Raw genomic sequence first — 70,679 nt, 5'->3', positions numbered from 1 at the left:
CCATGCTCAGCAGAGAGCCTGCTTCTCCCTCTCCCTCTGCTGCTCCCCGCTTGTGCATGCTCTTGCACTCTGTCTCTCTGACAATTAAATAAATAAAATTTTTAAGAAAAAGAGAGAGAGAAAGTATACCAGTGGTTACCAAGGGTTGGGGAGTAGAGACGGGGGGAAACAGGGCATGACTCCTAAGGAGCACAGGGTTTCATTCTGACACAACGAAAGTGTTCAAAAACTAGGTGGTGGTGATTAGGTGCTAGATTCTGTGAATATACTGAAGCTCACTGAATTATACTCTTTGAAAGGATGACTATTATGGTATATGAATTATGAATAAAGTAGTTTTTAAAAAGAATTTTTTTTTTTTTTAAATGGCAACATGGGGTGGTCTGGAAGTGATGTGGAGAAAAGGCAGAAGTCTTAGCAACATGAGGGATGGCTGCTGTGGACCCCTCAGCAGCCCTCTCTCCTCACTGCCTCTCTGCCTCAGTTAAGTGAAGACGGATCCATGAGCTGGCAGGACCAGGGAGGGACCCCTGTCCTGAGTGGGCCAGTCAGTGTCACAGTCCTGTGAAGTGATAAGTAGGATGCAGGGTCTAATGAATGGTACTGAATGCCTGGAGTGGGAAGCAATGGAAAGGGCAGCTGTGAGAAAGAAAGGAGAGCGTAAAAAGCTGCCTGGAAAGAGAGTGGGAGTGAACTCAGAGAAGGTGAAGGAAGGAGGGAAGAACTGATTTCTTAATCCTGATAACAGGGAGGCCACCTAGGACTACCTACACCTTGGTTTTTAAACCTCTCAGCTTTCCAGTAAATTCCTTTTGCTTGGGAGACCCCTGTTCAAAGAGTCCCCATGATGCATCCATTACCTTCTTCCTGCCATGGCAGAGACTTGTAGCTATCCCCCAAAGCCATTCTCCCCACCTTTCCCCCAACTAGAGCTAGCCTACATTTCCCAGCCCTCTTGCAATTAGGTATGCCAGGAGACTGAGAGCCAGCTAATGTGACAGGAACAGAACTGATGTGGGTGACTTCTGGTCAGGTTGTAGAGAATGGGTGCCTCTCCTCCACATTTTCCCCATTCTGCCAGGCAGATACAGGAGACCATGAGGCCCTAAAGATGGCGAAGGCACAAAATAGGAGGAGCCCGGGTTCCTGACTCACCACCTGCAAGGGACAGCTTCCCGCTGACCTGGAATACCCCCACCGTAATTGGCAACCATTTACGAAATGGAGCCAACACTGTGAATAGCAAAGCAGAGGAAATGTCTAGGTCTTCGTGACACTGTTGATCTGCTGCATCCATCAACCCTGAACACCTCTTTGCATCTAGATGGCTTCTTATGTAAGCAAATAAATGTCCTCATTGTTCAAGACACTTTAAGTGGAGCTCTCAGTGTTCTGTAGATTCAGCTTCAGCCTTCAGGCCTCTTACCTAATACACCACCTAAACCAGAGACAAAGCCAGCTCAGGGAGCAACAGTAGGCATCTCAACTCTTAGCTTCTCAGGGAGCACTTGTGTACCAGTCTGCAAGACAGCAGAGGGCAATGAGGTGAACAGCACGGAAAAGTGCCCCAGACAAGACTGCAGTGCTTTGTAACCTTAACGAGAGAAGAATGGTATTGAGAAAACGAACAGCCACTTGCAAAAGAATAAAATTAGACCTCTATCTAACACTGTGCACTTAAGACAAAAATCAACTCAAAGTGAATTAAAGACTTGATGGTAAGACCCAAAACCATAAAACTCCTAGAAGAAAACCTAGTGGGTAAGCACCTTGATATTAGTGGTGGCAATGATTGTTTGGACTCGACACCAAAAGTAAAAGCAACAAAAGCAAAAATAAACAAGTGGAACTACATCAAATTAGCAATGGAAACCATCAACAAAATGAAAATGCAACCAATGGAATGGGAGAAAATATTTGCAAATCATGTATCTGATAAGAGGTTAATATCCAAAATATATAAAGAACTCCTACAACTCGACAGCAAAAGCAAAACAAAACAACAAAAAAACACAATCCAATTTAAAAACAGACAGAGGAACTGCATAGGCATTCCTCCCAAAGAAGACATACAAATGGTTGATACATGAAAAGGCGTTCAACTCACTAATCATCAAGGAAATGCAAACCAAACCAAACCACAATGACATATCACCTCAGAATGGCTATCATCAAAAAGACAAGAGTCTGAGGCACCTGGGTGGCTCAGATGGTTGAGCATCCACCTTTGGCTCAGGTAATGATCTCCAGGTCCTGTGATCAAGCCCCGTGTCAGGCTCCCAGCTCAGGTGGGAGTCTGCTTCTCCCTCTCCCTCGGCCTCTCCCCCTGTCTCTCCCCACTGCTTGTGCTCTTTCTCTCTCTCTAATGAATAAAGTCTTTAAAAAAAAAAAAAAAAAGAGAGAGAGAGAGACAAGAGTTAAGTGTTGGCAAGGATGTGGAGAAAAGGGAACTCTGTGCACTGTCGGTGAGAATGAAAACTGCTGCAGCCACTCTGGAAAAAAAGTATGGGGTTTTCTTAAAAACCTAAAATTAGAACTACTCTATGATCCAGCAATCCCATTCACAGGTATGCATCCAAAGGAAATGAAATTACTTTCTTGAAGCAGTATCTGCATTCCCATGTTCACTGAAGCATTATCAGCAGCTAAGACATGGGAATAACCTAAGTACCCGTGCACAGATGAATGAGTAAAGAAAGTGTGGAAGACAAATACACACAATGGAATATTATTCAGCCACTAAAAATGGAGGAAATCTTGCCATTTGAGACAACATGGATGGGCTTGAGGGCACTATGGTGGCATTAGAGCAAGAAAATACTGTATGATCTCACTTCCATGTAGAATCTAAAAAAAAAAACCCAAACTCAGAGAAACAGAACAGATTGGTGGTTTCCAGAGGCAGGGGGTAGGGAGTATAGGAAACTGGTAAAGGCAATCAAAAGGTGCAAACTTCCAGTTATAAAAATATGCCCTGGGGATGTCATGGACAGCATAGTGACTATAATTAACGATACTTTATTGTGTATTTGAAAGTTGCTAAGTCTTAAAAGCTCTCATCACAAGAAAAAGAAAACTTATAACTCGAGGCGAAGGATTTTAACTCAACTTACTGTGATGATCATTTCACAACATATACATGTATCAAATATCATGCTGGACACCTTAAACTAATCATATTAGATGTCAGTATTAGCTCAATAAAATGGAGAAGTGAGAACCAAAGGATGTTTTGGTTTTTTGTCTTAAGAGAAGGAAGAAATGACTCCTGAGTAGCAAATGGCTCCTTCTGTTGTTGGAAGGAAAGTGAGCTCAAGGTGAAAAGGCCCAAAGCTCAGTCCTCTGCCCACCACTGTTGAGCTGTGTGAGCTGGGGAAAGTCACTCTGTGCCTTCATGGCCTCATTCATAAACAGAAGAAAATGCAGTGATACCTGCCTACAAAATGGAGGGGCCAGATCAGCTAAAGAACTTTCTTCCTCCACAGAGCCTTGCCAGAAATATGCATCTTGTTTAAGACTTTTCCTCCATGAACAAGAGATGCAGTTCAATGATGTTCGCCTATGAGCTGCACAATTTCTAACCAAACTTTCTAACATCCTAGAGGATGGGAGCCAGCACAGTGCTGGACTCAGAGCCTCCCTTGACTCCCCCACGGCCCTGTGATATGAAGGTCTACAGCCCTCTGAAAACACAATTCCAGAGATTAACGCCCAGGCACAGCAGCTCGATACAGTGAGCTGTAGTAGGCCAGTCCGTGGATTAATGAGGTGAATGCTGAACTCCCCTCCGCTGTGACAGCCCCTCCCTCCGAGGCAATGTATATTCGGAATGCACACTGCAGCTGAGAAAGGGTGTAAATCTTTCCTTCTTCCAAGAAACGCAGAATAGAAATCTATAGCAAACGTAACATCTAGAGATCTGTACTTTTTAAAAAATCCAATTTGATAAGTTCCACCTTACTGCCTTGCACCAAGTCCCTGGCAAGGCTTACTTAAGTGGATACAGGAGATGGATGTCTTCCAGCAGGGCTTGCAGCTGTCCTGCAATCCAAGATCCTTGAGTAGGACAAGTCTGTCTTCTGGTTCCCCAGGACAAAATTTTATGAAAGGTACTGAAAGCCACCACTCTCAGTGTCACTCCCTCATCCTAGAGAGTAGGGAACTGATGCCCACAGGAGAAAAGGGACTTGCCTGAGGTCAGGAAGTATGGCTGAGACAGAGCTAAGGCCTGAATAAGGTCTTGGACCCCGTACTCTGGCATCCCACCCAAACCATTCAAGAACTGAACCAAGCCATCACACTATAGGGAGAACAATGAATCATAATCAGGCCAGTAGGATTCGAGTGTTCTTCCTCCCAAATAAATTGCAAGCCCCTTGGCTGGGGCAGCTTACAAAGGAGGAATGTTATTTGCACTGGATCTGCAGAAACACTGCAGCACGGATGGGTAGCCACCACCAAGCGCATGTGAACAGCAGAAAGCCCTGCCGGTTCAGCTTCCCTACGAAGGCCGAATCCTATCAACAAGATTACCACCCCCATTAGACCTTCTCTGAGAAGAAAGAGTGACCTCTCCAGTTGATGTGGCATCAGGCTTTTTTCATGCTTCCGCAAGGATAGCAGCCAGGACAACAAAGCAGGCAGCTTCCAAGTCTGTGTCCACAGTGCCCCCTCGTGGGAGTCTTTGTGGCTCATCAGACCTCTTCATGCCACCAAAACAAAGGCCAGTGATTGGAGCAGTCCATAGCACCACCCTTCCTTGGGGAGCTGCCAGCCCCTCTGGAATGTCCTCCCCTTCCCCTAACTCAGTGAGTGGTTCTCAAACTTCAGTCTGCATCAAAATGGCTTGGAGGACTTGTTAAAACACAGGTTGCTGGGAACCCGCCCAGTTTCTGATTCTGTAGTTCTGGGGTGGGGCCCGAGATTTTACATTTCTAACAAGTTCTCAGGTGATGCTGACAACAGCCTGTTCAGACTCACTGCCTCTCCTAATCTCTGCATCCATCAAGGCTCAGCACAAATTCTAGCTCTTTGAGATGTTCCACAAATGTCCCCAGGCCTATCATACAATGTCAAAGCTATGTAACTTTGATCAAGTTCCTTAAGCTCTTTGAGCCTGTCTCATCTGTAAAATGTGGGTTAGTAGCTCCCTCATAGAGTAGCTACAAAGGGCAAATGAGATACAGATATACCCCTCAAAAAACCTACATTAGCACCTGTTTCTACTAACCAAAAGAAATCCAAAGAGGATTTTCACTTTTGCAGGGAAAAAAAAAAAAGGGAAAATAACATTGTTTGTTTTGCAGCGCTCCCTGAGCAGCAAGAGGCACCACAAGCCCCTGGCCCCAAAATACACTCAGCATCTCGGCATCAAGACGCTATAGCTGTGAACGGTATTGTGAGCACCTGTGCTTTATCTCAGTGTACTTTGGGCATCCATTAGCAAGATGTTTTCTAAAATGCATCCTAAGGCTGGAAGGTTATTTTCTGGATCTGAGAACACTCCAAAATTTTCCCATATAAAATTAGTTCTTCTCTTTACACCTTTTCAGGTTCTCAAAGTTTTCACAGGATCACTCTAATTTCAAATACCTGGGAAAACCTAGAATTCATGCAACAGGGTTCCTGGCACATAAAAAACAATAAAGGTTAGCTCTTCTGTCATTATTTTACTAGCAGTAGCAATAATAAAATTACTGTTCATCTGCCAGCTTTCATTTATTTGACTGAAAGAGATCACAAGTAAGCAGAGAGTCAGGGTGGGGTGGGGTGAGTGGGGAACAGGCTCCCCGCTGTTCAGAGAACCTGATGCAGGGCCTATCCCAGGACCCTGAGATCATGACCTGAGCCAAAGGCAGAGGCTTAACCCACTGAGCCACCCAGGCGCCTCTCATCTGCCAGCTTCTTGAAGGCAGGGACCATTTCTCCTATTCAACAATTCACAGAGGCAGGAGGGATCTCAGGGACCCATGAGTCCAAAATACCCATAACGTAGCAGCACCTAGGAAGTAATCACAACCTTAGACTCTTGCCTGCCACCAGAACTCACCTGGGAAACTGGAGCAGGAAGTCTGGGCATTTGTATTTTTAACAAGCCCCCAGATGCCAAGTTTGGGAACTACTCATCCATCCCTGTACCTCATCTAGACACAGGGAAATGGTGGCTTAGTAAAGTCCCTGGCCACCCATAACCCCAGATGGCAAGAGGCTGAGCAAGGATCACAAACCAGGTCTCCAGATTCTAATCTAGTTCTTTTCTTTTTTTTTTTTTTTTTTTTTTTTTTTTTTTTTAAAGATTTTATTTATTTGACAGAGAGAAATCACAAGTAGGCAGAGAGAGAGAGAGGAGGAAGCAGGCTCCCTGCTGAGCAGAGAGCCCGATGCGGGACTCGATCCCAGGACCCTGAGATCATGACCTGAGCCGAAGGCAGCGGCTTAACCCACTGAGCCACCCAGGCGCCCTAATCTAGTTCTTTTCCATCAAGCTACATGGCATGGATGCCATCTTTTCAATGCCTGGCCTCTGGCACAAATCCCCGCTCCACTATGCATGATGAAGAGCTTAAGTATCCCCCATGCAGAGGAATTCAACATGTGACAAGGACACTCAATCCAGTAGTTTTTATTCAAACAAAATGTTGAACAAGAAAAACCCTTAGCCTGAAGTACGAGATCCTCTTTTTAACTTGCTCCCTGCTGGCCTCTGTAGTCTCAGTTCCCTCAGGACCTTACTTATACCCTAACCCTCAACCAGACTGTTCACACCCTGGACCCACACTGCAGAACTCCAGAACTCAGGAAAGCCTCTACTTTTTGTCAGCACAAATGAATCAAGCATACCTGTGCCCTTAGAACCAAGCTGAAGTCTATTTTTGAAATGGAGTTTTTGGTACCAGGTGCATTATGCAAAACTGCTGGAAGGCACCACAGTCACCTGAGATCTTCCATCTCACCTATAAGCACTCTGCTCCCACCCTCCCCAACTCATCCCACTTGTACACCATGAGAATGACTGGGTTCATTTCACCCCACAGCTGCTACTTGTTCCCACCTCCCTGCTTTTACCACCTTAGATCAGAAAACCCTGCTCCCATGCATCCAGATCAGGTTGTTAGTGATATTCCTTCATAAGCCTTCCAAGACCCAGTCAACCTTCAGATTCTCTTGCCTCAGATTCCTATCATGTAATTTAACACAATTATGCACTGTGTGCAGCTTCACAGTGAGGAACCAGGCCATGAGACTGCAGTGAGTTGTTAAACCCCCTGAGCTTTGAGAGAAGGGTTAGTTCATCTCCCCAGGCCCCCCACAGGGACCAGGGTACACAGCAGTCTAGCCAACAGGAAATTCAGTTGGCCATCTACCACTTCAATTATCCCATTGCAATGGGCACCTTGTTGAGCACACAGTGGGTATACGAATCACAAGTCTTGTTCACCTTTAAACTTTACATGCCCTGCAGAGACCTGCTCAATTCGTATTTGAATGAATAAAGGCACAGGAGTCAGGGGCACCTGGGTGGCTCAGTGCTTAGGTGTCTGCCTCCAACTCAGGTCATCATTCCAGGGTCCTAGGATTGAGCACCACATGGGCTCCCTGCTCAGCAGGAAGCCTGCTTCTTCTCCCACACCCCTCTTGTGTTCCCTGTCAAAAACCTTCAAAAATTAAAAAATTAAAAAAAATTCTCTAGAGTCAAGACAACTGTGCCCTACTCCCAGCCCCACCACTTAACTGCTCTAAACTCTCCTCCATAGGCCCAGTGAGATCCGTCTCTTAGGGTTATTGTGCAGGATAAAGGAGAAAATCTACACAGAATTTAGATGGTACTTGCCTTGCCTCCAAGACTATGACCTACTAAGATGCTGTTTTTAAGAACCCAAAATAACTTACCAGGAAACAAAGAAAGAGCAGAACACTGTTAAAAGCTGCTTGACTGCTTGGGCACATGCAGCTAACTATAAATCCAACTTCGGTGGTGGGATAAGAGGCCAAGCAGCACCCTAGTATTCACTGGAGACTGTAAAACCACCCCATTCAGAATCACTTCTAGCCTCTTCGCCACTCTAAAAATCCCTGCTTCCTCTCATGAATCCACAACCTCTCCCCAGGGCCAAATTAAGGAACGGAAGGTACTCTCCCTCCCTGCTGACTCTGCTTAGGAAAGACAACTTTCCATTTTCCCAAAAAGGCTCTTTCAAAAACTTTTGACCAGCAGAGCATGGTCTGGTTACTGTCTGGAGCAACAATGCTGGATCTCTACAAATCCTCAAGTTCAACAGCACATACCTTGCACAATTTTGAGTGAGTTCCTGTGTGTCCTTCCTTCCTATCACACATTGCTTAGCATTGCAGTTTCTAAACTGTTCTTACAGGTCCTCCATCATCTGGGCCTCAAAATAGCCTCTTCAGTCCAGTCAACAGAGCAGGTACCCTTGAGTACCCCAATTTAAAGTTAATCCATGGGCACCTGGGTGGTTCAGTCAGTTGGGCATCCGACTCAGGGTCTGCTAGCTGATCTCAGGATCTTGGGCTCTCTACTCAGCAGGGAATCAGCTTGAGATTCGCTCTCCTCCTCTCTTTGCCCCTCCAGAGACCTCCCTCTCGTGCATGTGCTCACACTCACATACTCTCTAAAGTAAATAAATCTTAAAGAAAAGCTAACCCGGAGGCACCTGGGTGGCTCAGTCAGTTGGGCATCTGCCTTTGGCTCAGGTCATGATGTGGGTGGGATCCTGAGAGTCCTACAACCAGTTCCTTCCTCAGCAGGGAGCCTGTCCCCCTCTCCCTCTGCCTACCACTCCCCCTGCTTGTTCTGTCAAATAAATAAAATCTTAAAAAAGAAAGAAAAGCTACTCCATCAGTTGACCAAGTGACTTGCCAACACCCAGCTGGACTAAATGGAAGAATCTTGGAGAAGGGAAACAAAACCAGAGGGCAGGCAGAGAGGTTACAAGCTAGCTGTAGGAGCAGAGACCATGGAGGCCATGGTAGACTGCACAACACCTATCCTAAGGCAGGCACCCAAGCATTTAACCTTGCAAACTATCATCACACAGGAAGGTGAGAAATTGTTGGTGCCTGGTATTTCAAGAAGCTGGAAATCTCTATCTTTATGTGTAACATGTCCAGTTTCAAACATGTTATGCCTGTGCAACAGAGCTTACAGACAAGAGTATCAGTCAGTGACTTCTGCAATAGCTCAGCCTAGGCAGCTCCCCTGGAAAACCAAGCCCAGCCAGAGTTAATAGTAACTCCCTTCCCCAAAGAGGCTACACTGGCTGAATGACTGTCAACTCTGCCCTTCCTGAGTACATCCCAACAGAAAAGCTTCTTCATCTTGTGAATGCTACCAACCTTCACCTCCACTCAGGCTGGCCACAGCTGTCCCCTCTATCTTCACACCAGTCTCTAATACCCCACTCTCAAAGCCACCTCATACCCTTTATTTTGCTTCTCTTAGCTCTGCTCCTCAACTTTCTAACACCTCCCCCACCTCCAATTCATCCAGGGCTCTACCCTGGGCCAGCCCAGGTGTCACCTCTCCCAGCTCTCCCTTCTTTGCCCCTGCATGCTGTTTACATCCTCTGCTCCCTCAACCTCGCTGCCACAGGAACCCCATCTTCCGCAATGTTAGCCACCAGGCAAGAATGGCTTCTGCACTACTAGCTGAAAAATCCCCCACTCCACATCACCTTTTAGGCACTTTGGTGAAAACTGACACTAGCAGTCCTGAATCCCCTACTCCTCCACACTCTCCTGTCAGTACAGCCAGGCTTAGGTCCTGGCCCTAGTAAGGGAAACCATAGGGCCATCAATTCCACAAACCCAAAAGCACAGCCTGAGCTAAGCTCCAAGTGAAACTACACCCACCATCAGCAGGCCCCAGCCAGCAGGTCCAGCCCTTACATCCCTGCTCTCTATTCTGCATGTCCCTCTTCAATTGAGGCCTCTCACCATGTTCTCCAAAACACACAACCATACCTTCCAGCATCCTCATGCCTTCTGCTATCATGATCCTTCCTTCTTCCCGAATACCCCATCTACTCAACCAAGCAGGTCCTTTACTCCTTTATAATTTCCTGAGGTTTCACTGGTGCTTTTCATCTACTTACATAGCTCCTAATCATATTTATAAGCTTGACTCCCAGATGGACCCATGTAAGGTACAAACCAATCCTATACCAACTTCAGGGGAAAATGGAATCCAAAACCCTTAAGCCATTAATGCCTCTTCACCCCATTCCCAAATACCCAAGCACTCCCAACTCCTCACTTTCTACCCCCTCATCAAAAGGCACCCCAACCCTTACAGTAACCCTAAAACAATTGCCCTTCAAATCTCTCAAAGCCAGGGCTCCTTGAGTGGCTCAGTTAAGCGTCTGCCTTTGACTCCCAACCATGATCCCAGGATTCTGGGATCAAACCGCACATCAGGCTCCCTGCTCCATGGAGAGTCTGCTTCTCCTTCTCCCTCTGCTGGTACCCCTGCTGTTCTCTCTCTCCCCAAAATAAATAAAAATCTTTAAAAAACAAAACAAACAAACAAAAAAAAACACCTCTCAAAGCTGAACAAGTGACCAATAACCCAGAGCTCAGGGTTATCAACCTGGTTATCAACTCTGATACCTGAAAAAAACAAACTCAGAAGTGACATTCAGCAAAGAAAAAGTGAAACTACATAACCCTCCATGTTTCACCAAAAGCACATACAGATTTACCAAGCAATTACACACTACATCCAAATATTCATTATATTAACTTCTTCTTCAAATTCCCCACTCATAATACACCATTCACTTATCCCACAAGCACAAACCTACAATGCACAGATAATTGTGGCAGATCCCATTTACTTCATGATAAATAATGAAAATGTGGACTAGTAATTTTTTGTTGAGGTCGGCAAATAATTTTTCAGTAATAAGAACGATGTCAGGTTCTAGAGACCAAAAGGAATTAATTCAGATTTCAAGTGTGTCTTTCAGATAATGATCCACTAGACTGATGGCAAGTATTAACAATGAGCACACGAGGTTGGCCCTATATGCTCTCATGTTGCTGATACCCTATACCTACATTATTTGTGCTACTAAAAGAAACAACAAACATACCAAGTTTCCACTAAAAGCGTACTGGAACATGTAAACTTGGGCAGCAATCTAAATCTAGTCTAACAGTAGAGTAATTTTCTTGACACTCCCAGTAAATTTCAAATACATTTCAAACAAACAGACACATTAACATTCTTAGTTTATTAATCCTCTCATGAAAAATCTGCACAATCACCAAAGATAAAGCCACTGCAGCATCTTTACTCCTTCTGTGAAACAAAGAAAAGGAAAAACTTAGTTAGTTAACCACCTTTAAAACTCTTTGAAGTTCAAAATCTTCAGCTAACTCCAAAATTAATGACACTCATGCAAAACAGGTATTAGTGACCTAAAAGGTTAAGTTTGCAATAACACAATGAGAACATCAAGAAATAAAGCTTGGAAACATTCACATTAGAAATGAAACAAACAATTAAATATTAAGTTTTAAAAACAAAACCAGTATTTAAAAAGCTATGATTCTTGAAAGTATTTGCGAATCAACTTCTAAAACTATTTCACATGCAAAAACAAACACAAAAAAACAAACTATTTCACATGCTCTAGACTTTCAAATTATTGTTATCAGTAAAGCCTAATGATACACATGAAAAGCTTGAATTATACCTGTTGTCCAATCTCCAGCTCACTGAATCAGTGGCAGGGAAGGGAGAAAGGAGGGAAGAAGGAAAACAAACATTTCATTAATAGTCCCTTTTCAAACTCCAAAATAATCTGCATTTACATGCATGCAATCAGTCACCTTAAAAATAACTGTTTTCTTTTTAACTGTATACAGAGCACTGCTTAGACACACTCTTTATTCCTCTCAATTTGGAGAATACCTCATGTGATTACTATGTTTCTTATGTAAACAAAGTGGCATAATGGTTTCACAACCAAGAGATCATCATACCAACAGCAGTGCCAATCCAGGCTGCCACTGCCTACGGATACATGAAGCACACATACCTGACCCTCCACCCTCCTGTTCTGCTCAGCAACATCATGTTGGGCACAAAAGCACCACCAAAAGAGCCAGGAATCATCTCACACTAGAGACTAACCTCAAAGAGAGTTCTAAATGATCAAGCTATGTCTTTTAAAACCTGTCTCAGCCGAATACTTTAAAAGCTACTGTTCACAGCCACCAAAAGTAGTGCAAATTAGTTTTTAAAAAGGCAGAACTGGGCTGAAATGAAAATGCTTCAAGCACTCTTCAAACAAGAACAAGTCCATAATTTGAAACAATTCTATTGTTCCCAAAAGGTAAGAGCAAAAACCAATTCCAACATCCAAACAATAACAGTTAAAAGTAGTATTAGTAAACCTGCCTAGTTGGAGCCAAAGAACACATGTGCTCATTCATGCATTCATTTCCCAGCCAATTTTCCAGAGCTCTGCTAATGAAATGCACCAGTGCCATGTCAAGAGGGAATAGTGATGGCTCAGGTCCCCACAGGGAGCCCCTCCACACGTCACTGGCGAACACTAATGAGCACAAACATACGGGGCCCAAAGGCTGAATGAAGACGAGAATGGGTTAAATGTCCTTGGGTTCTAGATCAGTCCACTAACTTTTTGCAACCTCAGCAAACTCCGTTGATAAGTGTAAGCCTCACAAACAGGGAGCAGTTCTAAGCAGAAGATAGTTCCTCTGGCAGGTCATCCATTACTAGAACTCCATGGCTGGAAAGACAATGGGATTAGAGAGGCCTGGGCAGGCATACCAGATTTACTGCCTGGCAGAGCAGGGAGTCATTGTTACAGGAAGTAAACAGGGGCAGGACTAACAGTGTTTCAAAACCCTACTACTTCCAATCCCTCTTAAACCCACTTTAGATGATTTAGGCTGCTCAAATATGCAAAAATGTCACGGGGTAGTGGACCACTCTGACCAAAAATTTACAGAGAAAGTATATCCTCTATCAGTATATCATATCATGTATCATATATCCAATTACCTTGGAATTTTTTCAATTAAAAGAAAAATGGACATCAGATGAAAAAATTAGAGATCAATAAAAAGCAGTATAACTGTAAAAGGCAGATCCGAGTGAACGCTTTCTAGACAGAAGCTTCGCCAGATCTCCTAGGCCATTTTATTACCAGAGCTGCCAAAGAAATTGACCAGTCCTCAGGGTCCCCAAGGGAAAGACTGTTGATGACAAAATGAAAGGCCCTTTCTCAGGCCCTGTGTTAACTAAAGCTGTTTCCTGGGTATATAACTCCAGGACACAGCATTTCCCAACTACAAGTTAAAAGATGCCTACTCAGTAGAGTACCCACCTTCCTCCACCAGGTCACTTCGCAACATTAGCATGCATTTTTGATTTTCCAAAATAAACGTGATTAAAAGTTTCTCTTCCTCCCTCATTATACACCATTTTAAAACAAAGCAGTTAAATTATAAGAGATCATACTACATAAAACTCTTGTTGTCCAAAAGCCAACACATGCAAAGCATCAAAGCAAACTCAGTGAAGGTGATGCATCCCCACACCGTGCTCACAATCTCAGTACCTGCTAGACACTTCATTTCTGATGAATAAGAAATCCAAGAAAGTAGAGGGAAAAGGCAAAAAAAAAAAAAAAAAAGTTCACAGAACACTTGATTATTTGTTAATTTAACAACCCAACACCTTAATTCAACTATTATTTACAGTTAGCTGGCAAAGCTGGTAAAAAGCTGCTTATCATTAAAATCACTTAAGTCTTGGCTAACTGGAGAGGAAATCAACTGAGATTTCAGCTGCCTCTCCAGCATGCCAGGAAAACATGGGCCACATTGATTCAACTGCTTCTTAAACCAGTTATCTGTTTTAAGCAAATAAGTTTAATCTTCCCCTTTTAACAGTCCAAACCAATTAGCAGAAAAATGAAAACTTTTTCCTGACAGGGCTTGCTTGCAAGGTGCCTACTAGGATCACTGAACCGATGTGGCCCCTATGTTGTGCTGATCTGTGAGCTGACAAAGGGTGGGCAAAGCTACTCTAGTGAGGTGTTAAGATACTACACATCATGTAGCGTCTCAAAACACGTTACCTTCTGTAATCCAGAAGAAGTGGGAAAAGAAAAAACATTAAAAAAGGTTATTAAGTTAACAAATGCCTCCTTTCTAGAAACTAAAGACCTGCAACTGACATTTCTGTATTCTTCTTGATGAGCAATACCTTTTTGCCAGCACCAACATTGGCTTTCGCAGTCCCCCTGACTTTCTTCATTCTGTTCTTGCGTTCTTTTCGCTGTTTTCTTGAGGTCTTTTTCTTCTCATACAGACCATGCTAAAGGAAAAAGGAGTACCTCTAAGTGACCTGTGAACATCAACTCAGCATTAACTGATCTGGTAGGGACCATAAGCAAGTCAAGCAGCTCAAGAAATGTACCTTCCCAAATCAAAAGTGTTTCAAGTACATTTAACAATGCTTGTTTGTACTAAAACAGGAAAGGTAATCCAATTGAGACACGCAGACTGCTTTCAAATCTTCACACAGATTTCAGCTTAAAGGTCACCTCCTCAGCAAGGCCTCCGAGGGAACCCAACTAATGAGTACAGCATCTGTCTACCACACCATCATTTCCCCTCAGCTGTTCTACTGGAAGACTTACCTGATGGCAGTGGATAAAGAGAGAAAAACACAAGTACTGCTTTAAAATAATAATCAATAGTTTATAATCTAGAATCTAAGGGAACTTGCTCCACTCATTGCTGTAGTTCACTAGGAAAATGATCAAAAGCCTTTTCACGATTCCTGGCTACCTATGAGGGTGGAGTCCAAACTCAAGACTTTCGGAATTAAGGATCTCAATTTGGTGCCAACCTTTCCAAACCCATTCCCCCTCCTTGTGTTCCCTCTCTCGCTGTCTGTCAAATAAAAAAAAAGAAAAAAAGAAAAACTCAGTCTTCAGCAACTACTGAACAAATGAGAACACCTACTCTTGCAAGTCTATGTTTGGGTTCATTTTTCTTTGCATAATCCAAGGAATCATAAATCATGCCAAAGCCAGTTGTCTTGCCACCACCAAAATGGGTTCTGAATCCAAATACAAATATGACATCTGGTGTGGTCTTGTACATTTTGGCTAGTTTTTCCCGAATTTCTGTCTTAGGTACTGTTGCCTTTCCAGGATGAAGGACATCAATAACCTAAAAAAAAATAACAGGTTTTAGTGCTTATTATTACAAAATTAATCTCTTAAAGAGAAAAACAATGAAACTTTGATATACCCGCCCTTACCATTTGTTTGCGCTGAAGTAGTCGGTTGGTCATGAACTTCCTGGTCCGGATAGTTACTGTGTCGTTCTAAAAACATACATGAACCATGAATTAGCAATCCACTCAAACCTTTCTTGACCCTGCTTAGTTTCCAAAGTACAGAACTGCCAATGGGTACCTACGAGCCACATGTGGATGATTTACAAACACAAAGTCACGATTAAGATGCAATTCCAAGGCTGCAGGTGCCACATTTTAAACCTTCAACAGCTACATGAGCTAGTGGTGGGAACGCTTTCACTGAAAGAAAAAAAAACCACAACCCCCCCACTGCCTAACTCCTAAGACACACCTAACACACATATGCTCAGTATCAAGAGAACATACTCCACAGCTTTATGGAATCTTCCCTTTGCTATGGGAATCACTTTGGAGCAGGGTTTCTCAATCTCAACATTACTACTCTGACCCCACTACTTCTCTGTGGGGGCTTGTCCTGTGCATTTTAGAACGTCCAGTAGCACCCTTGAATTAGAAGCCAGTAGCACCCCCAACTCTCCAGTTTGGATCAAAAATGTCGCCAGATTTTGCACCGTCTCCTTGGGGCGGAGGGAGACCACCCTCACCCTCATGTAAGGACCCTTTCTGTGGAGTAAAAACTGCATGAACTTATACAAACCTTACGGCCTCCATTACATTCATAACACCCTCACAAATTTGACATAAACGCTGCCACTATCTGCATGTCAACTACCCACCGTGCATGGCCAACTTACACCCCCACAAGAAAACCTACTCCCTTCTAAATGGCCCAACAGCTTTTACACAAATAAGCACCTAGGAACGTGGGCATTCAGCATGCTTACACTGAAAAGGAATTTCATCCAAAAGAAAGGAGAGGCTTTCATGGCAACGACTGGTTGCTGAATTTCTACTTCAGTGCGAAAAGCCGCACCGAAGTAAGTTCACTCTAACAGCCCCCACCTCTTGAGAACATTGGAGGGAAGAGGGAACTTGCACGTTCGGTGGAATTACGAACGGGTGCTGAGCCTTTACTGACAGAGCTCAGGGGTCATGTACTCAAGACAAGCTTTCTGCAGGCCTCCCTTTCCAAGGTCTCGGTTTCCGCAAAGTACAAGAGGTTCCGTCCAGTTGACAATGTTCTAGCTTAGACATGCGGACAGCTTCACGCGACACAAATCGGCCGGGCGCCAGCGGCGCCCGCTTCATCTCTGGGGCTGCCATCACTTGCAAGCCGCCTATCCCAAACCGAGAACGCAGGTGAGAGGAGTCTCAGACCACCCCGCCCGATCCACTAGACTCCACGACGCCGACAAACGCAGCAAGCGCCCTCGCAATCCCCAGGCCCTGGATTCTGAAGCCCGGCGTGTCCGGGTCAGGTCCCCGCCGACGGCTCCGGGACTCTCGGCAACCAGCCTCCGTCAGACACAGCCAAAAAAAGAGCGACAGGGCTTCGGGTGGCCGTAGCACAAATGGCAGGACCCGGGGACGAAGGATGGCTCAGATACGTGCAGGATGACTGCACGGGTCTGGGGAGACTCACCATGATGGCGGCCGAGCTTCCAGCAGCCGGAGAGGAAAAGAGACCCACTCTCCGCCGGCCAATCATATCAAGGCGCAAGGAAGGCCCCCGCGGAGGCGTGGGGGCGTGGCCAGCCCGGCGAGGGCGGCCGCACCAATGCCTGATTGAAAGTGCCCAAGGCCCGCCCCCACAGACCTTACATAGACTAGATTTACGAAGGCAGACGTTCAGTCTCAATTCAATTCGCTGTCCTGAATTTCCCGTACTTAAAATTACGGTAAACCGAATTATAGTTTAAATTATCTCAATGCGAGTTAAACCTTCGTAAAGCTAGAAGACATCTTAGGAGATCCTGTTGACCAGCCTCATTTTATAGCGAGGGAAACCGCAGAACCAATTCAAAACCTTTTGTTATTTCAACTGCACAAAACCGACCGTTTTAGTTTCTTGCTAAATATTGCTTTTTTTGAGATCCTGTGGTAGTTTTCTGAATTAAAAATAAAAGAATCGTTCTTTAATTTGTGTTTTTTCTGAAAACCTTAGTCCCTACCAAAAAAAAAAAAAAAGACTTATGAATATTTGATCCATAAGTTTGTTATTTAAAGTGACATGGCCATGCAAAAATAAGGAACATAGGTGCATGTTCAAATACATACATTAAGACCTCCAAAGATTAGTGTGGAAGAGGCGACAAAGGTGCAGGCTTTGAGGATAGCTTTTCTACGTTTTTCAGAATAACAATAGTTAATGTTCATTGAGTGACTGCTCTGTGCCTGTTACATTCTAAATACTTTCACATTCATTTTGCCATTTGACCTTCCCCATAACTCTAAGAAGTAGGATACTTATTACCTCTCTTACAAGGTGGGGAAACCAAGACAAAATAAGACCAGCTTTAGGTGGTGGTACCGGAGGAGCGACTGTGATTCCAGAACCTTTGCTTCTGACCTCTATGATAAAAGCCACTCGTCAAATCTTGTTAGTACTGTCTATATTCTTCTAAAGAGATTTTAAGTGATTAACTGCTGAAATAAGTAAAGTCTAATTTGCTTTGCTTTTGTTTTACATTTGTGTTTTCCCAATGAGGATCCATGGAGTCTGAATAGCATCCCTTCTTAAAACTCAAAGGTGTTGAACCACTTGATTCAGTTCTGTCTAGAGTTTCTTACAAATAGTAAAGAAGTTTCAGGCTCTGTAGCACTAAATCCTACAGTGTTGTGGTTTCCTTGGTAGTCTCATGTGCTGAGATGTCACACTAGGATCACCTCCCACAGGTTGTCACAGACTGCGCGCAAGTTGTTTATTTCTTGACTACGTTAATGATCTCCAACTCCTATTCTCCCTTCATCTTGCTCACCATGACTTACTTTTCACAGATTTATAGCTTCGAGTTTTGTAATCAATCATATAAGTTTAATTCATTTCTTTTTTATTTTTTATTATTTATTTATTTGACAGATAGGGAGAGATCACAAATAGGCAGAGAGGCAGGCAGAGAGAGAGGGGAAGCTCGATCCCAGGACCCTGATATCATGACCTGAGCTGAAGGCAGAGGCTTAACCCACTAAGCCACCCAGGTGCCCCTCATTTCTTTTTCAAAGAAACTTTGTAAACTGCACACATGATCTTGTTTCCTGACCCATTTATTTCCTTTGGTGGTCTTCCAGTTTGGTACTTCTGTTCCCTGGGCAGATCCCAAATTAGAGGATCGATCTTAATTACGGTGGTATTGATGTGGATAATGACGATTTTCCACTTTATGCAGTTTTTGTCTCTGATGGCCTAAACGTTCTGAGGCAAGGCTTTGCAGTGTCTCTGCAGGGGTCACATGACCTGGAGAAACGAACCTCAAAAAGGCTTTTGAAATTACCAGAACCGGCTCCGCTGCAGTTTCAACGAGGTGCCGCAAGATGGCAGTGTAGGGAGAAGGCAGAAAGCGGTCTGTCCGAAGCCCTCTCCTGACTGACAGACGCGCCAACGAGTAGCGGAAGAGGAAGTGACCACGTGGGGCGCTCTACGGTGGCCGACAGGATGCCACGGAGGTGTTAGCAGCGAGGCGACTAGCAGCCTCAGTAGGTGCGGGGACGTACGTTTCTCTAGCTCCCCGCGTATTGGGGAGGGTACCTCGGCAGCCGTCACCATGGTGAAGGAACAGTTCCGAGAGACGGATGTGGCCAAGAAAATGTAAGGAGAAGCAAGAATGGTCAAAGGGTGGAGAAATGAGGGGCAAGGGGGTGCGATGTCAGGGGTCCCGGGTCTCGAGGAGTCGGAGATGAGATTCGGTTGGAAGGGGAGGGCCGGGAGGTCCGCGGAAGGTGTGGGCAAAACTCCGAAGTTTCAGGATAGGCCAAATACTATTGGTCAGGCAGAGGGTAATCCAACACCTGGGGGACTGCAGGCTGGGGGTGGTCCCGGGGCTTGCTGTGTGACGCGTCCTCCCGAGGTCAAACGATGACCTTTCCCAGCAGATCTTTTTGCCACTGCAGCATGGGGCGCAGTCTCGGGCGGGGACTGTGTCTAATTGTGGTTTTGCTGCAGAGCATGTAACACGGAGGCGATATTTGCTGACCGAAAGGATAGAGTTTCCAGTTAGAAAGCTATCCCACTGGGCGATGTGTAGCAGTCTCAGATATGGGGCAGCTCTTCTGGACCTTTTATCCCTCAGAACTTATTTATCAGACCGTGGCCTCCTCTTAGAGCTGACACGGAAAAAATAAACCAGTCATTCTTGCAACAGACGCTTAACTGAGGAAGGTGTTGTGTGCTAGGCCCCGCCATAAGTATTAGAGCTAGGACGCGAATAAGACCTTACTGCCTCTTTTAGCTGGAGAAGGTAGGCAAGTCAGTGTTGGCAAGTGCAAGGACAAACACCTAATAAGAAAGGGATTCAAACAGAAGAATGCAGACCCAGCAGCCTATAAGGAGCATGCTGGAGGGAGAAAGGGGTGATGAGAAGGAAGCAGGAGATCTGAAGCTGTGTTCCAGAATCCTCTTGCAGGCCATAACGAACCTCTGAAGCTATTTAAGCAGGGGAGTGTCGGTAATAGAGTTCTCCTGAAACGTCCCTCGATTCTTGGGGGACAGAATGAGAGGGAGATCTTGGATGCCACTGCAGGGGTCCAGGCAGGGGATGATGATGTCCTTCTGCATGAGATTGGTAGAGTCACTGGAGAGCTGGATTTCAGAGGAGTTTAGGGTGTAAAATTGACACACAGAATCTCTTGCTTGGGCAGCTGTTTGGTGGGTTGCCGTTCATGGGAAACAGGTGTCTTACTTGGAGGAATCCTTGCTAGTGGTCTCTCCGTATTCACCCTGGCCCTTCATTCCCACCCCCCAAACCCCACCCATATTCAGATGTAATCTGTTCTCACAAAGGAGCCCAAGAGACCCTGTTACGATGCAAATTAGATTTTCTGACTCCAGTTTAAAACGTTCCTGTGGCTTTCCATTGTACTAACATGTAAAATATCTACCAGCCTTCCCAAGCACAGCATGACTGGACCCCATACACCACACTGATTTCATCTTGTGCCATTAATTTTCTGCACTGTATTATGCTGGCTTGGTTTTGTTTTGGTTTTTTGGTTTGTTTGTTTGTTTGTTTTTAAGATTTTATTTATTTATTTGACAGACAGAGATCACAAGTAGGCAGAGAGGCAGGCGGTGGGGGGGGTGGGGGGGAAGGTGCCTCGCTGAGCAGAGAGCCCGATGCAGGGCTCAGTCCCAGGACCCTGAGACCATGACCTGAGCTGAAGGCAGAGGCTTAAACCACTGAGCCACCCAGACACCACCACCCCTGTTGTTTTTTTTTTTTAATTCCAGAAGCCACATCTGTTTTGGAATGAAGTCCCCTGAGGAGATGCGCCAGCAGGCCCACATCCAGGTTGTGAGTAAGAACCTGTACAGCCAGGACAACAACCATGCTCCCCTGCTGTACGGTGTGCTTGACCATAGGATGGTAAGGCCTCATCCCCTCCCAAGCCATGTGTTTTGACATGCTGATGAAGCTGATGATTTGCCAGGTTCAGAAGAAGCAAGAGCTTCCTTCCTCCCTTATTCGTCCTGCACCATCTCAGGGAATCTAGCCTTTGGTCAGTGGGGTGTGAATACACTGCGCCTTCCAGAATCACCTGGTCCCACTTTCCGGTCCAGTAGTCTCCGTTAATAATTGGATATGCTCTTATCCAAAGGGTACCAGTGAGAAAGATCGTCCTTGTGAAACCTGCGGGAAGAACTTGGCTGACTGTCTGGGCCACTACGGGTACATTGACTTGGAGTTGCCGTGCTTTCACGTGGGCTACTTCAGAGCAGTTATCGGCATCTTACAGGTAGGTGCAGACATGTTTGTTTTCAAGGCGTAAACTTGGGAATTACTGCTCAGGGATATTGGAGTGAGTTTAGGATTGTGAGTGGTTAGGGATACATGTAGGGAGAATGTTTACATTACACTCATAATATTGCATCTTGCAGTAAATTAAATTGCATAAGGATTCTTTATTCTTTATTTTTTCTTGAGTAGATGGTAGATAGAACACTGTGAAAAATAATCATAAATCCAGCAGTACAGAACAACACAAAATTAACAAATCAGTTAGCAAAAATCCTGCCAGCAAGCTGTGATGCTGAACATCACCCAGCTCTCTGGGCATGTTGCTCCGTTTCCGTGTCCTGGGCATGAGGTAGGGGTAACTTTTTTTTTTAAGGTGCTGTTTTCTTTTTCTTTTTTCTTTTTTCTTTTTTTTTAAGATTTTATTTATTTATTTGACAGACAGAGATCACAAATAGGCAGAGAGGCAAACAGAGAGAGGAGGAAGCAGACTCCTTGAGAGCCCCGATGCAGGACTTGATCCCAGGACCCTGAGATCATGACCTGAGCTGAAGGCAGAGGCTTAACCCACTAAGCCACCCAGGCACCCCGGGGTGACTTTTTTAAAAGAAGACTTTTTCATCTCTCATCCTTTTCTCTGTTTTAATTTTTAAAAGATGATCTGTAAAACTTGCTGCCACATCATGCTGTCTCAGGAGGAAAAGAAGCAGTTTCTGGATTATCTGAAGAGGCCCGGCCTGACCTACCTCCAGAAACGTGGACTGAAGAAGAAAATCTCAGATAAGTGCCGAAAGAAGAACATCTGCCATTACTGCGGAGCGTTTAATGGTGAGCAGTACACGTAAAAGGCTTATGAAAGCCCTTTCCATTCACTCTGGCCCATTTAGCTTATTAGTTTAATGCAGTGTTGGGAAGTCAGGTTTTTTTCTTGCAAATGATGCTTTGGAGCCTAGCAACCGATGCCCTGTTAGCAAATGCATTTTCAGTGATCTCATTACCCAGACTACAACCTTGGGGCAGCCTGACCAACTATCTCATTAGTACAAACTTGGTAAATAAAATCACTCTTAACAGGTACCGTAAAGAAATGCGGATTGCTGAAGATAATTCATGAGAAGTATAAAACCAACAAAAAAGTGGTGGATCCTATCGTATCGAATTTCCTTCAGTCTTTTGAAACAGCCATTGAGCATAACAAAGAAGTAGAACCCCTGCTGGGAAGGGCACAGGTAAGTCTGAGCACACATGCCTGTCCTCTGCCTACCTCCCCGTGCATCACACGTACCTGTTCTCACCCCCTCCTTCTCTCTGATCTTCTCTCATCTTTCAAAATGAGAAGTCTGATTAAGTTAGATCTCTAGGAATGCTTTGTGTAAAGTGCTTATGGTACACTATGTTTAAGATAGACTGGCCTTGTAACTAACACATTTTTCATGGTACAGATAATGTGTTTTATCCTAAGAGATTGTGGCTATATAGATCATAAATTGAGAGATGCTGTTTTTCATGTGGGTATTGAGATCTAAGAAATTGTAGGTAACTCCCATTACTTAACTTGGCACTGAGTTAACTAGTAGAATTTTATGAGAGACCCTGTTCAGTCTTGCTCTGATTTCGAGTAGTATTTAATTCCCACAGTACAGTCTAGAATTGGTAGTATATAAGACTAACAAACGAGTTGAGTTGTTACTGAGTACCAAGTTCTGTCAGACTTAGGGGGAGTATCAGGAACTGCAAGATAGTGGTTCTACTATCACTGGTCCCACAGTTTAGATGCGTTGCAGGCAATTAGTCTGTGAAAAGATAACTGGTATCCCTAGGGCAGAGTGTTGACCATCACACGAGTGGTGGAGACAGGAAACTCAGGAGGAATGGGGAGGAAGATGTCACTTCGGACTTGGTTAGGGAAGACTGAGGAAAGACATGGTGGGATCTGGGTGAGTCAGGTTTACAGAGTCAAGGGCCGTGAGCTCAGCATGTCCAGGCAACAGTGTCTAGGCTGATGCTGAAGCTGAGGCTTTGAAAGACCAGGGAATGCTAATAAAAGCACCCTGCCTTCAGCAACTGCAGCTAGGGTCAGGCACTGGCCAGGCTCTTCACATGGATTGCCTCCCGTGTAATCCTCAGGAACGCCTGAGACAGCCTTGTCTGAGATGACCCAATCAACTGTAGCCCAGGGAACTGGAATTTTGGGGACCAGACAGGTGAGAGCTTATCCTGCTCCGAGAGTGTGGAGCCAGGGAAGGCATTAAACAGGAAGGTTCATGGTGAATAACTGATGAAATTGCAGAAGAAGAGCCTGGCTGCTCCTCCAGAGACCCCATTACCGGAGTAAAAAGGCTAGGCCATGGGCTGAGAGAAAGCAGTCAGCGTTTGTGTATCTGACAAAGGACTCTCCTATCCAGAATATAGGAAAGGGTCCTTTAAAATCAACAAGAAAGGGGCGCCTGGGTGGCTCAGTGGGTTAAGCCACTGCCTTCGGCTCGGGTCATGATCTCAGGGTCCTGGGATCGAGTCCCGCATCGGGCTCTCTGCTCAGCAGGGAGCGTGCTTCCTCCTCTCTCTCTCTCTGCCTGCCTCTCCGACTACTTGTGATTTCTCTCTGTCAAATAAATAAATAAATAAAATCTTTAAAAAAAAAAAAAAAAAACATAAAATCAACAAGAAAAATACAACCTGATTTGAAGCCATGGGAGCAAAACTTGAATTAATACTTCACAAAAGGATATATTCAAATGGCTAATAAATAAGTGAAAATTTGCTCAATATGATTAATCATCAGGTAAATGCTAGTTAAAACTATACACACACCAAAAAAATTAAAATGTGAAAAAAAAAAAAACTGTGAAAACCACTTGCTGGCAAGGATGTGAAGCGACTGGTACTCCTGCATTGACAGTGGTAGTGTGGACAGTTATCACCACTCTGAACATCCATTTGACGATTTCTTGTAAAGTGACATCTACGCTTACCATACGGCCTAGCAGATTTACTCTTCAGTACATACCCAAGGGAAATGGGTGCCTGTGTCCACGGAAATATTTGTACAAGAATGTTCATCGCAACTTTCTTAATAAAAGCCACTATTGGAAATAGTCCAGATGATTGTTAGTAGGAGAATAAACAAGTTGTCATAGATCCACACAGTTGAATACTATCCTGTGAAAGAAGTGAACTCTTGACACACACAACCTGGCCAAATGTCAGAATCCTGCTGAGAACAAGGAACTCCGTACCAAAGGGTCCATGATGTACGATTCCAGGTAGATCAAGTCCAAGAACAGGCCAGACTGATCTGTGGAAACAGATGTCAGAGCACTTCCCCTGGGCTGAGGGCTTGGTACTGATAAAAAGAATTATCAGGGTCCTTTTATGAAAATATGAAAATATTCTGTATCTTGTTCTGAACATTAGTGTGTGCAGTGTATATGTGTTAAAATGGGTCAATTTCTTTAGGATTTGTGCAATTTACTATATGTGAATTCTGCCTTGATGTTGTGCGGGTTGTGGGGGTGGGTTAAAAGGAAAACAGACCCTGAGTCTAGGTGGCAATGAAGGAGCCAGAGACCAGAGTCACTGTGTATGATAACGGACAGGAGTTGATAACCAACCACCAGGGAGATGGGCGGGAGAGGAAGTGGTCAGAGGTGAGTGAGCACGTGCACAGACATCTGGAAAATGGAAGTGATCCTGGAAATGGGGAGACAGGGTGTCAGCGATTGATTCAAGCAGAAGCATCTTCAAGGCAGTTACGGTGAAGCTACTGCAGGGGAAGTAAGGGTGTGAGCTGAGGAAGATGATCTTGCCCTTGTACAGCTGTGAGAAAGGCACTTGGCAGGCTCTTGGCTGTTCACAGAGCTGTCAGAAGCCTGGGGGCAGCCTCAGTCTGTGAGTTTGAGGGGTGTCCAGGCTTTCTTGGTGGCAATCTTACTTGCCATCCCCCTGCACGCACTCTGCTCCTTCCATATCAGCCTCCCAGGCATCCCACCACCACCACTTCCCCCGGCCAGCTCTCTGCCCAGGCCCGAGCTGCTGCTGTCTGCTCCACACTGTGTCCACAGCAGCACAATACTCCCATATGGCCTGGGAGGCCTCTTGTTTGGGCATTCTCCTAAATGACTCAGCTCTGGAGGTAACCTCCTCCCATTTAAGTCACTATCCTTGAGCATCCAGCTCGACTCTCAGATCATTCCCCCACTACCACCGCCTCCCTGTGGACCGCACCCCACTCTGCCCAGAATGACACCCTAGAGGTGGTTTAGGATGGGAGTTTAGAGCCCAGTTCTGCTTATTTGTTCAGTGACTGTAGACATGTGACCCAACCTGGACTTGAGTTTCCTCAACTATCAACAGGGATTACAAGAGTATCTGCTTTAATACTATCGTAAGGATTAACAGATGAACTCCAGATACCGTGCTTAGCACAGTGCCCAGTGCAGAGCAGGTGCTTAGAGTGCATTACCCAGTTGCTACCCACTGCTACTGACGTTATCATGATGATGATGACAGGATGGGGCACCTGGGGGGCTCAGTCGGTTAAGCCTCTGACTCTTGATTCTGGCTCAGCTCATGATGTCAGGGGTGTGAGATCGAACCCCGAGTCAGACTCCATGCCAGGCTTAGAGCCTGCTTAAGACTCTCTCCCTCTTTTTTTTTTTTTTTAAAGATTTTATTTATTTATTTGACAGAGAGAGATCACAAATAGGCAGAGACAGAGAGAGGAGGAAGCAGGCTCCCTGCTGAGCAGAGAGCCCGATGCGGGACTCGATCCCAGGACCCTGAGACCTTGACCCGAGCCAAAAGCAGTGGCTTAACCCACTGAGCCACCCAGGCGCCCCTCTCTCCCTCTCTTTAAAAAAAAAAAAAGTCTTAGTAGTGACAGGAGTGCCTGGCTGGCTTAGTCAAAAGAGTGGGACTCTTGATCTTGAGGTCATAAGCTCAAGCCCCACATTGGGTGTACAGATTAGTTAAATAATCTTTCAAAATAAATAAATAAAAATAAACTTTTTTAATGCAACTATATGATCTAATTTACAACAAAATTCTAAAAATGACAGTCATGGTAAAGACAGGTGAGGATTCCTCCCCTCTCCACGTGTATGCTGGGACTCAGAGTCCTCTCAGCTTATTTTACTTTTTTTTTTTTTTTTTTTTTTAAGATTTTATTTATTTGACAGAGAGAGATCACAAGTAGGCAGAGGCAGGCAGAGAGAGGAAGTGAAGCAGGCTCCCCACCAAGGAAAGAGCCCGATGTGGGACTCGATCCCAGGACGCTGGGATCATGACTGAAAGCAGAGGCTTTAAACCACTGAGCCACCCAGGCGCCCCTCGGCTTATTTTACTGATGCTGCTCTCTCCCCTCACTAGAGGCCCCCTTGCCCTAGCTTTTCTGCAGCTTTTGCTCTTCCGACCCTTTGATCTCACTCACCTTTTCTCAACCTTTTCTCATTGTCTCTGCTTCATGTAACACTTGTATTCCATCTTGTATTTCTATGAGTTTCTCCTTTTTTTTTTTTTTTTTTTTTTTTTTAAATATCTTATTTATTGGGCACCTGGGTGGCTCAGTCAGTTAAGCATCTGCCTTCGGCTTGGGTTGTGACCTCAGCGTCCTAGAATCGAGCCCCACATCAGGCTCTCTGCTCAGCGGGGAACCTGCTTCTCCCTTTCTCTCTGCCTGCCTCTCTGCCTACTTACGATCCCTCTCTGTCAAATAAGTAAATCTTTAAAAAAAAAATTTTTTTTTTTTTAATATATGTTTATCTGACAGAGAAAGAGAGCACAAGCAGAGGGTGAAGCAGGCTTCTGGCTGAGCAAGGCAGCCCGATGCGAGGCTTGATCCCAGGACCCTGGGACCATGACCTGAGCCACCCAGGTGCCCCAGTTGGTTTCTCCTTTAGTGTGGTCTGTAGCAAGATCTGTTTTTCTGAGGTCCTGTTTGAGGCCTTTATAGTGCTTGGAGCAGTGGCAGTGCCACCAGAGTTGTCAGACCATCAGCTCATCCTGGTTCTTACGCTAACTGTGAAAGGAGGGAGGGGGCGAATCAGGAATTCAGCATTGCCAGATTCCGAATGGCCCTCCCTCAGAGAGGGCCCCGTAGTCACCAAAGTGAACAAAGCATCCATGAGTCACTTTTAGCTTTTGTAGAGAGAGGTGTCATGCAGACAGGTGAGTGTATTACCCTGAAGCTCATTAATCTCAGGATGGTCCAGATCCCAACATGTTTACCCATTTGATTTCCAGGAACATGGAACCTCATGTCCCTTTATGGGCAGCACAGCACCCTTGAGTTAGACAACACCTTAGAGCAGTGGTTCTTGACCTTTTCTGGGTCACAGACCTCTTTAGGAATTAAACTCTGGACTCTGTCCCCAGAAGACTAGTGTATATCTACTCCCTGTTTTAACACAAATCCAGGAGTTGGCCAACCTCAGATAAGACTCTCCATAGAGGGGCATCGGGGTGGCTCAGTTGGTTGGGTGTCCAGCTCTTTTTTTTTTTTTTTTAAGATTTTATTCATGTATTTGACAGAGATCACAAATGGAAAGAGGGGCAGGGGGGGGGGGGGGGGTGGGGGGGGGGAAGCAGGCTCCCTGCTGAGCAGAGAACCCGGCACAGCACTCAATCCAGGACCCCAGGATCATGACCTGAGCTGAAGGCAGAGTCTTAACCCACTGGGCCTTTTTTTTTTTTTTTTTTAAGATTTTATTTATTTATTTGACTAAGATCATAAGTAGGCAGAGAGGGGGGGGGGAAGCAGGCCCCCTGCCAAGCAGGGAACCTGATGCGGGGCTTGATCCCAGTACTCTGGGATCATGACATGAGCCAAAGGCAGAGGCTTTAACCCACTGCCCAGTGCCTCGGATGTCCAGCTCTTTTTTTTTTTTTTTTTTAATTTTAGGGTGTCCAACTCTTGATCAGGTCTTGATCTCAGGGTCTTGAGTTCAAGCCCTGTGTTGGGCTCTACCCTGGAGATGGAGCCTGCTTTTAAAAAAAAAAAAAATTAATAAGAAAAGAAAGAGTCTTCTTTTAAATAGCATCAGTCTTGCCTCCCAACCCCACAAGGTAGAAATGCCTTCCACAGCATCCCTAGCAGACTGAGCAGCAAGCTAAGCATCTCTGCCAGCCAGGACAGCCCACACACTCCACCAGGGAGCCCAAGCTATTTAGATATTGTGCCTCAGACCAAACAGCCCTTCTTCTGTCTCTCCAGTGGTTTCTGACTTCTGTTTTCCTAGTATATAACAATAAATCAGGGCCCTCTTCTTGTGCCCTATGGAAGGCAAGTGTTAATTTCGTTCTGGAGTAATGGCTCTGGCCAGGAACTGGTCTCCAGGTTCTTGCCAGTCTTCCTGCCCTCCTGTCCTCTAGACCTCAGTAACATGATATTTTTTTTTTTTAAGATTTTATTTATGTATTTGATAGAGTGAGAGACCATGAGAGGGGAGAAGGTCAGAGGGAGAAGCAGACTCCCTATTTTGCTGGGAACCTGATGAAGGACTCGATCCCTGGTCTCTGGGTTAATGACCTGAGCCGAAGGCAGTCGCCCAACCAACTGAGCCACCCAGGCACCCCAGTAACATGATGTTCTTGTCTAGCCCTGACCCTGGTACTGTAAGTGACATCTGGCCTTCACCCTGTTCCTAGAACTCTTAGTGTAGATTTCCTCTGACTGCCTCATGTAGCGTGCGGTGCTCGTTGCTGGGAGGCAAGGAAGGTGAGGAAGGGAATTCTGTGGGCAAGGACCTGGACTGCAAATCTTCAGGCAAGATTCCTTCTCTCTCCCCAAGTCTGCTGTCATGTCTAGGGTGAGCCCACAGAAACCTGCTCTTGGGACAGTATCCTAATAGAAGTGGATTATGGGACTTTTCTTAACTTTGTTCCCTGTCTCATTAAGTTATGCATAGCAAGTTCTGCTTGTAACATGTATTCTTTGTCACACAGTCTTTAATCCCAAGAAAATATAACTTAGAGCAGCAAGACACAAGCTGACCATTCCTATCTTTGATCTTTGAATATCTCTGAGAAGGTGCATAGTTCTTATGAGTAAGTTGTTACAACATAGCAATTCTATAACATGAAGGTGATACAAAGGCAATATAGGGCGCCTCTTCCAGCTCCCTGCTCAGTGGAGAGTTTCCTTCTTCCTCTCCCTTCCCCGCGCTTATGCTCTTGCTTTCTCTCAAATAAATGAAAAATAAAATCTTTAAAAATAATAAGGCATATATGTTCATTACAGAAAATTTATTTTTTAAGATTTTACTTATTTATTTGACAGAGCACACAGCAGGGGGAGGAGCAGGGAGAGGGAGAAGCAGGCTCCCTTCTCAGCAGGGATGTATGCCTGATGTACAGCTCAGTCCCAGTACCCTGGAATTATGACATTGAGCCACCCAGGTGCCACACTGCAGAAAATTTAAATGTAAACAACGATGCAAAAAGATTATAATTCCATTCATCTGTGGACAGTACTATTAACACCTTGCTAAACATCCATTTCCTCTTTTCTGTACAGATACACATTTTCCCCCCAAAATGAGATCATATCGTACACATGCTTCTTTCATTTACCAGTATGTTATGAACTTTTCATGGCAGTAGCTAAACTTCTGTGGTGTCATTTTTTTAATGGCTACATGGTTGCTCATGTAGGGGTATACGATGGTTTTATCTAGCCAGCAACCTGTCAGGCTGTTTCCAACTTAGCACTCTTAACAGCTTTAGAGAACATCCCTATAGCTGCTGAATCTTTGTGTTGATTTCTAAAGTCATTCCCTTTGGAATAATTAGAAGTGGAATTACTGGCTTAAATAATTGAATTAAAAGGCATGTACATGTTTAGGGCTCTGCCACTGTAGCATGTTACTGACAGAAATTTCTGTCAGTGCGTATAGTTAACACTGAGGTAAGTGGTGAATGGTGTGAAGAGCATGGAGAAGTAAACCCTTGCCCAGACTAGAAAGTTAACGTGTCTCTCCATTCTTCTTTCCTCTTGTCCATAGGAAAACTTGAATCCCTTAGTAGTTCTGAATTTATTTAAACGAATCCCAGCTGAGGATGTCCCTCTACTTCTAATGAACCCAGAAGCTGGAAAGCCCTCTGATTTGATTCTCACACGACTTCTAGTGCCCCCTTTGTGTATCAGACCCTCTGTCGTGAGCGATTTGAAATCTGGCACCAATGAAGATGATCTGACGATGAAATTGACAGAAATTATTTTCCTAAATGATGTCATTAAAAAGGTCAGTACTTTCAGTCCCTAGGTTTAGGAGCCTATATATGCAAACACTGCTCATCAAGAAAGTCAGGATGACCCAGGATTGTGTTTTCTTCATACTTCGCTCATTTTTAGCATCGGATATCAGGAGCAAAGACCCAGATGATCATGGAAGACTGGGATTTCCTGCAATTACAGTGTGCCCTCTACATTAACAGCGAGCTCTCAGGCATTCCCCTCAACATGGCGCCCAAGAAATGGACTAGAGGTTTCGTCCAGCGTCTGAAGGGAAAACAGGGTACGTTTCCAACAAAATGTGCAGAAAACAGTCTACTGCCTTTGTCACCTTTTTCTGGAGTGTATGTCCAGCTTATCTGATTGGAAATCACAGATTTTCCTAGTTCTCTGCAGTCATACTATTCCGAAACAGCACATGTTTGTTCCAGGGAGATCTATGACGTGTCTTTATTGATTTAGGTCGATTTAGAGGCAATCTCTCAGGAAAGAGAGTGGATTTTTCCGGCAGAACAGTCATCTCACCTGACCCCAATCTCAGGATTGATGAGGTAGCTGTGCCGGTTCACGTGGCCAAAATTCTTACTTTTCCTGAGAAGGTAAGTACCATTCAGCCACTCACTTCTGTGTTTTCAATCTAGTCTTTTATTTTGAGATTCCAAACAATAGACACTTGGGAAATCCCAGGTAATGCACACACACCCCAATTTGGTGTGTGTATGTTATCTTCCGGTTTCATACATCTACCACCGTGGATGCCATCTACAACAGTACAACAACAGATGGGTCTGGCTCTGTATATATATAATCACAGATACATTAGACATAATCTGCTACAACTTATTTTCCAAGTAGTATGGTCTTTGACCTCTTAGTTCATTCTTACCTCATTTTTTTTTTTTTAAAGATTTTATTTATTTGAGAGGGAGCACAACAGGGAGCAGCAGGCAGAGGGAGAAGCAGACTCCCAGCTGAGCAGGGAGCCCAATACGGGGCTTAGTCCCCAGATCCTGGGATCATGATCTGAGCCGAAGGCAGACGCTTAATGACTGAACCACCCAGGTGCCCCTACCTCATGTTTTTAAAGTAACTAACTAATAAGCACCACACCTAGTTAATTACCTTGGGATGGATTTTTTTTTAACTTTATAATCACTGAGTCAAATACTTTGAGTATTTTAAGGCTGTTGATGCATAGCCAGAAAGGCTACACCACTTTACATCAACTCACACTCATCATGAGTATAAAATGGAGTTTATAGTAACTGAGGTATAGAAAACTGTAAGCCCTAATAATAGGAAGATATGGGCTTTAGCTTTGCTTTTGAGATTCATAATTAGCCCCGTTCATGGAATCTTCTGGTAAAGCTTTTATAAAAGAGCCTCAGATACTTTATGTATCTAATCCAGAGTTTCCTTATCTGAGATGGTGTCCCACAAGATTGCTGTCTGAGAGGTTGCATGATGTGACAGTGCAGAGCAGGGCATAGTGGTATTGGAGTCACGGCTTTTAAACCTCAGGAGCCCATGGTACATCGTTGCTAGTGAAGATGCTACCTGTTCTTAGATCACAGTGTGTGCCAGAAGGTCCCTACAGCTGAGTCCAGCCCACTCATTTTACTAATAGGGAAACCAAAGGCCAGTAAAGGACTTGGCCATTTCACCCCACCAGTGATGAGTTCAGATTGGAACCTTGGTTCCTGTGTGTCAATCTGCTGTTGTCATTTAACTCAAGACAGGGGCTCCTGGGTGGCTTAGTCATTAAGCACCTGCCTTCAGCTCAGGTCATGATCTCAGGATCCTGGGATTGAGCCCCACATCGGGCTCCCTGTTCTACGGAGAGCCTGCTTCTCCCTCTCCTACTCCCCCTGCTTGTGTTCCCTCTTACTGTGTCTCTTTCTGTCAAATAAATAAATAAATAAATCTTTTTTAAATAAATAAATAAACAAACTGCAGTGGGGGTAAGAAAAAAGACCCAAGACAGCACGATGCTGCCTTTCTTTCTCCTGGAGTCACCCAAGGGAAGTCAAGATTGAGACACAACTCAGGATAATGCTCTATCTTACAGAAACCTCATGGTATCTCCTCATGTCTTCTATTGTGCTCATGCAGGTGAACAAAGCAAACATAAATTTTTTGAGGAAACTCGTTCGAAATGGCCCAGAAGTTCACCCAGGAGCCAATTTCATTCAGCAGAGACACACACAGATGAAAAGGTAATGCTGGCCCAGGATAGCCATATGTAACGACGTTCTTGCCCCCAAGGTTGCCATACTCAGCCACAGAATACAGTCCAGAATACGTCTGTCACATGTTAGCATGTGGAAAATACTGTTTAAATTGCAATGAGTGCAGGTTCATCATTTGCTGTGTTTGCTTATTGCATAGACACAAAATATCCTCTTATTCCCTAGCATTTATCATTGGATCTAGGTAGACAGAACATGTGGAGTTAGGAAAGCCAGTCATTTTCTATGTCGCACACGCTCTATGGGGTTACTTATTGTACTTCCAGCCTTGTTTTGCCTGCTCTGGCTTTCCACTAATCACTGGTGCCTTTGGATCTCTTGAGATACACCAACAGGCCACTATGGGAGAAGCGGACTTATTACTGCATTTCTGTGATTCTGAGACATAACTCTTTTCACATTTTAACATACATGAAAGGAAGATATACTGACAGTGCGTCATAGTTTAACTGACGGACTGGTGGAGGCACCTTCAGCTCAGTGCAATGTGATTGTTTTCGAGACTGAACCCTGACGTGAAGAGGGAGCGACTGGGTGAGGAGGCGTTACTCTCACAGGTCACGTTTCTTATCACACACTCAGGTTTTTGAAGTACGGAAATAGGGAAAAGATGGCTCAGGAGCTCAAGTATGGGGACATTGTGGAGAGACACCTCATAGACGGAGACGTGGTGCTGTTCAACCGGCAACCATCGCTACACAAACTGAGCATCATGGCGCATCTGGTGAGCGTGACGTTTCTGTTTTTAGCTTCTGTTGGGTGGGAATTGGCTGGGCCAGCGATGCAAAATTCCAGGCCCCTAAAACTCAAGATTGCCAGTAATCTCAAATTTTCAGGACTTCTGATTTTACTCTATACTCTTGACTTTTTAGTTGGAGTGAAACTTCTACATTTCAAGCTTCCTTTCAGTGTTTTTCATATTGATAAAATCCACACACAACAGTGAAACAGAAAGGCACTAATTGAAAATGAGCATGAAAGTGACTGGCATGATTCCACTTGCAAACAGAAATATATACGTATATGTGTGTGCACAGACTTGTGTAAAATAGATGTGGCAGAGAGTCGATTACAGGTTTGACTTAGCATATTAACTACGGAACGAAAACGCTTAGGAGATTTCTCGTCACAGTGGCCCTCCAACGAAGACCTTCAAGCATATTTTCTTCGGTGATTTAGTTTTGCAGCAACAGCAGTTCCTTTTTCTGGAGATGTAAAATGGAAATTAGATGCAACTTTGATTCGCTAAATATGCATAAATTGTCCTATCTCCAAAGCCGTTAAATCCATGAGCGTTTGCAGACAGTGCTTAAACAGGCTTTTTGGTTAGTGCCTTTCTAGATTTAGTTTTTCCCTTCATGAACATGTTTTGTCAGTCTTTTTACTTAAGTCTGGAAATCCCAAAGAAGCAGTTATGATTATGGGGGTTACAATATGGGGATCTAGGGAGGGAAACAGAAAGCCTTCCCTTTCTAGAAACTTTTGCTTGGCTTTCAGGCATTCTCCAAATGAAAAGTTTTGTGTGAAAATTTCAAATATAAATACAAAAGTAGGAAGAATCCTATGAAGAGCTCCTATATTCTCATCCTCTGTATTTAATAATTTTCAAGGTTTTGCCACACCTTTTTCTCTCCCTTTTTCCCTTGATGGCCCCAGATGCCATGTCCTTTCTTCGTGTGTATTCAGTTTACTTCTGTAAAACACACATAACCATAGTGCCATACCACACCACACAAAATGAACACTCACTCCTTGGTATTGTCCAGCACCCAGTCCATGTTCACATTTCCACAAGCTTCTCAACAATCTTTTCATGGCTAGTTTGTCCATATCTGGATGCAAAGTCTGCACGTGACATTTGGTTGACATGTCTTCGGTCTGTCTTGATCTAGAACAACTGCCCCCAGCCTTTTAATCTGTTACTGAGAAGGCCAAGTCATTTGTCCTGAAGAAATGTCCTGTGTTCTGTGTATGTATACACATGGCATTAAGAGTTTCTTCATTCTTCCTTTTATTCCTGTAAACTGGACAGCTCTCAAGGCAGGATCAGATTCATGTTCAACTTCTAGCAAGAGTAACTCCTAGGTGCTGCTGGCTAAATCCTCTTGCCTTATTTCAGAAGGCATATGTTGTCTGATTGCCCCACTCTTTGGTATTCTGAGAAGATTAGGGCATCAGATACTTCAGCCTGGTGTCTCCCTTGAAAGTTTCTTTATTGACCTTTTTTCTAAACGCTTTCTCCACTTATGATTATTGCCAGCATTATATCATGGGGTCTTCAAAAATGGAGATTTTCTAATTTGTCATTCCTCTCACATTTCATAGCTACCATTTGTATAATGAAGAATTTTGTTTTATTAACTAGGGTTATTTGCTTATCCAGAAATATAATTCCTGAAGGAACAAGCATAAATGCCTGATTCTTTTTTCCTTTATTATCAGTTTGAGGAGGAGAAAGTTGGTGTTCAGTTTCTTCCAACTAGGTTGGTTTGGGTTTTGTGTGTGGTTTTGCTTTCCTTTTTTTCAGTGTCATTATAAACTCATGGGTTTTTATTTAGTCTGTTTGTGTGGTTTTTTTTGTTTTTGTTTTAAGATTTTATTTTTTTATTTGACAGACAGAGATCACAAGTGGGCAGAGAGGCAGGCAGGCAGAGAGAGGAGAAAGCAGGCTCCCTGCTGAGCAGAGAGCCCAATGTGGAGCTTGATCCCAGGACCCTGGGATAATGACCTGAGCCGAAGGCAGAGGCTTTAACCCACTGAGCCACGCAGGCGTCACTAGTCTGTGTGTTTTAATCAACTTCTGCCATGAATCTGTTTGATATCAAACTGTGACATCATTGGCCAGGGGAGCCCTTTCTTGTGGCTCTTAGGTTGGTACTTGCCTTTTGTTAAACTCATTGCATTGTTTTGATCTAACAAATCTACTTGAATAAGTCCACAAGTGACATGTTATCACTGGACCAAACGTACTAGAAATTTATTTTCTTAATCTAAAGTATCCAGTTTTCCAGGAAGCCATTTATTAATGTTTTGAAACCATGAAGTTTTTGAATAAATGACTAAGTCCTTCTCCATTTTGTTTTGTGTGTGTGCGTGTGTGCATTCCACAGGCCAAGGTCAAGCCACACCGAACCTTCAGATTTAACGAGTGTGTCTGTACGCCCTACAACGCGGACTTCGATGGTGATGAGATGAACCTTCATCTTCCTCAGACGGAGGAAGCTAAAGCAGAGGCCCTTGTGCTGATGGGGGTACGTAGGGTGGCAGCCCTGCCTCTGTAGAACAGCTTGAGAGGAGGGGAAGGGCAGTGGGTCCTATTTGAAAGCACCTTAGAGTGTGTAAGGGAGTGTCTGTGACAGGTGGGGAGTCAGGGGAGTATCTTCTGACCTATAATGTGCATCTCTAAGGGAAAGTTCCTGTGAGAGCTCTCGCAACAATAAGACAAGTGTGTAGCCCTAGATCCTTTAGTTTACATTTAACTATTAGGTTTTATCACAGGTCAGTCCCTTCAATCCATCCTTCTCTCTATCCATAGTCCATCTTATATCTGGAAGCATTTAACCGTGAGTGGCAGACATTTAGCATACTGCCTAAACTCCGTCCTCATATAGTTATTTTTAATTAGTTAATTAATTAATTTAAAAGATTTTTATTTATTTATTTGACAAACAGAGATCACAAGTAGGCAGAGAGAGAGAAAGAGGAAGCAGGCTTTCTGCTGAGCAGAGAGCCCGATGTGAGGCTCGATCCTAGGACCCGGAGACCATGACCTGAGCTGAAAGCAGAGGCTTAATTAACCCCCTGAGCCACCCAGGCACCCTCTTTTTTTTCTTCTTTGTCAAACATTCTGAACAAAAATCTTCTAACAGTATATTACATGCTTGTTTGTTGTCTAAAGGACATGCTAAACAAAATCATTCTATAGAGGTTAGGTTTTCCTTGTTTCCAGTATTCTGGTTTTCTGTGTTATGGGCCGATTTGTCTGTCGCTGTCCAGGTGCCTACCTCTAAAACAATTCACACTATTTCTGATTCCGTGCTTTTTAAATCTGTTTTAGTTTAGGGTGTTAGTATTGATTCTAAAGTGAAGGCAATTAACTTCTGCAAGCATATCTATTAAACTACAGAAGGATTCGGTAGAGACAGGCAGGAGGGGCTGCATTCTTGGCCTCTGCCTGGGTTCTTCATGCTTGAAGTTCACATTGTTTTTCTGGTAAAGTCAAGTATTTAATGTGGTGCAGATTTTATGTACACGCTTAACTATTAAGAAATTCATGTGGCTAAAATGCACTGTGATCTTTAATTTCTTTTAAAAATTGACTCTTATTTAGTCAAATGTTCCAGCATAATGAAGTGATTTAAATAAGATAAGGTTTTTCCATATCACAACTCCTCTGGGTTCTTTCTTTCCACCTCTTTTATCTGTTGGTTCCTTCTCTGGAATTTAGATACTTGTGGTCATGGTTTATGATAGTAATACTTAATGTATTATAAATGTCCCCATTTGGGCATTGGGTGGCTCAGTTGATTTGTGTCAGACTCTTGGTTTTGGCTCAGGTCATGATCTCAGAATTGTGAGATCAAGCCCCTCCTTGGGCTCCATGCTAGACAAGGAGCCTGCTTAAGATTCTCTATCCTTCTCCCTCAGCCCCTACCCCCCTTAAAAATTTAATAAATATAAATTTAAAAATAAATTCCCCCATTTGTTGTAAAGTCTTCATAATTAATGATTATAATGGCTTCACAGAATTTCACCAGGTTAACATACCAAAATTCATCTACCTTCTGTTAAAACTTGAGGGTGTTTTCCCTGTTTTGCCATGAGAATGACTCCCTCAGTGGCCATCTTTGTGTATTTGGAGTCTTTCTTCTTCTGAATCATTTCTTCAGACTCCTCAGCCTTTTTAAATGATTTGGTTGATACTTACTGAGCACCTACTATGTGTCAAGTACTCTTCTAGGAACATAGCACAGAATAAGAAAGTCAGTTTTTGTTCTCATCCCTATTCAAATAGGGAGAACTAGAGTATAAACAAATGGAAAATAGTTGAGGTGGTAAGTGCTGAGAAGAGAAGAACGAAGCACAACAAGGAGGAAAGAAAATGAGAGAAGTCCTATTCCATAGAGGATGGTCAGGGAGGGCCATTGGAATGATAACACTTGACCTACCTTCTGAAAGAAGTAGGAGAATGAGCAGCGTGACTGTCAGCATACGAGCAGTCTAAGCAGAGGAACCCGGTGGTACGATCATACCTGGCGTGACAGGAGTCTAGCCTGTTTCCTCCTAAGCATCCGTATTTGTAGCAGTTATCATGAGCACCAGGTTAGGTGTTGACAGAGTTCCATGCTCCTATTGTCAGACAGTATGTTAATCATTCCTTTTGACCTAGCAATCAGGCCATAATCAGAGTTGGAAAATTACTTGTAATAGTAAAACAGTAGAAACAGGCAATGTCCACTAGTAAAAAAAATTGGTAAGATTAAATTATGTCACATTCATACCACAGAACCCTGTGCAGCCCTGAAAAATGAGGACATAGTTTATATCATTGTTGGCATGAAAGCTACTTATGATTTATTTTTTACTTAAAAAAGCAGGGTTTGTGTATGACATGATCCAATTTTGTTTGGCAAAAAGATGCTTCTATGTTTGTAAAAACATTTATAGCCAGAAGTTGGAAGGGTTATATACCAAAATCTTATAACCAGTTCTCTGGTTCCTTGGAGAGATGTATTTTTGGATTTTGGATTTTTTTCACCTTTTTTACGTGTTTATATTTTTAGGGTGTTTTTTTTTTTTCTCTAAGGAACATACTATTTTTGTAATAAAAAGTCATGTTTATAATGTTCCCAGTGGTATCAGCTGTGTAACTAGTTTCTAGTGATAACAGCCTGTCACCAACCAGTTAGACTTCAGCATTGGCTTTGTACTGAGGGCCCATTTTGTGATAATAACATATTTCATCAGTTAAGAGTGACAACCATAAAACACAGGCTCCAAGGATATTGGGATGGAAGAATCTTAGGTATCATCGGGACAAATCCCCTCCATTTCATATAAGAAAATTGTCAGCTATTGTATTGACTCAGCAGTTCTGACTCAGAGGAGTGGGTATGGCCCTAGCCTAAGTGTAGTCCCAAGTTACCCCCGAGACTTGCAAAATACGCAGATCCCAGCTTCATGTCCTTAGCCCTCAGACCACCTCCCTATCCCACCCCAGAGAGATTCTCAAAAGCAAACACAAACAACTGTCTTCCAGCCCTAGTTGGAGGATCACTGTTCGTGCAGCATTCTCAAGAAGTCAGGAGAGGTCTCTCCCTTCGGGGGCCTCTTACTCTAGGTGAGGTTGCCCAGGCAACCCACAATTAACACGAGCCATCGCCATGTCAAGATTTGAGCAAATTTATCTGTTAATTACATCTCAACAATAGCAAAAATTGACCAAATGCATTCTGATGCATAGAATCTTCTTTTAACTTGTTAATTATGCCCTGAACAACTAGCACCCCTTTTTGCTCAGAGCAGGCACTCATTAAATTTTAATTAAATCCTGTTGTTAATTATTGTTAGAACCTAGTGTCTTAACCAAGAAAAGTTCAGTAGTTCTGCCATTGTTGTGGAGAGGTATGAAATTGATTGACCTCAGAGGTAACTGCTGCTCATCATTTGTAGAAGTGAATTTTCTTTGAAGAATTGCATTTATTAATAACTACAAAGTCTTACACATACACAGTTCTTGTAGGAATCCAAAACAACTTCACTCAGTATTGATTTTTGTGTTGCTATGTCTGAGGTCATTTTCTTGTCTCCCCTTGGTGAATAAAGGAAAGAGGAGCTGGTGACAAAGCTGGGATTGGGACCCCTGGCTTCCGTTTTTCAGCCTCTTTTTTCCGCTCGCTGGCTATTCTGTATATGCAGTGGTTCGTTGTCTTTCTGGTGCAGTTCCGTGGCCTACATCATGCAGTCCACAGAGATGGATGGAATGGCTAACGTATTTCTGTTTCCTTCAGACTAAGGCAAATCTGGTAACGCCGAGGAATGGAGAACCACTAATTGCCGCTATTCAGGATTTTCTAACAGGTGCGTTTATGAATTCACTTGAAAGGAGACTGGAACACCAGGATTCTCATTCACAGTGAATCATTCAGCGACTTGAAAAGCTGTGTGATTTCCTGTGTTTAATTCTGTTGTTTGTATATCAATGTGATTGTGAACCAGCTTGAGATATTTTGTGTTGATTGGTTATGCCTGGAATTAGTAAGCCTTTATTGAGCTCCTAAGGTGCCCTAGACATTTTTCTAAGCACTGGAGATATGGCAGTGAGTCAAAGTCCCTCTCCTTGCGGAGGTTTGATTCTGGTAAGAGAGAGCCAGCAAGCAGCCAAATATTTTAATTCACTCTTTTAGTAATAGCCCAAATTCATTTTAAAATTGAAACCTTGTTATTTTTCTCACAATTTCATTCCATTTCTTTGTGTTGTGTTGTTTCCAACATTCTAGGTGCCTATCTCCTCACCCTTAAAGACACCTTCTTTGACCGCGCCAAGGCTTGCCAAATCATTGCTTCAATATTGGTTGGCAAGGATGAAAAAATCAAAGTTCACCTCCCCCCCCCTACAATACTGAAGGTTTGTGTGGGCGCTGGAAGAGCTCGTGGCAGGTTAGCCCGCAAACACTCTGCATTTGAGACCAGGCCCAGCCAACTAACGCTGTGGCTTCCTTCTTCCTGCAGCCTGTCACCCTGTGGACAGGAAAGCAGATCTTCAGTGTCATCCTCAGACCGAGCGATGACAACCCGGTGAGAGCCAACCTCCGAACAAAGGGCAAGCAGTACTGTGGCAAAGGAGAAGATCTCTGTGTCAATGATTCCTGTGAGTGAAGGTCGCAGGTTGGAGGGAGCGAAAAGCAGGTGGCCAGTGACTTCCTTCCTGGTGCAAGCAAATCCGAGGTTTCTCTGAGGCAGGAGGTTTTTTTTTTTTTTTTCGGGGGAATGTAGTAGGCTTTTCTCCTCTTAGTGTGACTCCCCATTTCTCGAGAAAGTAGAGATCATGTAGATCTGTGGTCCAGTGATTAGAATGTTCTTCTTCAGAGCTCCAGATGTGTTTTAGGGACTAGTTTCTTTAAATTCATGCCATTTCTTTTTTTCCGGCCCTACTTTTTTTTTTTTTTTTCTATCAGCAGGGGTCTCATTATTTAAGGCATATAATTTATCATTTTACATCCAAAAATGTGCTCATTGTCTTAAAGTATAACTAATAAGATTGTTTTTTTACTGCTTCCTGGTCATTTAATTTTTTATAACATGAAGATCAGGTTTAACCATGAGAGAAGTTTTTTTCCAAGATACTTATTTATCTGTTTATTTATGTATTTGAGAGAGAGAATAAGGTCTCTGACAGCAAGGGGAGCATCAGGCAGAGGGAGAAGCAGGGTCCCCACTGAGCAGGGAGCCTCAACGCGGGACTCAATCCCAGGACCTTGGGACTATGACATGAGTCGAAGGCAGACGCTGAACTGACTGAGCCACCCAGGCGCCCAGCCGTGAGAGAATTTAAATGTTAAACCATCCAAGTCATCTAGACTAATTCAACCCAAAGTATGGTCCACAGACCAATGCCATTCAGCCGGTGTTTGGTTTGTGCCACTAGCTCCTTTGCCTCCCCTTGGACTTTTAGCAAACAGTTCCCCAGCAGACTACTCTGAACGACACTGACTTTGAATGGGCTTTGTTAGCCAGGCCTGTGACAGGGAGTAGATCTCCAGGACTTTGTACTGAAGAACTGAACTGCAGAGTCTCTGAAGGTCAAGACTTGCACTGTTTTGTCATGAGTAAATGTTATGAAGGGCACCGATTTTTCTCGGGTTTATAACCGTTAACTTTGAAAATACATTCTCAAGCCTTTTAGGTGTTTTTGGCTTCTTGTTTTAGACTGTGTTTTGTTTCTACCTAGATGTGAATTTCCTTTTTTGGTATAGGCTCTTCCAGCTGCCATGGGTTTTCATTCTCTTGTGTGAATAACAACGTGCTTTGTAGTTTATAGAGTATACTGCATATGATTTCATCAGATGCTCAAAATATCCCTGTGACATAAAGATGATGTGGTCGATACTTTCATTTTCAGCTCATAGCTGAAAATGAGGGTCAAATAGTACATTTCAGAGTTAGGATTGTAAAGTAACTAACTGGACTTTTCATGCTTTTCAAAAGTCCCTAGATGTCTGTTTTTTCTCCTCAAACATTTTTAAGAGAATTTTTATTTGCTCTGCTTTAATTTTCAATATGGGAAGGTATTTTCTCAACTGCCTCATGTTGTTTTAGAGCAAGGCTAAGTAGTAATTGTTCATTTAAGTGCATGGTCCTCATTGTCCTTGCAGACGTTACTATCCAGAACAGTGAATTGATGAGTGGCAGCATGGACAAGGGAACTCTGGGGTCCGGATCTAAGAACAACATTTTCTACATTTTGCTGCGAGACTGGGGGCAGAATGAAGCGGCCGATGCGATGTCACGGCTTGCGAGACTGGCTCCTGTCTACCTCTGTGAGTATCTTACCATCCTCGTTTTATTGCTATACTTGCTGAGGTATTAGGGGCTCTGTGCTATTTCCTTCTTTTACCTTTGACTCCCCCCACCCGCACACACCACACTCATACCTGTGCACCCAAAAGGAGACTTACTACCAGCTAAATCATTTGTGACTTCACTCCACAAAATTAGCTCAGTACTGACCAGTTTGGTTCAGATTTGAATTTGCTCTTGGGTTCTTGTCTCGCATATGCCATAGGTCTCTACTGCCCATCAGACAGGGTTGTTAGACCAAGGGCCCTTCACGGGCTGCTTCTCAGATGTCTTCACTCCGACCACAGCCCACTGGGCCCTCTTGACTCATCTCTGCCAGGCCCTCATCTTTCCCTTCTCTCCTTGCACTGGTCTGTTTCCTTTGTTAGCTTGGGCTTTGAGCAGGCCGTAGGTCCAGATTTTTACATGCCCAAAAGCATTTTTATTCACCTCCTACACTTGATCCTTTCTCTGGCTGGGTATAGAGCTCTGGATTGAATTCTGTCTTTCCTTGGAATTTTGAAGGTCCTGCTCTACTCTAGCCTTCAGAACTGCATTAAAATGGATTTCTGTTCTTATTTTCACATTGTTGTATCTGTCTTTTCATTCTGGAAATTTTGAGAGTCCTGTTCTTGGTGTTCTGAAAGTTCACAGTGGTAGACCCTTGGTATGTATCTTTTTTCATTTATGGTGCTGGGCACTCTGTGAGCTCTCTTGATCTGCCACCATGTGTCTTTCAGTTGTGGAAATTTTCTTGTGTTTGGTTTGGTTTGGTTTGGGGGTTTTGTTACTACTGTTGGTAATTTTCTCACCTTAATTATCTTTGTTCTTTCTTTTTGTAGTTCCTAGTCATTGCATAAGTTGAACTTCTAGATGGGCTGTCTGATTTCCTTATCTTCTTTTCCCTGTTGTCCATCTCCTCATTTCTGGATTCTTTTTATTTTTATTTTTTTAAGATTTCATTTATTCATTTGAGACAGAGCAGGAGTAGGGGTATAGGGAGTGGGAGAAGCAAACTCCCCACTGAGCCAGGAGCCCCACATGGGGCTTAATCCCTAGACCCTGACACCATGGCCTGAGCCAAAGGCATCAGACACTTAACCATCTGAGCCACCCAGGCGACCTTCCTTTTATCTTTTAAAATGAATTGTTCTGTTGATTTTTTTTTTAATTTAACAATCATTTATTTAGCTTCCAACAATATTTTCCATTGTTCTCATTTGCAGGTAATTTTTTGCTTTTCAGGGTTTTGTGTTGTTTGGGTTTTTTTTATTTTTGTTTTTTTGCTACCTGTTTTTGTTTGTTTGTTTTTAATTTTTATTTATTTTTTTGACAGAGATCACAAGTAGGCAGAGAGGCAGGCAGAGAGCGAGAGGAGGAAGCAGGCTTCCTGCTGAGCGGAGAGCACAATGCGGGGCTCGATTCCAGGACCCTGAGATCATGACCTGAGCTGAAGACAGAGGCTTAACCCACTGGGCCACCCAGGCACCCCTTGGCTACCTGTTCATGATCTCTAGATACATCGTCTCTATCAGACATAGTATTTTTCATAGTTTCATTTGCCTCCCAATTTTCTTTCCTTTTTTTTTTTTTAAATTTAATTTGACAGAGATCACAGGTAGGCAGAGAGAGAGAGGAGGGGAAGCAGGCTGCCTGCTGAGCAGAGAGCCCAGTGCAGGGCTCGATCCCAGGACCCTGGGATCATGACCTGAGCCAAAGGCAGAGGCTTACCCCACGGAGCCACCCAGATGCCCTGCCTGGGTTTCATTTTCCTGTGTCTTTGTTGTCTTCAGTCATTCATGTTGAAGACTTTCCTCAAACATCTGGTGGTCCCTGGCTATCCATTCATAATTTTAGGAGTAAGGCACCAAACACTGATTAGAAATGGAGTCTGTTAATTTATGGGCTTCTTTGTTCCTTGATTGAGCTGCAAACCAGCATTTTTATTGAGGAACTGCCAAATGCCCCTATCAGTAATGCTTTTCTCTAGGGAGGCTTGGTTTCTCCAGGAACATATCTTCCAATCTCAGTCTCCCCTCCCCACTGCCTGTCCGCCAGTGGTTGAGACCTGCTTGCCAGGATTCTGGGAGCCAGGCAGGGAAAGGGTCCAAGGGATCACAGCCATGAAATATACTTTCCCTTGTGCCCTGCTTCCCAGTTGTTCCCATCTTTTTGCACCTACTATCCCCCAGTCCAGAGTTCTCTAGTTCCATTAGTAAACTTCCATCTCCCACAGGAAAATACTGGTTTTCCACTAGGTTTCCTTGCTTCCAACCCTTATATTATCTCCAGCATCTGAAGAAGTTGGTGCTATAGTTTCTGAGCCTTCCCAGTCTCGTGGGTCCTCATATCCACAGCCACTCTTAAGCATCCCTTCCCCACACTGCTTAGGCAGGTGCCTCTCATCCACCCATTTCTATGCATCTTAGGTTAAGTCATTGGAGGGGCATAGTTCCCTCGAGGATGGGGTTTTTCTGTGTTTGGGAATGATTTCTGAAGAAGGAAAGGGGGTGTGGGCAGAAAATTCTCTAAGATGGTGTCTTAGAACCAGAAGTCACAAGGCTCACTTTCCATTGCTGGCTTTCTCTGGCTGCTTTTTAGTGTTTAATATTGGTCTCCTTTATATTGTAATTAGTTGGGGCAGGACTTGCCCCCCGCTGGGTTGTAAGGTCTCTGACAGGATTCAGTGAGTCTTGGTCATTTTTACGTAACTTGCGAGGGACTGCCATGATACGTTTTTATTTAATTGGATCATGACGCCTTCTTTGAAGGTGTAAACTTGTTTCCATGTAGTAGGTTGACGACCATTCATGGCCCTCTCTTTCTGCTCCACCTGCCAACTGTTCTGCAGCCAACCGTGGATTCTCCATTGGGATTGGTGACGTCACACCTGGTCAGGGACTACTGAAGGCCAAGTATGAGTTGCTGAATGCTGGCTATAAAAAATGTGACGAGTACATTGAAGCCCTGAACACTGGCAAGCTGCAGCAGCAGCCTGGCTGCACCGCTGAGGAAACTCTGGAGGTGCGTCAGGCTCTTCAGCTGGGTTAGCCACGTGGTCCGCGTGGGCCTGTGCTGCAGGCTGGAAGAGTTGGTAGCAGAGGGTAGAGGGACGTCAGCACAGTGTGGCTTTAGCCCCAGGTCAGCTCTCTGCTCCTTGGGTGTGTGCTCATTCATTTAATGAGGGGAGCACTCTCGACTAGATCCTTTATATCCCCTGGTGGCTGTCTCAGTCCTCAGTGGGGCCGTCGGCTCACTCTGACCACATGGAGCCGCTCTTGCCCCAGGATCACACTTAGACCCCTGCTGTAACTGGTACTCCAGTGCTTCTGCCCTTTCTGTTTCTAGCATCTTTCCAGTAGAGCCTGGCAACCATAGCTCTTTAAATGAATGGTCTGATGGGACTCCTGGCTGGCTCAGTCGGTAGAGCACACAACTGATCTCCGGGTTGTAGGTTTGAGCCCCACGTTGGGTGTAGAGATTACTTAAGCATTAAATCTTCAAAAAATAAAATAAAAAGCAACAGATGTACTTCGAAAGAGACTTGGACACAGAAGAGGGAATATTCATGTCCGAGAGTCACATGCCTTTCTCCTGCCCTTGTCCCCTCTGGAACTAGGTTAACTGAGAACTTGACCAGCAGGTGTCAGAATCAGAATGACCATCAGCCTCTATGAGCCCTACATTCTCTCTCAGGCAGCCAGTATCAGCAGTCTGACTGCACCGGGATTTTGCCTGGCTCTCTTCTGCCTCTCCTATAGCCCCTGGCTAAGGGCTTTTAACTCACCTAAGTTTGCGAGAACAGATAAACAGTTAGAAATTTTCTGATGGAAGGAATTTTTTGTGAACTAGGAAGAAAGAAGAGTTGTAGGCCCTATTCACCATTAGCTCCTTCTTAATCTCACCGAGTCCTGAGAGAGACACACAGGTTTCTCACTGACTTGTAACTTGGGCCTTCAGCAGCACTTGGCTTTCATGGAACCTGACTCCTCACTGATTCAGCACCCTAAACTGTGAGTTGATAAAGGACAGCCTGAGCTCAAAGACTAGAATATTCTTGTAGAGACACCTTACCACACACTCTTAACTTGTGGGAATTCACGTTTGTGCCTGGAAAGTAAAAAACAAGAAGTAAGTACAAGCAGTTCTCCTTCACTATATGCTACACGTTAGCTTATACTTCGTATGTTTATTTAAGCAGATGTGGATGCATACGGTAAAATATATACAGACATATTGTATTGTAGGCCACTCTCTATATACAGGGCCATTCGCATTCTACCTTATGGGCCATTTTTTTTTTTTTAAGATTTTATTTATTTATTTGTCAGAGAGAGAGAGAGCGATCACAGGCAGACAAAGTGGCAGGCAGAGGGAGAAGCAGGCCTCCTGCTGAGCAAGGAGCCTGATGTGGGACTCGATCCCAGGACACTGGGATCACGACCTAAGCCAAAGGCAGCTGCTTAACCAACTGAGCCACCCAAGTGTCCCCCTTATGGGCCATTTAAAGGATTTTAAAAATAAGGATTTTTCAAGGTTTTGTTACTTATCAGTTTTACCTTAAGCACTGATTTTAGAACCTTGTGGAAGATGTGGGTCTTTATAGATAAGGCATACTGTTCTTCAAAGGCTCAGAAACTTAACTTAGAAATATGACCTCTGGCTTAAATTTTTTCAAATTCCCTTAAATGTCAGATTGAATGTTGGTAGTCGGCAGAGACCCCACTCACCTTTCACCTCTCTTCCCGCCAGGCTCTGATCCTGAAGGAGCTGTCTGTGATCCGAGACCACGCCGGCAGCGCCTGCCTCCGGGAACTGGACAAGAGCAACAGCCCACTCACCATGGCTCTATGCGGCTCCAAAGGTGAGTGCATCTTGGGCTACCGCGACCATCGTACTCTCTGTGTCGGCTGGCCAGGGTTGTGCCAGCACATGTATGCATCACAACTTCAGACCTTCTGTTTATAAGGGGATAGCTTTTTAAATCACATGTACAGAAAGAGAATTGTCTGCGCTGCAGTAATTTAACTCCTCTGGAGGAACTTGTATAATATGTGTTGATTTAAGAGCTCAAGGATGCTTTAAGCCAACTTGATCTTATTTTTAAAAAATAACCTTTCTGAACTAGTATATTTAATGCAATAGCAAAACACTCAAATTTCATAGTTATTTAGAACCTGCGTTAGGTTTCATGGTACTGCACTCAGATTGAAAAACTCCATGCTTTTATTTCTTTAAAAATTTTTAGCAGAATGAAGTCCAACTTTGCTGCCTTTCCCCTCAGTATTCTACTTCCTGCTCCTGGTACACATACATGCCCCCCACTTTCCTGTGTCTTTCCTTCCCACTCTTCCCCTTACTTTGGAATTCCTCTCCTCATCCTTTTCATGTCCAAATTGTAGTGTCCTGCCACAGTTCAGCCCGGTTGCAGCCTCACCTACAAGTCTTTCCTCCAGTCCCAAAGTGCTAACTTCCTGCTGAGCTTTGCCCACCCTCCTTCTGCTTTTGTTCTGTTACCGAGGGCTCTATCTTATACTATTCTCTTTCTGGCTCTTACTGTCCCTAGACTGGGAGCCTGGTACGTCATGGTCCTGTTTTATCCCACAGATCTGCTCATGCTTCAGTTAATGTGATTTTGGTAAACGAGTATTATATTCCTGACCTGTTTTCCCAGGTTCTTTCATTAACATATCACAGATGATTGCTTGTGTGGGACAGCAGGCCATCAGTGGCTCTCGAGTGCCAGATGGCTTTGAAAACAGGTCCTTGCCTCACTTTGAAAAGCACTCAAAGGTAAGTGTAGTGGCTCAGGCAGAACTTTGAAGGGCAACCGATGGCACAGGAGAGGAACAGAAGCACATGCCACTAGCCAAGGAGCCCTTAGAGGAGGGGTTGTGAGGCCAGGGCTGCTCAGGGGTCTACTTTCTTCATCCCCAACAGAGTCCTGTAGGAGCCTTGTAAGACTCGAAGCTATAAAACTGGAAGATCAACACCCTCTCCTGTTTTCTCTCCAAGGAGGAGGATTTCAGGGTCCTATCGAGCCTACATTCAGTAGTCAGAATATAAAGTTACCTCATGCGTGATCAATCTCTATGCTTATTTGGGGGGCACTGACATCAAAGTATGGTGATATTAAAATAGTGATGATATATTGGCCAGCAAATTCCAGATTCTCCTCTTGAGTTCTCAAACTCATTTTTTCGGTTTATTTATTTTTGAGAGAGAGTGAGCCTGTGTTTGTTGTGCATGTGAGCAGAGGGAGAGCGGCAGGAGAAAGAGAATCTTAAGCAGGCTCTACCCTCAGCGCAGAGCCTGACACAGGGCTCAATCTCACACCTGAGATCATGACCTGAATGGAGATCATAACCTGAGCCAAAATTAAGAGGCAGATACTAACTGACTGAACCACCAAGGTGCCCCTCAAGCTCAGTTTTTTATTTTATTTTATTTTTTAAAAATTCATTCTTTTTTCTTTTTTCTTTTTTTTTTTTAAGATTTTATTTATTTATTTGACAGAGAGAGATCACAAGCAGGCAGAGAGGCAGGCAGAGAGAGAGAGGAGGAAGCAGGCTCCCCGCCGAGCAGAGAGCCCGATGCGGGACTTGATTCCAGGACCCTGAGATCATGACCTGAGCCGAAGGCAGCGGCTTAACCCACTGAGCCACCCAGGCACCCTCAAGCTCAGTTTTTAAATGACCTCTTGGTTTCATTGGCTTTGTGGTTTGAGCGCTGATATAAGCAGAGATAGACAAATCTGTGCTGGGCTTTTTCTGGAACTCAGGGGCAGACAACTATTAAATCTAGTTGAGGAACTTAGAGTAGATTTGGTTACTCAGATTCTGTATTTGGAGAATCCTTTCCTTACTCCCATTAAAGCACAGATGCCCCAGCAGTTCCTGTCCCATGGGACTGCAGGATTTCTGTCCAGCCCCTCCTGAGGAGACAGGACTGCTGTCCTAAGAGTGTATAGGTACTGTCTGTATCCAAACAGCCGTAAGAGTGCACTGACTGGATATTTATAGTCTAAAGGTGGGGCATTTTGTGATTTGAATGGGTTTTAAAATTGTGGACCTTGTAGGTTTTTTTGTCTGATTCTTCTTCTCTCTCCCCAACCCCCCACCGCCTCTCTTTAGCTCCCAGCTGCCAAAGGCTTTGTGGCTAATAGCTTTTATTCCGGTTTGACTCCAACTGAGTTTTTCTTCCACACAATGGCTGGCCGGGAAGGTCTCGTTGACACAGCCGTAAAGACTGCTGAAACAGGGTACATGCAGGTAATTCAAAGAAATGTAGGCCATTTGAGGCCGAGCACTACAGGGTTCCAAGGATTTTGACTGCTGAGTGTTTACATATTTTGTACATGAGCTGTAATTTATCGAGTCCTACAATTAAAAAGGAAAACTTGAGAAATTCAGGTGCCATAAATAGCCTAACAAGGTAATGTGTTCCCTTCATCTGTGTACCTTGAGGGAACTAGATAAGGCCAAAACCACACGCACCAAAGCTCTGCAGAGAACATACTGGAAGTGCATCTGGGGACACAGCATTGAGCCGCACTGGGCCTCTGTGTCCCAATACATGAAGATGGGGATGATAGTACCTCCCGATCACTGAGAGGATTCTGCTTCTCACATGGCAACTATTTGTGTAACCTGTTATTAGGATAATTTTAACTGACGCCGAGAACTTAACTCCAGTGCCAGCAGAGGCCTTGGCCACTTGGAGGGATGGCTCTTTCTCCATTGTTTGCACAGTTCCAGGATAATAGGCTTAGGGGGGAGAATGAAACTAGAGGGTTTTGCAATGCCTGCGCTTCTCCAGCCGCGGTAAAAAATACCCTGGATGGCAGAGGAGAGAGAACACATCCCGACTTTGTTCTTCCACAAGACCACAAGCACAGGATTTCTTTTCATTCTCTAATTATCATTTTCTATTCTGTCCTCTATGATCTGTGTTTGCTTTTACATTTTTTCAATATTTTTGTTTCCTCATAACACCAGATGAAGTTAAATCTCCCAGTTGTGGGACATGCTCTCGCTGTGGTTTTGTGTCCCCTCTCTCCCTGCTGTGGACCCCAGTTTGAGAAGCACAGCCCTTTGCAGGCTGGGAGAGCAGGACTGATAAAGCAGGGTTGTGGCTGAGGGCGCCAGAGCAAGCAAGGCTGAGGGTGGGATCAGACTCGCGTCAGTAGGCAGCTGTGTCCAGACGCTCTCCTGCACGTGCGTATCCTCATCTCATCTACTTCCCTTCTCGTTATCTTTGGGTGGGAAATTGCCCTTCAGTTTTGGAGTGAGCTGCTTTTGTCAGAAACCCAACAGACTGTGAAATGCTTTTCACCACTCTTGCCACAATGTGTTTTGACTTTATTTTCTGACTTTACCTTTTTGAAGTAGAAAGTATGACTTTCCCAGAGCACTGTGTTAACCTAGAACAAATTTATTCTGGCATGAGGGATTTTTGTTTTGAAGTTGCCTGGAGGAAAATTTCGCTCTCTTTTAATTCACTGAGCCACTATCCTGTTGCTAGCTGGAGTGCTCCACTGGTGGAAGGTTCTCCCTAAGCAGATTTGGGAAATGGGTGGCTGCTGCCCGCTGGTTCAGACACAATGCTGCCCCTGTTCTCTCTTCTTCCCCCTGTGTCCCAGAAGAGGGCCTGCACCTGATCCTCTGTAATTCATATTAAAGTCCACAGGGGTCCTGGATTAAGTTGTGTTTAGAAATGCAAAGCTGTTGCATTAATTTATACTTTAGGGAGAAAGAAAGGGAAGGCAAAACAGCCTAGGAAAACAGCTAGTGTTTGCAGAGTCCTTTGGGGGTGATGAGGCTTAAATTGCATGTACTCAAAAGTACACTAGGATGCATGAGGTTGGGGCATATTCTAAATCCCCCTGCACAGGCTGTTGGGCCACTTTGAGCTTGTTGTTCTGAGTATAAGGGGACAGTTTTTTAAAAATTTTCCTTTTTTTTTTTTTCTTTTAAGATCTTCTTTATTTGACAGAAAGATCACAATTAGGCGGAGAGGCAGGTAGAGAGAGGGGGAAGCAGGCTCCCTGCTGAGCAGAGAGCCCAATGGAGGGCTCGATCCCAGGACCCTGAGATCATGACTTGAGCCGAAGGCAGAAGCTTAACCCACTGAGCCACCCAGGCGCCCCTAAAAGATTTCTGATAAAATGTTTTAACTGGTGAAAGTACTAGTAACCTTGAAACTTAGTGTGCAGATCCCATCCTCTGTACATGTGACTGGTCTTCTGAAAGCAACTGAGCGTTTGTTTCCTCTCTTTCTTTTCCTTCAGAGAAGGCTTGTCAAGTCCCTTGAAGATCTTTGCTCACAGTATGATCTGACTGTCCGAAGCTCTACGGGTGACATTATCCAGTTCATTTACGGGGGAGATGGCTTGGATCCTGCAGCTATGGAGGGAAAAGATGAACCATTAGAGTTCAAAAGAGTTCTGGACAACATCAAAGTAAGATTTAGTATTATATCTGGGGTTAGAATGTTTCTGAGGATGTGTTCTTAGAATGCAGGTGTCCTCTGGAGTTTCACACACGGTTAATGCCTCAGTTACTTCTACCCAGCTACCGGGTTAGTATTTTTCTTCTTGTGTGCTCTGCTTAATTTTCCCAAATATTAAGGGAAAATATTTTTTCAGTTTCAAAGCCTAGCACTGGTAGTGATTGAATGCACAAAAGAGGGCTTTGCGTTTCTCTCTGTCTAGGGCAGCATGTCACACTCCAGTGTTAAAAGCCGTGGGTGTTGAGAAGAAAGTTTACTTTAAATTTTTACTAAAACCATATTTTAACTGGGGGTATAATTTAGAACAACCTTTTCAGAAGGTAGTTTGACAATAGTGATCTGAATTTAAATGTGAGTGTCTTTTGACATTGTAGTTCCACTTATAGAAATTTGCCTTAAATGTGCCAAGACTGTTTTTCCAGCATCATTTATAGTAAAGGCAACCATCAGTAAAGTATAAATCAGATACATAGTGATTTACCCATATATTAGGGTAATATGCAACCATTAAAACTTTGGGGAAATCCCACAAGCTTAGGGATGGGATTTTTCACTTCTGAAGTGTTTGGGTTTTTTTAAAACAACAATATATATTTTTAATACAAATCTGGAATGGGGTGAAGATTGAGGAGTAACGGAACAATGCCCACTATTCCCTAAGTCTTTGTGTGGGGTGGAGTGGGGCTATCGTCTTTTGACCTTCACACTAAAGGTAGGATATAAAATACGTTTTGAAAGGATAAAAAAAATCATAGGTTGGTAAAAGTTCGTGCTGAGAATAGTCATTTTGTCTCTTATAAATTCTTTCGCTTAATATTGCCCCCCACCCTTGGTCACCCCCATACACATCACACTATCTCCTTTCAATACTCGAGGCAGTCTTCCCGTGTCAGAGTGAGCCTGCACTAAGTAAAAATGAACTGGTCCTGACCACTGAATCAATCATGAAGAAGACTGAGTTCCTCTGCTGCCAGGACAGCTTTCTGCAGGTGAGTTCTGCTCCCAGGGGGTTGTGGCAGGGGAGCAGTGTGGCCATCACCAAGAGATGGTTGGCATAGGTTGGGGAGGAGGACATTAAGAGTATTTCTTTGTTAAAAATTTCAGGATTGGGGTGCCTGCATGACTCAATCAATTAACCGTTGGCCTTTGTCTCAGGTCATGATCCCAGGGTCCTAGAATTGAGCCCCACATCAGGCACCCTGCTCAGCAGGAAGCCTGCTTCTCCCTCTCCCTCTGCCTTCTGCTCTGCCTGTTTGTGCTATCTTTCTGTCAAATAAATATTTTATTTAAAAAAAAAAATCAGGATTGATCCAGACAAAATTTCACCAGCCAACATATAAAGAATTTATGTCATGACCTTAGTGTATGGGTCATACATACCCTGCTAGAAAAATACTCCTTTAGAACTCATTTTTTCTTAACCTTGTCCTATCAACCCCTTTATTTACTTCCCCATCTGGAGGGACCAGCTCTTGTCACAGTCGTTGTGAATCCCTAGTGATTTTTTCCTAGTGGTGTGTTTACTTTTTCTTTTTCAAAGATTTAATTTGTGGGGTGCCTCAGTGGCTCAGTGGGTTAAAGCCTCTGCCTTCAGCTCAGGGCATGATCCTGGGTACCTGAGATCGAGCCCCGCATCGGGCTCTCTGCTCGGTGGGGAGCCTGCTTGCTTCCCCTCTCTCTGCCTGCCTTTCTGCCTACTTGTGATCTCTGTCTGTTGAATGAATGAATAAACAAGTAAAGATTTAATTTGTAAGTTATCTCCGCACCAATGCAGACCTGGAACCCAGAGTCACCTGCCCTACCCACTGAGCTGACCAAGCGCCCCTAGTGGTGATGTTTTAAATTGCTCTTCCTGTTACCATAGTGTGAATCCGAAGTTCACTGAGTTAGCCAGCCTTCTTCTTCCAGGGAACTGTTACCGTGATAGCCTCTTAACGTTTTTTGTTTGTTTGTTTGTTTGAATATTATTTATTTATTTATTTGACACAGAGAGAGAGATCACAAGTAGACAGAGAGGAGGGAAGCTGGCCCCCTGCTGATGGAGCGGGGCTCCATTTCAGGACCCTGAGATCATGACCTGAGCCAAAGGCAGAGGCTTAAGCCACTGAGCCACCCAGACACCCCTCTCTTACGGTTTTTTAGTTTGTTGGTTTTTTTGTTTTTTTAATGTCACTGACCTGCTCAGGCAGCTCCTTCCTGTTTATAATGATGGTTACAATCAAAAGCAAAGGGGTACAAAAACCAGTAAATAGTTACCTTTGTGTACCGACTGGTGACTCAAATGCAGCACAGGATTGTCTGGAATCTATCCCTTTCAGTATGTCAGAAATGACAGCAGTAAAACGAAACTTAAATGTTTTAGGTAAGGAAGCTCTTGACTCTTTTTATATATTGACTCTTTTATATGTTAAGGTGGGAAAAAGAGACTCTTCCAGATTTTAGTAAGTTTAAAATCCAGAGTATGGCTGGGCTGAGTGCCTTTTGTTTTGTCTTCTTACCTTTTTGGTTTTTTAAGATTTTATTTATCTATTTGACACACAGAGAAAGAGCTCAAGTAGGCAGAGAGGCAGGCGTGGGGGGCGGGGAAGCAGGCTCCCTGCCGCACAGAGCCTGACATGGGGCTTGACCCCAGGACCCTGAGATCATGACCTGAGCTGAAGGCAGAGGCTTAACCCACTGAGCCACCCAGGCGCCCTTACTCTTCTTTTTTAACACATTAGAATTGTGATTTTGTTTTTATATATGATTATGATCACTTACTTACTTTTTTGTTTATCCTCAAAGACCTTAACTGAGACAGGCTATGAGAAATATAACGAGGTACTGCACTGAGCATGCTGGGAATGCTGAGCATTAGGGGTGAAGTCTGCAGCAGTGCGGCTGTCGGCCAGCCCCAGACTCGACAGGCTTCTGCCTCACTTCTGGCACACGTGGCTTCCCTTTCCATCACTCTGGCTCCCTTCTTGCCTTTGACAGGGTTTAACGGGTGCCCACCCCCTGACCCGCAGTGTGTGCTTCCTCAGCGAGCACTCCTTCTAGCCCTCAATACGTGTCACGTGCCTCAAAAGATGACTAAATGTGTCTATACCCTCTAGGGGCTTACCACCTAATGAACTCAGGTCCAAAATCATGGGCCAGAACAGATGTGTCTGACCCCCTCACGTGTTCTCCAGCCCCAGCCTGTGCCGGAGCTGAGGCCCGCCAGAGGCCACTGCCTGTGCTCGCAGATGTGCTGTGGAGTGAGTGTGAGAAAGTAACTGCTGGTTAACCGTGTGATTAATTGCCTGCCAGTTGTCATGTTGTGAGTCCCTTTTAGTATGCATGGATCGATTCAGCTGAACTCTTAGTAGCTTATTTCAGTTTTCATTTCTACAAAGTGAGCTTTTTTTTTTTTTTTTTTAAGCCTAACTTTGAGAAAATCCGCCCTAATTTTTGTGTAAGGAAAATTGTTCCTTTCAGCAAAGCCATGGAAGCATGTCCATTTGGGTGGTAGCTGAAAGACCTCCTTTCCAGTTCCCCTAACCTGAGGAATGGTTTTTGGTGCGTGTTCTTTTACTCGTGTATGCAGAGTTCCTCAGATGAAAATGCCCTGGGTCTGCTGAGCCTTCGACTCCCGCTGTGGTTTTACTAGGTCAGCAGTGGGGCAGCCTTGACCAGCTGCCGATCAGCAACTTGCCCTAAAGAACACAGCCACAGCTAGATGTGTAGGCTGGGGGAGGAAATCACCAATGCCAGAGAGGCTCTGCACTGAATGATGCAGAGGGAAGATGAGGCAGCAGCAGCTAAGAGTGCCTGTGTTGAGCAGAGCCGTGCAGGAATGATTCTCACTGCCCCCTGCAGTCTAGATTCCCCCCTCTGGTTTGCAGTCACTGACTACCGAAAAGTGTGGTCTCCATCTCACAATCAGTAAGTAAACCCGGAGAGCTTTTTTTTAAAGAGAGTTTCTTGAAAACTTTTAAGATCTTGTAAATTAATAAAAGTCCTTTCCTGTATGGAATGACAGTGGAAAGGCACAGTACCCCTCACATATTCCACACTTTCTCAAGGAGAAGGAACAGAGTTGGCCCATAAGTGCAGTCATCACAAGAAAGCTACGTTCATGAGCAAGGGATAGAATATGATGGACAAGCAGCCCTTTGGTTAGCTGAGCTTCAAGGAAACAGAAATCGCCAGTGGGCAAGGATGACATTGCAGAACCCCCTGTCCCAAGAGCAGATTTCAGAGAAAGCATCTGACTTCAGGGAGATGCCTGCCACCTTGGCCAAGCCTGTGACCTCCCTGAGCCTAACAGTGCCCTCCGCTCTAGAGTGATGGGGTTGATGCAATGCCACCTCACGGGGAGGGCTCACCTTGCCAGGCAGCAGCTGGCTGGGAACCGCCCATGAGCCTTGGACCATTTGTGTATTAAAAGTTAAGGCTACTTAAAATACAAACATTAAGAATTAGGGTTTTTGCTTTCAGGAAACATAGTAACTAGGATTGTTACTCACCTCCCACAGGTGGTCTGTGGGAGGCTAAGGAGACTTATTATTGCAAGGTTAAGGTAGAACTGGGTTCTGGTAAGTTTTAAGCTCTGCGTGAATACCCGTAGGGTTTTATTTTTCTAAGAGTAGGCTGCTGGTTCCATCTGCTTTAAAATATTTATTTCACACAAAACAGGTATTTTCAGCTATGTGATATAGATGGAGTAGACTTTGGATAGGGGGTTATGTTGGTCTTCTCCTTGTGGTCCCTCAGCCTGCCTTGGAATCAAGAAATAAGACTTCCTAAAGCTTTGCAGCCATGACGGTATTCCCTTCACCCTTGGACTGCCTACATGTTTGGATCTGCCCTCAGCCAGCCACACAGAGCAGCTGGGTACCTGCACTGACATTCAAGAGAAACAGTTAAGCTCACTGCCACTGTTATTTGTCCAAACTCAATGAGGGAAAATACATTTCCAGGGGGGCTACTGAGGCGAAGTGCAGTCTAGCCACTCTTTCCCATTTTCTCAAAAAACATCCCTGGATCAAACTAGAGTGGCTGATGGCCAGCCCCCAGGCCTGTGTCACAGCAGCTTCTGGAAGATTGCTGTCACTGCATGGCGTGTGCCATCCACTCACCTGGGAAGTATTCTTAGAGTTGGTCCCACAGTGCTTGATGCATGAGGCCCTGGGAGCAAGGCTTTGATGGGCATAGCTCTCTAAAGCCCATTACCTCCTCCATAAGCTCTCCTTGAATGCTGGCCAATCCTGGCTCTAGGGGTGACTGCAGGGCTTGTCTGTGTCAGAGATACACCACAAATTACAAAACATAAGTTTTACAGCTTGAGTGATTACGAGAAAATGTAGGTCTGTGGCATCTAGCCCTGTCCTGTGCTTCCTCCACATGATGTCCTTGTCACCTTCCTTGCTTCATATAGTCCCCATCTGGGGGCTAGAGTGCTACTCTGCAATGCAGAGGGGACCACAGACACCCCGATGTTCAATTCCCAGCCTGGTTTCTCAGAATTCTTACCAAGTCCTGATTGTTGGGAAGGGCAAGTAAGACTGGGGGTAGCGGTGATGCAGAGGCAAGGGTCAGAGAAAGAAAGAAGTAGGGATTCGGGAGTGTCTTTGAAATGAAGGCAAGCCGAAACCATGTGTTTGAAATGTGTATGGCATCTACAAGGCTATGCCTTAGCTGGTACTTCAGTCGACAGTAACTTCCGAAGAAAGCCTCAAAAATAAGCCTGTTTAGAAACTGCAGGTTTATAAGTTCTAACCGTTCTAAGCTGGGAGGATGGGAGGAGACAGCCGACAGGTATGCCTGGAGGGGAGGTGGCTATGTCAGCCTCTCCTGCCGTGGCTCCCACTGGCTGTGCAGGTGGCTGCGTGGAAAGGCCAGAGAGGGTGTTGTGAACCATCGTGAGGCTGGTGGGCTCATCACACTGCCGAAGTTTATAAAACAAACTGCCATCCAAATCCCCACAGATGCACAACTGATGTTTGCTATGTAATCTTTCAGGAAATAAAAAATTTCATCAAGGGCGTTTCCGAGAAGATCAAGAAGACCAGAGATAAATATGGCATCAACGACAATGGTACCACAGAGGTAGTGCTCGGCTTCCCCAACAGGCTCTGGTGCCTTCATGGGCTCGGGTCCCGCAGCCTGACCCCTCACTTGGTTTCTGTCCCTCCAGCCCCGTGTGTTGTACCAGTTGGACCGGATCACTCCCACCCAAATCGAAAAGTTCCTGGAGACCTGTAGGGACAAGTACATGAGGTACAGATGCTAATTTGCCTAGACTGTGGGGCAGGCACATAGGGCTCCTGTCCTTCCTGTTGCCCACTCCTTTTCCAGTGCCAGCATGCGAGCAGGTTCCATTACCTCTTCTTAGGGGTTCCAGTGGGGAGGCAGGCTGGATGTTCCAAGATGCGGAAATAATTGCAAAGGCATTTCTGAGTGTCTTTACCCCATGGAGTCACTCCCAGTATGCTTTGTGGGTACCAGCTACACTGTCTACTGTTGGCACCGTTTGTTAGCAGAGCTCTTGGATCTTCTCCAGGCTGTCGATGTTTGGGCCCAGTCACTGCAAGCGGACCACAAGTAGCCACACAGTGTTCACGTCAATTATTGGGCCCCTTGGACTGTGGCACCCCCACGCGACCCCCCTCTCTACACCTCTGGCTGATCCATGCCAGGTTCTTCCCGTCAAAGCATGGCTTGGCTCATAGCATATTCCCTCCTGACCCAGACAACACCTGCATTTTTTTCTGTTGAAAAGAGATCATCAGAAGCCTCTTCCCAACAGTTTTGCTGGACTCTTCTTCCATGCCCTTACCTTCTAGGGCGCAGATGGAGCCAGGTTCTGCGGTGGGCGCGCTGTGTGCTCAGAGCATTGGTGAGCCAGGCACCCAGATGACCCTGAAGACTTTCCACTTTGCGGGCGTGGCCTCCATGAACATTACTCTCGGTGTGCCCCGGATCAAAGAGATCATCAATGCTTCCAAGGCTATCAGGTGCTTCCCTCCACCTCCCTTCTATTCTCCTGCTGCCTGTCATGTGCTTCTCTAACTACGGCTGGTAGTCTAGTGGGCGGTATTGTCAGCTCTGGTGGCATGCTTGCCTTCATCAGATCCAGATTGTTTAAAAACCCCATTGAGAAAAAGATAAGTGGAAACTGGGTATAGTCACAAATGAGGCAGTCATTCTTTGTGGCCACAAGTCACATGAAAGAAAGAAACATTAAAAAAAAAATAAAAAAGAATGACTAGAAAGACTGTATCAATATGTCTGTATCAGTTTAGTATCAATATGTCTGTATCAGTTTAAATTTCAGATGTTATTCCCAGCCTAAGCTTGACTGGTGAGTTTGTCACTTGAGCTGTGGCCACAGTCTTTGACTCCCTAGTGATTTCGTGGTAGGATTTATAGGTCATCTGAGACCAGAAAAGATAGAACTACGTTAACAGTGCATTCTGTGACCTCATGATGATTCACCTGTGATCTGAATCCTCCAGAGTGATGACAGATAGCATCCAATGAGGGAACACGACACTGTGTTCTAGAGCAGCACTGGTGGGCGTCCAGGGTGGCAGGAGCTCTACTGCCGCTCTGATTGCTCTGGTCTCCCAGGAGTGCATGGTCAGGGGACACCAGCCAGGACAGGGAGGGCAGAAGCTTGAGCGAGTGATTGGCAGGTGTCAACCTGGAAAGGGGGTGATAGGATTGGACAGAGGGGTGGCAGAAGCTCTGATACACGAGCATGAAGTGTCAGTACAGAATTGAAATAACTACCTGCTAGGACCAGAGAGGAAGAGGTCGGTTCACTTGGTCAGGAAGAATGTTCCGAAAACCACCTCATTCACTGATGGAGTCGGTTGCATGTGAGTTCTAAACAGAGAAAGTCTGGATAAGAATGTGAAGCCTCCAGTGAGTGCTTCAGAAATTGTAGCTGGTTTTAGCACTAGGATTCCTATAGTGCCTCGGCCTCCCCATGGGCTCCTTCCTGGGCTGTAACCGCTACCCCTGCCTTCTCTCAGTACCCCGATCATCACAGCACAGCTGGATAAGGATGATGACGCAGACTACGCTCGCCTCGTGAAGGGCAGAATCGAGAAAACCCTCTTGGGAGAGGTAAGAAATCCGTCTTGGTGACAAGAGCACTTGGAGCAGCAGTGTGGCAAGCACGCACATGTAAACTCTGGTTGTGGTGGGCCTTCTAATCAGTGGGGCCATTCTGTCCTGGGTCCCTCAAAATGAGCAGCGTATGCTTTTTAAAGGGGGAGAGTGACCGTGTAATGTTCTGATCTTCTGACATGACAGATTTCAGAGTATATTGAAGAAGTGTTTCTTCCGGATGATTGCTTTATCCTCGTCAAGCTCTCCCTGGAACGGATCAGACTTCTGAGACTAGAAGTGAGTTACGTCATTAAATGTAGGTAGGAGGTCATCCTCTGTGAGTCCCAGGTTGGGCACTGATCACCGAGCAGGAGCTAAGCCAGGCATGAGAAGCATCGAGGAGGCAAGGCTTTGTTGGGTTTCTGTTCTGTAAGAGTCTATCATACCTTCCAATTCTCTCTTTCTGAACCTGACCCTCACACACACATTCCCACCTAAAGACACACGGGAATTTTGTGAGGCCACGATAGCCGTTTGCTGTGACACATATTAGAGGGTCTGGCAGGAATATAGGGCCACCTGTATCTTACTCATGTGTGGGCCCCAGCATGGCGCCTGGCTGGCTCTGCCAATGTTTTTGGCTGGATGGACTAGGCTGGCTTAGTATTACTGGTGTTCATGGTCAGGTAAAGATCGAGAGATTGTCAGCCTTTCTCACAGAGCAGCTGAGGCAGGGATGCAATCTGAGTGACTTTCTGGCACTTTCGTCTTCCTGGCCACATTGTGTCTCAGCCCATTCTCTCAAGTATCAAGTTCGTGTTGCCCAAAGACTATGATTCCAGAATTGAGCAGTCAGGTTTCCAGGCTAGGGACTTCTCTGGCTTACCTCTGGCCATGTGCCTTATGACTCTTGAACTAGGGCTAAGTTGCATCCAGGCATGTGACCCGTGAGCAGTTGTGGTGAGGTCAGGTGAAGGGGAGGCTTCACTAACACAAATTGTCCTGCTCTCCAGCCCACTGCCTCCTGGAACCACCTCAGAGCTTGTGTGTGTTACTGTGAATGCAACATGCATTTTCAGTCGGGGCGAAAGTTGGTTTAGGGGGAGAGGAGGTTGTGAAGAAAGTCTCCTCTGTTTATAAGTAAAATAGACATACTTATGCAATACATAAGCAAATATATAATATGTCACATGTTAGGACTTTATGGTGAGGAATAAGAGTAAGGGGGAAAAATGAGGCTTGTCAGGGGGCAGTGATGGAAAAAGGCCAAGAAACACTGGAATCAAAGCCTCCAACCCTGTTAGTAATATCCTGGGTGGGTGGGCCGTGTCTGGTCACCTTGCAGGTAAACGCTGAGACCGTGCGCTATTCCATCTGCATGTCCAAGCTCCGTGTGAAGCCTGGCGACGTAGCTGTTCATGGCGAGGCTGTGGTGTGTGTCACCCCCAGAGAGAACAGCAAGAGCTCCATGTACTATGTGCTGCAGTTCCTGAAAGAGGATCTCCCCAAGGTGAGAAAGAAGTTCCCTCTTGGAGGCTCCACCCAGCCTAATGCCTGGACATTTGTAGGTGGAGAGACTGTGTTTACTTGTGGCCCAAATACCCAGGTGTCAGGAAACCTGAGGACTGTGTCACTACAGAGACTGAGAGGGGTCCCCATTTCTTCTTTCTTGCCATATCCCACATCTTTTTTGCCACATCCCCCTTTGCCCAGCCACACAAACTCTACCTGTTAGATTCCTGTGTGTTCTGTGGTAAAACTGGTGTAGATTGAGGCTCGGCCGCTTGAACTTGTGCTTTCTCCCTAAGCCCTAACAGCACCCGGGTACTTTCAGGTTTGTTATGTTCCCGATAAACCCCACTGAGAAACAGGGCTGGTCAAGGTGACAACCCAGGCATGACGTTCCCAGTTCTCACAGCCATGTGATTTCAGAGGCTACCAGGATGGGGGAAGGAGGGTGGCCGTCGGCCCCGCTGGGCCTTGAGCCTTCTGTGTCTCTGAGTCCAGGTGGTGGTGCAGGGCATCCCAGAGGTTTCCAGAGCTGTCATCCACATCGACGAGCAAAGCGGAAAGGAGAAATACAAGCTCCTGGTGGAGGGTGATAACCTGCGGGCAGTCATGGCCACCCACGGTGTGAAGGGTACCCGCACTACCTCCAATAACACCTATGAGGTAACATTCATGCCCCGAGTCACCTCAGGGTTGTCCCAGCACACTGGTGTGACAAATGCTACTGTTTCTTCTGTTTGAAGAAGAAGATTGCCCAGCAGCCTGTTTCTGGCAGAGGGCCTATAGTGTGCTGGGAAGCCGCTGAGCGGAGGAAGATGTGGGGAGGACTTGGGCCGCCGTGTCAGAAGAGGCTGCTTGCACTCAGCCTGGCTCTCTGTAGGTGGAGAAAACACTGGGCATCGAAGCTGCCCGGACAACGATCATCAATGAAATCCAGTACACAATGGTCAACCACGGCATGAGCATCGACAGAAGGCATGTGATGCTGCTCTCCGACCTGATGACCTATAAGGTTTGTGGGTGTGCATGGCACACCAGCCGGCTCACAGCTGCCTGGAGAACACGCAGCTGTGATGACTGCCGCAGAAAGAAAACAGGATGTCCCCATTGCTCAAAGACCAAAGCATGGGGTTGGGCTGGGTGTCCTGGTGAAACTTTGGTATGAAACTTACAGCCTTGTGACAGGTGGTGGGGCATTACTATTTTTGTCCTTATTAGAAATGTTGCCATTGCCAAAAGCCCAGGGATTTCCATGGAAAACCAAGGTGTTTATTTCCTATTGAACCCATTCCTCACATTTCTGTAGCCATTTTCAGGTAAAGGATAAGTTACCATGATTTGAAGGGGAGGCTAGGTGGGAAATGAGGTTGGTCATTTTCTTTCTCTTTTTCTACAAAACGTATCCATTCCCCATAGTAGTATGCATGTCCCGTAGCATTGCCATAAGGTTTTCATGGTGCCTCCCCATAGGAACCTGTCCCTGATGACAGAGCAGATAGAGAAATGACCTGTTTCCTCCTCCCTGTAGTAAAGGCTGTCACTTTTAAGTCTTGCCTCCTGGTCTTATTCTCTCTGCACATATTGTGTTATGTACTTGCAGTGAATAGTGGGCTTATGGGTTTTCTCTTATTTCATGTAACTTTCTGCCTATTTTCCATGTCACATAGTTTTTATAAATATACTTTTTTTTAAAGATTTTATTTATTCATCTGAGAGAGCACAAGCACGGAGAGAGGCAGAGGGAGAGGGAGACGCAGACTCCCCACTGAGCAGGGAGCCCGATGTGGGGCTCCATCCCAGGAACTGGATGGAGATTGTGACCTGAGCTAAAGGCAGACACCCAGGGGCGCCTGAGTGGCTCAATGGGTTAAAGCCTCTGCCTTAATCAAGCCCTGAATCCGGCTCTCTGCTCAGCAGGGAGCCTGCTTCCCTTCCTCTCTTTCTGCCTGCCTCTCTGCCTACTTGTGATCTCTGTCTGGCAAATAAATAAATAAAATCTTTTTAAAAAAAAAAGATTCCTTAAAAATAAGTAAGTGAATAATAAAGGCAGACATCCAACCATCTGAGCCACCCAGGGGCCCCATAAGTATACTTTTTTTTTTTTAAGATTTTATTTATTTTTTTGACAGAGACATAGCGAGAGAGGGAACAGAAGCAGGGGGAGTGGGAAAGGGAGAAGCAGGCTTCCCGCTGAGCAAGGAGCCCAGTGCGGTGCTCAGTCCCATGACCTGAGCTAAAGGCAGACGCTTAACAACTGAGCCACCCAAGTGCCCCATAAATATACCTTTTTAATGATGGTGCAGCGTTTGCTTGAACTAAAGCACCTAAATTTACTTAACTCTTTCCCTACTGTGAGGCTTTTAAATTATTTGAGTTTGGAATTCTTTGAACCATAATAAATATCTTCAGAAGTACTCTTTTTTTTTTTTGTCAGAGACAGAGGGAGAGAGAGCGAGCAAGCACAGGCAGAGAGGCAGGCAGAGGCAGAGGGAGAAGCAGGGTTCCCGACAAGCAAGGAGCCCGATGTGGGACTCGATCCCAGGACCCTGGGATCATGACCTGAGACGAAGGCAGCTGCTTAACCAACTGAGCCACCCAGGCGTCCCAGAAGTACTCTTTTTTAAAAGTTGGATTTTGAATTCTAGCTCTCAGTTCATGACTGTTTGTTCCAACAGCATGTGGTTGGGAGTGTAAGGATCCCTGTCGTCAGTGACTGCTAGCCCTCAAGGGGATGCCAATGGGACAGATTACAGTGAGGGTCCTATCCTGACCCGAGACTGACTTGAACAGCTGCTTCGCCGATTTGGGCTAACTATGTTGAGGGGAGGCAGAAGGTGTGGTTTGCTGTGGCCTTCTGTAAGTGGTGTGAGTACCACCCTGACTCCTTCTCCCCCAATGCAGGGTGAAGTCCTGGGCATTACGAGGTTTGGCCTGGCCAAGATGAAAGAAAGTGTGCTGATGCTGGCCTCCTTTGAAAAGACAGCTGACCATCTCTTCGATGCTGCCTACTTCGGGCAGAAGGACTCCGTGTGTGGTAGGTTTGGTGTTTCTAAGACTTTCATCAGAGGGCCTTTGTGGTTTATAGCTGAGACTGTGGCTGAGGATTCCCAGGAGGTGAGGAAACTGAGTAGGCAGAGTGTTTATTTTTTCGGCATAAAGTCACAGATCACAGAATTGGAAATAAGATCTTTTATCTCCACATCCTGGCTGTGGCTCCCTGTATCCCCCTTAATCTGTTAGAAGGCTTCTCTGTCAATACAGACAGCTTTTTGGGGCAAAGAAGAAAAGATCAACCTGGGCACCAGTGAGTGTTCTAGACCTTAGAGATGCGTTGGGCCAGTATGATCCTGCTCCTCCTGTATGGTGCCGGGGCTGACAGGAGGGAGCAGCGTCTGGTGGCCCTGCTGTCATGACCTCTGGGGAAGGAGAGCTGCCAGCCCAGCACCTTGCATGCACTGAGCACAGCACATCTATAGGGACAGGTATTAAACCTTTGCACCAGTCGCATAGGGAACTAGCTTACTGGCTGACGAGTCTCGCCCTGCACCGGCCGCCTCCCCACAGCACCCAGTGCATCTCTGATGGCAGCCTGGGAGAGAAGGGCCTTGGCAGAGCTGTCACCATCTACCTGCTGCCCAGCTGGCTCTTCCCTGGCTCCCGCACCACATGTCGAAGAAGGGAGTCCGCAGGGGGCTCAGTAGCTAGGCCAAGGTCACATACTCATCGGGCTCAAGCAGGGATTCCCAGCCTGGCTGCCATCCTTATCACCAGAGGTTGGCTTCCTCATGGCCATTTCCTATCTCCTCTCCCAGTCTTACATGGATTTGCCGAACAGGATTTGCCGAACAGGTGCTGGCCAGGTGAGGTCTCGGGCAGGGGACATGCTGCTGCTTTGTTCCTAAGATTAACTCTTCTCTTTTCAAAAGGGACACAGGTTGCAGACAGAGGAAAAGAAAAATTACTATATCATTTTTTAAGATAAGTCAGAGGAAAGAAAAAGGGAGAAGAGATAGGGGCAGAAGAACAGGACAAGGCCAAGGCCAAAGTAAGAGTGAGTGTGCTTGACCGTGGAATTAATGGCCAGCGCTTTGACCCTACCATTGGGGTGCTGAGCCTTACAGCCCCACACACTGCCACCTTGATGGTGGCCTGGCACGGTCACCCCACCCTGCACTGTGAAATCTTCCCCTTCCTTGCCCTTTACATTGTTGTTAACTAAGAGTCAGCCCTCGGTCCACGTTGGTCTTTAGCTTGGCAGTTTGTCTCTCTGGTCTCCTAATAGCACAAAGCCTGGAATAGAGTAGGCAAGCACTTGCTTGTAACAGAACCAGAAGTCTGAGCCAAAGCTGAACTGGAGTTCGGAGAAAGAATCTGCTCCATTGCCTTCCTCCTGTCTCTGCAGGGGCCTTGCCTTCCAAGTGTCTCCCATTAGGGCTGTGGGTTTCCAAGGCACAGGGGTGCTGGTAAGCTGTTAAGCTTGACCCAGCCTTGACCCCTGAGCATAGGGAACAAGTTTCTCCTGCTGTTTCCACAGGCACTTGTCTTTACCGTCAGCCTGTTTGCTTTTCTTCTAGGCCCTAAACTGAGGAAACATTGGGTGGCAAAGTCAGGGTTCTGCTCCTACAGAGCAGCTGCGGCCCAGACGGAGAGGAGAGCTAGGAGCCCACCTGTGTGGTGAAAAGCCATCTAATGCCGTGTCTGTTTGATTTCAGGAGTGTCTGAATGCATCATCATGGGGATCCCCATGAACATCGGAACTGGGCTCTTCAAGCTGCTACACAAGGCTGACAGGGACCCAAGCCCTCCCAGGAGACCCTTGATCTTCGACACAAACGAATTCCATATCCCCCTTGTCACATAGTTCAGGGAAGAGGAGACCATTCCTGACCTCAGCTCCTTGTCCTGTCTGGAAAGGAGTCGAGACTGGCAGCTGACCCAGAGAGATTGTGCTCTCTGGGACAGTCCCTGATATCACCCCCAATGCCGTCACGCAGAGAAGGCCTCTACGTCCCCAGGAGCAGCTCACCCAGGTCCCTCATCACACCACAGTGCCTGGTTAGGAGAACTGAGGTTTGTCTGTTTGAAACCCTAGCCTCACCAGAAGGCCCCAGCCAGGCATCTTTGCTCATTCTCAGCTCATCCTTCCAACCGTCGGCTTTCAGGAGTATCCCACCATGATCCAGAGCCAGCTGTAAGGTCTGAAACCAGGGCCTGTTCTGGTTTTTCTGTTGCTGGTCATGCTTGAATCTCTCAACATGGCCTACTCATGTAAATATTATCACTATTATTTATTTATTCAGTTTGAAGAGTTTGGAGTTATTATTTTGGCTTTACTTTTGAAATTTGAAAGCAAGAGGCTATAGAAACCAAGAAAGCCAGCATTGAAGTATCACCGGAAAAACTGGTTAAGCAAATGGGACTGCCTAGGATTTGTAACTGAGCTAAAACTGTCATGAGGCCCAAGCTGCTCTGAAACATCTTCCACAGAGGCCTCTAGCCACCCCATTGTTTTGTTTTTGTTTTAAAGACTTTATTTATTTATTTGACAGACAGAGATCACAAGTAGGCAGAGAAGCAGGCAGAGAAAAAGGGGGAAGCAGGCTCCCTGCTGAGCAGAGAGCCCGATTCTGGGCTTGATCTCAGGACTCTGGGATCATGACCTGAGCTGAACGCAGAGGCTTTAACCCACTGAGCCACCCAGGCGCCCCATACCCCATTGTTTTTGTCTACCTCTGACCTCTATGGGTGAACCATGCCTTTGTGACAAGAGTGGGACCCATTCTTCATGGCCATTAGAAGTCTTGCCAGAATTTGGAGCCCACTGCGGTGGGGATGGTCAGTGTGCATGGAGGTAATGGGGTGAAGCTGGTCCAGGCCCCTGCATTGCCTGGGCGGTGACCACACCCCCTGAGGTATCCATGCAGGGGCCCTGCCTCCCATAGCTGCAGAGCAAGCAGGGCAGGTGCAGAGCTCTGGGCTAAAAAGTGCCTGGGGGCAGAGGTGGGGTAAGGCCCTTCTGGGTAGAGGCAGAGGTGAAAGGGCCACCCAGACAGGAAGGGAGGAGGCCCAGGTGGTGGTGGAGAGGGAGCTAGAGCTGGCGGTGTGCCCCATTTGGCAGTAGCAGGTTCCTAAAAAATTAAATCTAACAACTGAGAGCACGTGTCAGGCCTGGAGGAGCGCTAGCAGGGTATCCCAGGAGGACCCCACAAGGTTTGTGATGGGGTTTTGTGCAACAGAAGAAAGAAATGTACATAGCTTATCTGAGCAGAAGGGTTTTGCTGCCAGAGACCATGATGCTTTGTACTGAATTTGCTCCGTAAGATTGGGCCAAGGTCACAAGAGAAGTGGTATGGCTGCTGCTCACTACTCCCTCTGGAGAATGTTCCGTGAAGCCTGCCCTTCCCTCTCCTATCCAGAGCCAAGTCCCACTGCCCTGGCTCTTCCTTCCTTGCCAGGGGGCCTTGGAAAACCAAGGATGCTTAGTTGGGAGTGAGGTGATGGTAAAAGTAGGACTTTGACCCTACCTTCTGGCTCCATGCACCTAGGAAGCTCTGCTTCTGAAGCTACATTGCTAATTTCTCTCTTTGTATCCCGCCCCTGGAAGAAACAGCAGTGCAGACTGAAGAGATGGGAGTTTATTATTGAGGGAGAAAATGGTTTGGCTGTTAAAGAGGTGGATGCGTGGGTGGGGAGGGAGTAGGGCAGGCACTCACAATTCAAGTTGTAGTACACAGAATCACACTCTACTTCTTCGGACATCTCTAGCTGATTCTTGAAAGTTCTGAGTTAATGCTGCTGAGGCACTTCATGTAACCATCAACTGTGGAGCTGTCAGGATGAATGCTTTCTTTCGCATCCTGATGGGATCCTGAATCCAGAATTCTTTACCTGAACCTTTGGCCCTTCTCTGGTTTAAATTCTGTTTAAATTAGTTTGGCCCTAAGGACATGACCCTGTACCCATGAGGTTGACTTAGGAAGTTCTCTTAAGGTGAAAAAGTCACTTTTTCATCTTCCTCCCTCTCCCACATCCACTGTGCTAGCCTGGTTCCAACACAGATGAAGCCTATTAACAGAGGTGCCTACTCAGAGGTGCCATCTGAAACCTCAGCACAGGTCTTGCTTCCCTCATACAACCAGCCAAGAGCCACAAAGTGCCACAGCTGCCTTCCCAAAAACCTGCCTGGGGAGTAAGTCTTGGGTCTGCTCAGATCCAGAACTGCAAGAAGACACATGAGGGCCGTGGGAGGGTAGACTCCCCAAGTGGGAGGGAGCACCAGCACCCGACATGTGTGACATGTCTCTGAAGTGGGGAGGGGAGCTGATGTGCTGATGTGCGGGGCTGTGAGTGATAAAGACAGCCCCGCCAGGAGCTGCCTGCTGCTTGAGCAAGGACTCTGGGTGCCTGGACACGCGGTGTGTGATGGTGCTACATGCGGGCAGGGGCCTGGGATCAATCAGCATGTGGCACTGTAGAGATAGAAGGCTTAAATGAAGCAACACACCACCCAGTCAGAAACCATGGGTCCTCATCGCTGCGGCAGCCCTGCAGAGACCCCTAGCATAGGCGGTGTTGGCTGGTGGGCCCTACTCTGTGCTCCCTGATGTGTGTGCCCTAGGTGGGTGTGCAAACTCCCCAGTGGAGTGACCTGCTGCCCTGGCATTAGCTTTATGCAAGCACATGACACCGGATCCAGAGAGCAGTGTCTGGAAAGGAAGTCCCATAGGAGGTTGGGATTTTACTCTAGGCCTGTTGGGGAAGAAATAAAAATGCATTTAAATGGTCTCATGCATTAACAAATTCATATTTCCGACTGGTGATACTATTTAATCCTTTGCTTTTTTTACATCTTTTGTACAAAGGGATTCAGGTAGCGATTGACTCAGTTACAGCCCCCTGCTTTTTCAGCTCTTTGGGTGTGGGTGAGACATTCTAGAATCTTTCTGTGTCTGTGTTGGAGTCAAATTACAGTGCTGTGTTTCTGTTTCAGGGTTTATCCATGGGTATTCACATTGATTCATGTCTGATTGAACCTGACACCATATAATGATTATTTTTCTTGAATTTTGGTTGCCTCTTGACAGAACACTACTTTTTTAGGAAAACGTAACTGCATATAACGGTAGCAGTTCATCCCTATGGGTTGTGGAATAGAGTGAGTGGGATACATATGGGCTCCAACTCCCACAGCAATTAGTGTCCCCTGCCACAAGCCCACCTCTCAGGAGCTAGAAGTCAGCAGTGAGCACTGTGCCCCTCCCCGCCCCCATCATGTAGCTAATCCAAGCCCAGTGGGACACCGTGCAGAGCCTCCTGGAAGTGCCACCTAGCTGGGGCCAAGTGCCTTGCCTAACTGTTCTGAAGTTCATTCAGCGAATAAAGGCCTACTATATTCTAGGTACTAAAAGCAGCAGTAAATAAAACCGGTATATCAGATACCAATGCAACTAAAAACAATTCTTCCACAAAAGGGGCAGAGCCAAGAGATGGCAGATCAAGCCTGCAAATATATGTGTCCAACACTGTCTAGGGTCATAGCTGCAGAACTGAGGGTCCTGTGCGAGGTCTGGTACTCCAGCTCAGAGACCAGTCCTGCAGCTAGCACAGCCCCTGCTTCCAGGCCCTCTGCAGCGCATTTCCCACTGCTGATTGGCCTCCATCCCTTGGACTGGGGTTCTAGAGGGTAGGCCCTGAGTAGACACAAGCCTACAATCGTGGGAAAAGAAGGCTCCCATACTTAGCCTGAATTCCCTGTACAGTGTTCATAAGTGGACATTTAAGTCCATGAAAATTTGCTAAGCTGCTCTGTGCCAGGTGGTGTGTGGGCCTCAGAGAAAATCCCTGTGTGTGTGGGACTTCCCATCTGGTAAGGGTCAGCTTGTGCTTAAGAGCCAGGTTTCTATGAACAGAGTATCAGAATGCAAATCCCAATTTCCCCTTTATGTCTGGTGAACTTGAGCTAATGATCTAACCTCTCTGCCTCATTTATAAGATAGAAATGCTGTTTAGTGGTACCTCATGGGGTCATTGTGAAGTTTCAAAGTGATCTTGCATGTAAGACCCAAGTATGGTGTCTGGCACAAAAGACACACTCTTAAGTGTGTTTGCAGTTATGGTGACCATCAGTATTTTTACTGGAAAACATGGTCTGAGAATTCAGAACTAAAACCCAAACTCTGACCCTTTTTCTTTTTTAAGAGCACGTGCATATGTGCTCATAGTGGGGGAGGGGCAGAGGAAGAGAGAATCTTAAGCAGGCCCCACACTCAGCGTAGACCAGGGTTCCATATCCTGACCCTGAGATCATGACCTGAGCTGGAATCAAGAGTCGGCTGCTCAACAGACTGAATCACCCAGGAACCCAT

The 70,679-nt window shown here is 45.3% G+C and overlaps 2 protein-coding genes across 5 annotated transcripts; one reads left to right on the top strand and one right to left on the bottom strand.

Annotated features, from left to right (window-relative positions):
* Positions 1–11,231: 11,231 nt before the first annotated feature.
* RPS24 (ribosomal protein S24) lies at positions 11,232–16,957 on the bottom strand. 4 transcript variants are annotated; one of them, XM_059397896.1, is made up of 7 exons: positions 16,872–16,957; positions 15,329–15,394; positions 15,028–15,237; positions 14,264–14,374; positions 13,614–13,631; positions 11,718–11,739; positions 11,232–11,320 (listed from the first exon to the last, which is right to left on the bottom strand). In XM_059397896.1, exons 1-5 carry the CDS (start codon positions 16,935–16,937, stop codon positions 13,626–13,628), a joined length of 459 nt encoding a protein of 152 aa, XP_059253879.1. In that variant the 5' UTR covers positions 16,938–16,957; the 3' UTR covers positions 11,232–11,320; positions 11,718–11,739; positions 13,614–13,625. The 4 variants fall into 4 exon arrangements, with proteins under 4 accessions (XP_059253879.1, XP_059253880.1, XP_059253878.1 ...); XM_059397897.1 differs by lacking the exon at positions 13,614–13,631; XM_059397895.1 differs by lacking the exons at positions 11,718–11,739; positions 13,614–13,631.
* A 1,909-nt stretch (positions 16,958–18,866) lies between these two features.
* On the top strand, positions 18,867–66,609 carry POLR3A (RNA polymerase III subunit A). The gene is made up of 31 exons (XM_059397893.1): positions 18,867–19,034; positions 20,673–20,808; positions 21,041–21,178; positions 21,834–22,005; positions 22,252–22,406; positions 30,177–30,416; positions 30,527–30,689; positions 30,869–31,005; positions 32,519–32,622; positions 33,238–33,379; positions 35,766–35,906; positions 39,666–39,735; positions 40,155–40,282; positions 40,387–40,525; positions 42,030–42,194; positions 45,065–45,237; positions 46,966–47,077; positions 47,888–48,006; positions 49,347–49,484; positions 51,503–51,673; positions 52,599–52,712; positions 57,709–57,795; positions 57,884–57,966; positions 58,533–58,703; positions 59,727–59,820; positions 60,010–60,102; positions 61,151–61,315; positions 61,813–61,977; positions 62,195–62,326; positions 64,216–64,348; positions 66,027–66,609. The coding sequence occupies exons 1-31, from the start codon at positions 18,991–18,993 to the stop codon at positions 66,173–66,175; spliced, it is 4,173 nt and encodes a 1,390-aa protein (XP_059253876.1). The 5' UTR covers positions 18,867–18,990; the 3' UTR covers positions 66,176–66,609.
* Positions 66,610–70,679: the final 4,070 nt, after the last annotated feature.

Source organism: Mustela nigripes, chromosome 4 (genome assembly GCF_022355385.1).
Source record: "Mustela nigripes isolate SB6536 chromosome 4, MUSNIG.SB6536, whole genome shotgun sequence".
In the NCBI taxonomy this organism is placed as follows: Eukaryota; Metazoa; Chordata; class Mammalia; order Carnivora; family Mustelidae; genus Mustela; species Mustela nigripes.
This window is presented reverse-complemented; position numbering and strand designations above follow the sequence as displayed.

Coding starts and splice junctions, on each gene's coding strand:
- POLR3A (XM_059397893.1), top strand. CDS start 18,991: ATGGTGAAGGAACAGTTCCGAGAGACGGATGTGGCCAAGAAAAT. Junction 57,796..57,883: donor ACGACAATGGTACCACAGAG/GTAGTGCTCGGC, acceptor CTGTCCCTCCAG/CCCCGTGTGTTGTACCAGTT. Junction 59,821..60,009: donor AGAAAACCCTCTTGGGAGAG/GTAAGAAATCCG, acceptor CTGACATGACAG/ATTTCAGAGTATATTGAAGA.
- RPS24 (XM_059397895.1), bottom strand. CDS start 16,937: ATGATTGGCCGGCGGAGAGTGGGTCTCTTTTCCTCTCCGGCTGCTGGA. Junction 15,238..15,328: donor TACTTCAGCGCAAACAAATG/GTAAGGGCGGGT, acceptor ATTTTTTTTTAG/GTTATTGATGTCCTTCATCC. Junction 14,375..15,027: donor CCAAACATAGACTTGCAAGA/GTAGGTGTTCTC, acceptor TTTTTCCTTTAG/CATGGTCTGTATGAGAAGAA.